General features: G+C 38.3%; 1 long non-coding RNA gene across 1 annotated transcript; it reads left to right on the top strand.

The window, feature by feature from the left end:
• Positions 36075–63022, top strand: LOC102190228. Its single transcript, XR_001296062.1, has 3 exons — positions 36075–36215; positions 60816–60901; positions 62984–63022. It is a non-coding gene; the product is annotated as an uncharacterized LOC102190228 (long non-coding RNA).

The following is a 72089-nucleotide window of genomic DNA, read 5'->3' as shown; positions in this document are numbered from 1 at the left end:
CACTGTATTACCACACTGATATTATAAACAAAGTTCTACAAACTCCATTGACAAAGGTCTAACTCTCCCGATTCCCCAAAGTGACACTGGAAAATATTTTCGTAATGCTGGAAATGCATTATGAAATACATTTTCATAATGCAATTAAAATATATTATTGACCACTATTAATGCAGAAAGCTCACCCTTCATATTTATTGCAATATGTAATGATATATGTTAAATTGCTAAAAGGTTACAAAAAGACAAACTTCTAATTATGCTCATTATGACTGAGATAAATTATGAGGAGCATGAAGACTCCTGAAAGATAGAACAATTCCAAAAAGCTAAAGTACGATTAGCATCGTAGAAATTCTCTAGTTCTAGGAAACATAAAAGTTCCTTTAATTTATTTTAGAGGCAAGATTAGCGTCTGAGTGATGTCAAGAGGCCTCCTCCCCAGCAGTCTTTGTGTGCCTTCAATATGTCAAAAGAGATAAGTTGCTCTTGTGTCACGGACAATTATACAGGAAACAATAACTATGCCCTCTGTGGTATTTCAGGCAGTTTCCCTCCCTAGTCTGCGTCTCCAGGCTTAGCTCCAAGAAGGCAAGGATTTTCCTTCTGACTGAAGGGTCTCTCTCACATCCAGAGTTCAAATCTCTACCTATCATGATTTTTCTCTGGTTACAGGGCTTCTTTAATCCCACATTATGGATCTTACCTACAGTATTGGTATCTGAAAGTAAGTTCCATACAATGTTAAGTTATCAACTCCTCCATCAGCCTCGCCAAAATTCCACTAAGGAGTGTTTCCAAACATTCCAGTCAGTCCATGATATTATTAGGTTTTGAAATTGTACCACCCATCTTTTTCATAATGATATTGAATTTAATCAGCTCTTTTCTGTGCACTGTACTTTGTGATGTTTGTTTTAATCTCCCAAGAAGTTTCTTCCAGGTTTTCAATGTGTTTGTCATTTTCCATAATTTAGAAGTCCAACTTTGCTATTTTAGGCAAGAGTACTTCAAGTGTTCCCTCCAGGGAGGTCATGGAGTTATACAGTTTGATTCAGAAAATAATTTCCTGAAACAAGTCTTTCAAGTGGAATCCAGAGTTCTTGACAGTCATTTCCCCTCTAACACGCCTTGTTTAGATGTTGTAGAAAATTAATCATTAAAGCACCTGATGTCAAATGCTAACATGTGCTTCATATGAACCATACACTCTAACTGGGCTTCCATGATTAAATGCTGGATGAAAAGTGGAAAATCTTCTCAATCATTCAGACAAGTATGCACTGTTAGAACCACAGTTTTAAATGTGACTTTAGAAAAATTGTGTTTTGACTTCTCTAACATTATCAAAGGACGGGTTAGAAAATTAGTCTCCCTCATGATAGCAATCTATATGTTGATTTGTGAGAACAGAACACAATAGTAAATGACAATAAATTGGGAGACATGTTTGAGAAATCAATTAACATTCCTTTAAAATAAATATGTATTAAAATTACTTGTGTATATATGATTTGACTTGTTTTGTTCAGCATTAATGATAGTTACATAAAATGAAATTCATCATATGCAATTATGCAACCAGCACCACAATTACAACAAAGAATATTTTCATTATCCTAAAATATTTTTCTCATTCCACTTTGCAGTTACTCCTCTCCCTCCATACCCTGGCCTCCCAAAACCACTGATTTGCTTTCCATCACTATTGTCTTTTCTATAATTTTATATAAAAGGAATCACTCAGTATACATATTCTTTATGTCTAGCATCTCTCACTTAGCATAATGCATTTGAAATCCATTTCCCATTGCTGCTTAGTGTTCCATTAGTTTTCTTTTCCAGTTCCTCACTGCCTAAATCAGAATTAATGTAATTCCAGAAAAGCTGATAGTGGCAATAGCAGTAGATCCATGGGACACCCCACACCTACTCCTACCCACAATGATGAGGCCTTATGTCCTGTGATCTCCTAAAGATGAAAACACTGTTGGCTTCAGATTTTTCCTGTGCTCTGAGCTGGCCTCTGCAGGTGGTGTTTCCCTGGCTCAATGTCAACTGACTTCTGGTCATTGAGAGGCAAGATACTGGAGGGTAGGGAAAACAGAGCAACTCTAGTAATTCTCTCTTCATCTCTCCATCCTTTGCTTTTGTCAGCTCTTTTGAGAAAGGCTGAATTTCCTCTTTGGCTCAGCTCCCACCATTCAAGCCCACTGTGGTTCCAGTTTCCATCAACTCAACCTAACCTCCGAGTTCTGACAACACCAGTCTATCTCATTCCTTTGTCTTTCAAGCCTAGTGGGGGATGAACACTTCTGCTGCTGTCAGTTTCTGGGTCCTCAGCATTCCTTGTTTGGTTCTCATCTCCAGCATCACCCATGGAAATGTCCTCTTTGTTGCTACTTAAGGCAGATTCCATTTTCCTCATGAGATCCTGCAATTAACTAACTGTGTTCCCCCAAAATTTATGTGTTGAAACCCTAAAGCCCATGTGATAGTATCTGGAGGTAAGTTTTGGGGAGATTATTAGATCATGAAAGTAGAGCCCTCATAAATGGGATTGGTCCCATTATAAGTAGAGTCTAGAGAGCCAGTTTGCTCTTCTTTCCCATCATGTGAGAATGAGCATGAGGTCAGGAGTTTACAACCCAGAAGTGGGCTCTCATCAGAAACCAGCCATGCCAACTCTCTGGTCGTGGACTTTTAGCCTCCAGAGTTCTGAGAAATGAAATTTGTGTTGTTGACAAGTTTGTGGCATTTCGTTACAGCAGCCCAGGTTAAGACAGACCCTGATTACATTATCACAAAGTCTGAGCCACCAGGTCTTATCCATGTTCACCTAACTTTTCAACACAAAACTGATCTCATTTATGAGGCATAATTATTATTCCCATTTATTAAGGTAGAAATGAAGCCTGAAGAAATTATCTATCATACAGAGGGTCACAGTGTTAAAAAGGAACAGAAGTTAAGGTGCTATAAGGTTGAGACTAGATTAAAGAGACTGAAATGGATGGGCAGAAGCACTGAGTGGGCTGAGTATAGTTAGCAGAGAGCAGCAGAGCTTACATTTTGTCAGAGGGGAGGAGAGTTTATATCCTAGGGGAAAGGTAAAAGTATTCTGTAATCTGTTTTATGTAGCTGTAAACTTTCTGATCCTCTTTTCTGTTAAGACTGGAAGGAATGCATTCTCCAGATTAATTACCACAAGCAATGTGCCCAACTTTGTATAAATGTACTCTGGCAATAATATCACGCCTGGCACAGCAGCTAAAACTGGAGCTACTAGTTGGTTGAGGTTGTGGCAATCTGATAACATCCTCAAGGATCCACCAGGTTTTAGCAGGTCCAACGCTGGAAAAGTAAGATAAATGGAAATACAATGGGAACCACCATCCTGGGTTTTTATGTCTCTAAGGGTGGCGCAAAGAGCCAGACACGACTGAGCGACTTCACTTTCACTTTTCACTTTCATGCATTGGAGAAGGAAATGGCAACCCGCTCCAGTGTTCTTGCCTGGAGAATCCCAGGGACGGGGGAGCCTGGTGGGCTGCCGTCTATGGGGTCGCAGAGTCGGACACGACTGAAGTGACTTAGCAGCAGCAGCAGCAGCAAGGGTGGTGCTAATCTCCGCGATTCCACCTCAGATGAAATATCATGAACAATTTGCCATTTGTTCAGGGGGTGGTAGGCAGAGCTAAACAATTCTATTTGACCCTGTATCTAGTTCCCAAAATGTTTGGGCATTCCCTTTTCCACATTTTATAGTTACCTGATTAAATGTCCATAGGTCCCTTTGGAGAAAGAACTGGGCACACATCGCCATATTATAATTCCATGGTATAGCCAGGTTTTCCTTCAGAGACTCTGACCTTTCATATCTAGCTTTGAATTGCCTAATACTTGCTCCCCACTCTTCACTTTATCCTTGTTGAGAGCATCATCCAACTCTGTCATTACAGTTACTATTCCTCTCATATTTTAAATCCTAGAAACAATGAGCCAGTTAATGACTCCCTCTCACCGGTGCACATTCCAGTCTATCCCAGCTCAGACTGTGACTGTTTTACCAAATGCACTGCCACTGCACCAAGGGCTATTTATCTTTCATCTGTCACTAGAAACAAGATCCTCTAGGCAGTAACATATATTTCTACTCCCAAGAAAATGGTAAAATAGAGCCTGGAATGTGGAAGACATAACTAACATCCTGGATTCATTTGTGTGTTGCATGCTAAGCCACTTCAGTCATGTCCAACTCTCTGCAACCTTATGGACTGTGGCCCGCCAGCCTCCTCTGTCCATGGGATTCTCCAGGGAAGAATGCTGGAGTGGGTTGCCATTTCCTCCTCCAGGGAATCTGCCCAACCCAGGGATCAAACCAGCGCCTATTACATCTCCTGCATTGGCAAGTGGGTTCCTTACCATTCATTACACCACCTCGGAAGCCCATTTATTCAAGTTTAATTGTAATAATAGCCAGTCTCATTTAGAGTTTCACAAGAAGATTAATTACTTCTTTCCCATTATATCTCTTCTCCCGATGAGTGACCAATTTTCTTTAATTTGACATAAAAGATATTAAATTATGTGACAATTCTTATTACCTACATGCCAATATCTATGAAATATGAAAGTCAAATATAAGTAATAACTTGCAGGTATAATCCAGATTATAACATTGTCATAGTATCCATCCTGTATTAGGAAGAATTTCCCATAAATTTATAAAGAAAAGAACTGACTTTGTTTACATTTGGATATTTAAAATTGTGCTAACACCCATGCTTACTTTAAAAATAGGAATAGAAGTTAATATAAACACTGCTTAAATTCTTTCATGATTTTTTTCTTTCACATAATAACTGCTTCTGTTTTCTTTCCTGTCTTGTTACACAAGAGTACTCAAAAACATAAAGATTAGAGAGAACACTCAGGGAATGACTTCACTGTTTAAATATCATTACTAGGTAGTGAAAGGATTAAAAAAAATAAATGGTGGTTTCACTGGAAGGTTTCTAACTATAAATATCTAGGCATGTCCTATCCAGACCTAACAGAGCTGAAAAAAGAAATATTTTTATTTTCTCAACCTTTCAAAGATATCATAAAAGAAAATAAAAAGTCAATAATTATATAGACTATGCACCATCATATAGAATGTATGTTAACTAGGTAAATACGGACGTTCAACAATTTTAAACCTGAACTTGAAAGAATTCAACTGCTCTGCAAAAATACTGATGATGGGGGGAAAATCATCAGTAATTGGTTTAAAAGAGGAAATTGGTTCTTAAACATAATGCAAGCAAATACAAGGGTTATTTAGAAATGTGGGCACAGAGTATAGTAATTGCTAGCTGCAAACAGAAAGATGAAAGAAACCCCTGTGAGAGACAAGTGACACAAGAACAGAGGGGAGAGATGGTAATGGCTCATGCTGCTGCTGCTGCTGCGTCGCTTCAGTCGTGTCCGACTCTGTGCGACCCCAGAGATGGCAGCCCACTGGAGTGGGTTGCCACTGCCTTCTCCGAATGGCGAATGAGAGTGTGCCATATGGGAGGTGGAACTGGGGAGGAATGTAGTTGTCCATCTTGTCAGGCTCCTTCCACACAGGTTCTACGGTAGCAGAAGGAAAAAGGAGGGCTGTGTACCCTTTATGCAGCATGTAAATCTTCAAAATAAAAGCACAGTGCATAATGCATGCTTTTTGTCTCCTCAAATCTAGAATACACATAAAGGGAGAAATTACACACACACACACTCCTCCCCAATAGTGTAGAAGGACTTTATGATCGCACGTCATAAATTTCATATTCTCTACAATATAATCAATTGAACCCAAACCTGCAGCTGCCTTTGAAATGTATCAGTGTGGGGGTATCTCTAAACTCTGGAAATTCTCAGTATTTCAGGTAAACAAACAAAAATACAACACATATTTGAGTTATAATTGTTTTCCTCTACAACCTGAATATGTGACAGATCCTCATAAGTGAAAGCATAGATTCAGCCCAAACCAGAACTCACCAATTAAACAATAACTGTGGAACACTCCTACTCTTAAACAGGGTAGAATTTGTTTTAATCTAAAAAGTCTCTCCCAAGATTGCTAGATAAGAGGAACCAAATATCAGCTAAGAAAAGAATATTTTGTCATTGTCTTAAACTGATACTTTGAAAGTTAAAACCAAAGACAATATCCTTATTCTGAAATGTCAAAATAGATAGTAACAGCAGAAATAAGATAATAATCTAAAAATGGCAAATCATATGTCAGTTTTAATTCTGAACTCAATAAAGTGGCTTATATAGTGACCATAGAAAAGACTTTCTTGTACAACAAGCACATAAATATTTAAGAATGGCCCAATAAAATCCTAGATTATTAATGCTGTTTAAAATATTAACCAAATTAATCAAGTAGATGTTCATAGAAAGCCAAAGTGCATACTATATGTGATGTAATTATATCCAGAAGAGAAAAATAGTCTTTAAAACCAAAAATAAAGAAGCGACAGACCCCAGAAAATGAAAGCTGTAATAAGGCAGGTAAGTGGGGTGGGGATAGCCAGTTCTTTGGATGTTTGTAGTCAGCTTTCTTTAAAGGTCTGCTGTCAGCTTTTACATCTAGAAATAGGCAAAAACGGTATTATTTTCATTAGAGTATTCAGAAATCTAACTGATTATTGAAGTGTAAAAGACAGAGATTCTGAAGTATGAGGGAAAATGAAATCAGACACTGCAGACCAATCATCTGCCAAAAACTGATGAAATAAACATGAAGAGCTGACTCATTGGAAAAGACTGATGCTGGAAAAGACTGAGGGCAGGAGGAGAAAGGAGTGACAGAGAATGAGATGGTTGGATGGCATCACTGACTCAATGGACATGAGTTCCAACAAACTCCAGGAGATAGTGAAGGACAGGAGAGCCTGGTGTGCTGCAGTCCGTGGGAGTTCCAAAGAGTTGGACATGACTTAGAGACTGAACAACAACAATGGGGCTGGGGGAAGCACTGAAATTCAATAGTAGTATTACTGTCTCCTGAGAAACCTGTATGCTGGTCAAAATGCAACAGTTAGCATGCTTATCTAACTTTTATGAGCAGGACATCATGTGAAATACCAGGCTGGATATTGAAAAGCTGGAATCAAGATTGCCAGGAGAAATATCAACAACCTCAGATAAGCAGATGATACCACTGGCAGAAAGTGAAGAGGAACTAAAGAGCCTCTTGATGAGGGTGAAAGAGGAGTGTGAGAAAGGTAGCTTGAAATTCAACATTCAAAAAGCTAAGATCATGGCATCTGGTCCCATCACTTCATGGCAAAAAAGTGGAAACAGTGACAGATTTTCTTTTCTTGGGCTTCAAAATCACTGTGGATGGTAACTGCAGCCATGAAATTAAAAGATGCTTACTCCTTGGAAGGAAAGCTATGACAAACTTAGAAAGCGTATTAGAGAGCAGAGACATCACTTTGCTAACAAAGGTCCATATAGCCAAAGCTATGTTTTTTTCCAGCAGTCATGTACAGATGTGAGAGTTGGACCATAAAGAAGGCTGAGCACCGAAGAACTGATGCTTTTGAACTGCGGAGCTGGAGAAGACTCTTGAGAATTGCTTGGACAGCAAAGAGATCAAACCAGTCAATCCTAAAGGAAATCAACCCTGAATATTTATTGGAAGGACTGATGCTAAAGCTGAAGCTCCAATACTTTGGCCACCTGATGTGAAGAACTAGCTCATTGGAAAATACTCTGTTGCTGAGAAAGACTGAAGGCAAAAGGAGAAGCGGGTGACAGAGGATAAGATGGTTAGATGATATCACCAACTTAATGGACATGAGTTTGAGCAAACTCTGGGAGATAGTGAAGGAGAGGGAAGCTTGGCATGCTGTAGTCCATGGGGTTGCAAAGGGTCAGATGTAACTTAGTGACAGAACAACAGCCATAGAATGAAAGAAACCCTTTATTACATGAACATTAAAAAATGATGGCCAAGCAGAAAAATGGGATTCTAGCTAAAAGAGCAAAGCTCCTAACCAGGGCTCAGAAGCTGTATTGGTAGAAAAAGAAAAGTCAACTTCTGACAAATCTCACCAATACCACATAATCAGAGACAAAGGAAACTAGGAAGAAGTGGTGGTAAAACCCTCAAGAATAGGTGCCCAAATTATTAGAGTCCAGGTCTCAGGCTCAGAGCAAATGCAGAAGAAACTTCAGGGCTCACTAGTTTATAGGGCTTCACTCCAAACTGGGAAGATGATCTGAAACCCCAGATCATTAAGAGTACAACTCTACCTAGAGAACAATCAAAGACAAAATCTAAGGACAGAAAACAGAAGTCAGGTCATCTGACACAGACTGGATTCAGGCTTTAATAAGACCTCTTTTCTGGCCCATCCCTACTAGCAGGTGCTGAAAAAGTGGCTAGAACTCCCATGACATGGCTCTAAAACTCAGTTCACTGGGAGTTCAGTTCAATTCAGTTCAGTCACTCAGTCATGTCTGACTGTTTGCGACCCCATGAACCGCAGCACGCCAGGCCTCCCTGTCCATCACCAACTCCCAGAGTCCACCCAAACCCATGTCCATTGAGCCGGTGATGCCATCCAACCATCTCATCCTCTGTCGTCCCCTTCTCCTCCTGCCCTCAATCTTTCCCAGCACTGGGAGTAATAGTTCTCAAATACAGTATAAACAAATTGCAACCACCCTCCCTCTGAATCAGTTCCAACAGGAGGTCTGTTCAGAGATGCTGCTATTTAGCATAAGCTAGATAAAATGTACCACACACACACACACACACACACACACACACACACAATACAAAAAGCGAAAACAAAAGTCAGGGGAGATCATGGCATGCAAAACCAGATGTAGAATTTATTTTGAGAAAAACAAATAATCAAACAAATCCAATAAAAAGAAGATCATTCTTTACAAGTATTAACACATCATGCTATAAAAGAACTTAATAAGAATAAAAATTCAATAAATGAGAGTTCAAAGCTAAGATAAACAACCAAATGAAATAAAAGAGATCCAGAGCCAGAGAAACAGAGGCCAAACACCATTTGCAAAGCAATAGATAAATTATAAGCATCAAGCCACAAACATACACATAGTCATGAGATTATCAAGTGCATGAAAAGGAACTAGATTAAGAATTAAATTAAGTAGAGAGAATATGATATACGTGGAAGGAAAAGATGACCCAGGCCATGGCAATCAGTATACATGGCATGGCATTCAACTAATGGCACAGAAAATATGTTCAAAGACAAAATATAAAAATTTCCTAAAGTAATGAAAGAACTAAAATAGCCAACTGAAACATTTCAGAAGCCCTGGAATATAACACCTGTGAGCCTTTCCAGGTAAGTGAAAAACTCAGGGGACAAAAAGATAAATCAAAAGAAAGATCTCAGTGGAAACAATGTTTAAAAGGATCACGGTATTTGGTCAGTACTGAATCCCTCCAAATGCAGGAAACATAAAACTCAACATGAGTGATACTTCTGTTATATAAAAAGAATGATTTAGACGATTTGATAAAGTAAAAGGGAAAATATAAATAATAAAAACCCTGAAGATCAAATAAGGAGGCTGGATGCAATTTAAGAACTCTCTTATCTTCACATAAGTGGTCACATAATGCTATATAAAAATTAAACAGAGGTTTTGACATCACTGATGTTTTTATAATCTCTTGATCTTAGTATTAACAGGATCTTCATGAACTCTTGTGGTAAACAATATTTATTCAAACTAATCCATTCATTTAATCTTTCTTTGTGTTAAAATCTTTTAATTTTGTTACTTCTAAACTACAATTATTATATAATACTAATTTATAAAAAATTATTCCTACCTATATGTATGTGTATTTGTGAGTGTATATCTCTCTATGGTACAGAGAATTGTCTGAAATAAGAACTAAGGTCATGGCATCTGGTCCCATCACTTCATGGGAAATAGATGGGGAAACAGACTTTATTTTGGGGGGCTCCAAAATCGCTGCAGATGGTGACTGCAGCCATGAAATTAAAAGACGCTTACTCCTTGGAAGGAAAATTATGACCAACCTAGATAGCATTTTAAAACTCAGAGATATTACTTTGCCAACAAAGGTCCATCTAGTCAAGGCTATGGTTTTTCCATTAGTCATGTATGGATGTGAGAGTTGGACTGTGAAGAAAGCTGAGCACCAAAGAATTGATGCTTTTGAACTGTGGTGTTGGAGAAGACTCTTGAGAGTCCCTTGGACTGCAAGGAGATCCAACCAGTCCATCCTAAAGGAGACCAGTCCTGGGGGTTCATTGGAAGGACTGATTCTGAGGCCGAAACTTCAATATTTTGGCCACCACATGCAAAGAGCTGACTCGCTGGAAAAGAGCCTGATGCTGGGAGGAATTGGGGGCAGGAGAAGGGGACAACAGAGGATGAGATGGCTGGATGGCATCACCGACTCAATGCACATGAGTTTGGGTAAACTCCAGGAGTTGGTGATGGACAGGGATGCCTGGCGTGCTGCGATTCATGGCGTCACAAAGAGTCGGACACGACTGAGCGACTGAACTGAACTGAAAGCTAGTGGTGGCTATTGTGAGATTATAAACACTTGGGGTGATAATTTGCTTTTTTCTTGGTTTTTATTTTTGCTTAATTTTTTCATGTAGTATTATTATATTAACAGTGAAATATGTCTACCCAAAAATTTGGAAGAATTAATGACCAAGATAGGGTCAAATCCCCCACTTGGAAATAGTCGGCTGTTTCACGGTTTTCCTAGCTGAGGCATTACTGAGCTAAACAATTTTATCCTAAACAATCGAAAGCTAACAGCTAGTTAAAAATAATGATTTTTCAGAGAGGGAACTGGATGACAGAAGTGCAATAAATACGTTTTGACTTGGGAAGAGCATTGTTGACAGCTAAAGAGCAATAATAAAATTCTGCATTTACATCGTGCTTTTCACCTTCAAAACTCTTCACAGAACACTGGATTCTCTCTGAAGATACTGAAAATAATCTTTCTTTTAAATTTTGAAATGAGGAAACAGTTATAAAAATCACGTCTGCCTCCCTCTAAGTATACGTTATTGTTTTCTAATGTTGAAGACACTGAACACAAAGCAAGAGAATCAATGACTTAAAAAGCTCACAGTTTAAAACTTAAAGAACTCTTCTATACATTTACATTTTAGACCAACACATATGTATTTTAGGCTAAATCTATGTTATCCTCACAGAGTTTATCATCCATCATTTGCAATGTATTTGAAGTGTATTATAAGTTTAAACAACTACTTTTAAAAAAATTTTTTTTAATTAAACTAAAAGGGTCTTTAGATCAATCCTTTTCATTTTACAGGTGAGAAAACCGAAATTCTAGAGCTGAAGGGACATAAGATTTGCCAAAATTCATGTAACTCAAGTTCAAACTCACATCTGCCCTTGGGTATTTGCTCTTTCTGTCTATACTACACAGAAACACTTATCATATGCTCTGCTTGTGAAAGAAATAGAGAGAAAGGGGGAGGGAGGGAGAGAAGGAGTGGAGGAGGAAGGAAGGAAAGAGAGAAAAAAAGAAAGGAAAAGAGAAAGAGAAAGATCAAATGGGCTTTGTATCACATAAAAAAATAGCTAAACAAAATTTCTTTTTAAATTTTTATAAATCTAATGTCTGTGTTAAAAAACATGGGAGGGGAAAAAGTATCTGAATTATTACACATAAAAATACTAAATGCTTGCTTCTCCTGTTTTACAAGGCTTCAAACTCTAGGACACAAATACAAGGCCACATGATAAAAGTCCATGTGGGAAAGTTACTATAGTTACACGTTTCCTGGATTAGGAGATAGACATTTTTATCAAAAATACTAGTCAACTAATTGTCTATGTAGCTCCAATTTCTAGAACATGACTTATTTTAGAAATTAAGGAATTTTCATTCACAAGTTCAATGTATACCATACAATGTGGTAATACCATAAACAACTTTAGCTGAAAGAATATTCTCACCTAGAAAAGTGTCATCCTTTTAAAGCTATCCTCATTCTTAAAACAGATTTTAAGGCACTGTTTATTCGTTCATTTGTTTGAATATACCACATTTTGGTATATTCTGGACTTCCCTGGTGGCTCAGACAGTAAAGCATCTGCCTACAATGCAGGAGACCTGGGTTCGATCCCTGGGTTGGGAAGATCCCCTGGAGAAGGAAATGGCAACCCACTCCAGTACTCTTGCCTGGAGAACCCCATGGATGGAGGAGCCTGGGGGGCTACAGTCCATGGGGTCGCAAAGAGTCGGACACGACTGAGCGATTTCACTACTACTACTACCAGCACATTTTGAGTTGCTCTACAATGCTTGGCAATTCTGCTGTGCCATTTATTTATGGTTTCCTGCTTATATCTTTCTGAAATGTGTCATTCAAGCTTGTGATCTCTTGTTCATTTCAATCCAATTTAATAGGAATGTACTAAGTACTTGTTACGTGCAAAGCATGGTTCTTGACACTGTGAGAGACAAAAGGTGAATATAATGCAGCCCTTACCCTTAAAGGTAATACTGAAAACACTACACATAAGAAAAACTAAAATATGAGTTTCAAAGTGAAAAGTGCTGATACAGAAGTATAAACCACATGTGTTGAGGGAGATCAGCAAAGAGACCAGGTTAAAGAACCACTTAGGGGGTCCTGACTCATATTAAGGGCTCAACAGACACTAGTGTTTATTTTCTTTCTAATCTTACTGTAAGAGTACTCTATGACCTCCTTCACCAACCCACTTCCTAGCCAACATCAGCAATAAAAAACATTTTGGTGCCATAAATCTCCTCTACTGTCAAGAGAAAGTCATTCTTCAACAAATTAAATCTATCTTCTCTTATTTCCATGGTGCAATTTAAAAATTTTTAAATGTTCAAAATCTCTATACCCTGATTTCTCTCTCTCCCTGCTTAGTAACAGCAAAGTGGCCTCAAAGTTGAAGCCAGGATTATGGTCTAGGTTGTTCTTCATTGAGACAAGAGTAGTATCTTCAACACCTCCAAAAGTGTGTTACAGATCTCAAACACGCAGAGGCTTTTATTTACCATTAAAATATTATAGCACCATTCTCAAATCTGCTTCTGCTAAAGAAATCAAGAAAATTGAAAAGAATAAATGTAACCACACTCCTTTTAATACACATCCATTATTCTTCTATATGATATGATTTCACTAGCAAAAGCAGGGACTTCAGTATTAATCATAACACTATCCCACATGGCTGTATATATAACCTTGTGCTCTTTAGATGTGGGGGCAGCAGGACAAAATGGAAATGAAAAGTGGCTTCTCAGGACAGCCTCTCCAAAATGTCAGTTCATTCAATCCAATTGTTTGGAATGAGAAAAATTTCTTGTCAAGTAGTTAATCATCCTTTCCAAAGTTCTGTAGAAACTTTGCACTATTCTACTCTTGGCACTTAGGAACATTCTAGTCTGTTAGCTCTGATGGAAAAACAGTATAAAGGATAAAAATTGACTTGGGAGTATCAAAAACCTTGCCACACAAAAACATTTGACCCAATCAATCCAAACCCTATACACAAAAGCACACCTCCAAATGTCTTTAGCCTTGCCCTCAAAATAAAACCCAATATCAAACCCCACTCATTAGATGATAATCAAAATTCAATGAAAATAAAACAAAAATTTATGGAATTCAGCTAAAACAGTGCTTAGAGTATTAGTGCTCTTATCAAATAAGAAAAAAGATTTCACATCAATAATAAAATTTTCACCAAAAAATACCAGATAAAATAAACTAAAGAAATAATAACAATTGTGGGGGAAAAAATCACTGGAACACAAAACTGAAAAATGGAAAAAATACAATGAAACAAAAAGTTGGTTCTTTGAAAAGACTGGGATGCCCTGGTGGCTCAAGCATAAAGAATCTGCCTGCAATGGAGGAGACCCAGGTTCAATCCTTGGGTCAGGAAGATCCCTTGGAGAAGAAAATGGCAACCCACTCCAGTATTCTTGGCTGGAGAACTCCATGAACAGAGGAGCCCAGTGTGCTACAGTCCACAGGGTCACAAAGAGTTAGACATGACTGAGCAACTAACTTTTGATATTAACTAACTAACATATGGTAATGTATATGTTACCATACACAACTGAGCAACTAACTTTAAATTAACAAAATTGACAAAACATGTTGCTACAGAGAACTGGGGGTGGTGGGGGAGGGGAGATACTAATTACCAGTATCAGGAATGAAAGAGGGGCATCACTACCAATCTTACAGAAGTAAACAAGATTATAAACTAATACTACACCAAAACTAGATACCTTAGATAAAAAGAACAAATTCTTAGAAAGACATAAACTACTGAAACTAACTGAATATTTATTTTATAACTGAGGAGGATATAGAAAATATGAATAGGCCTAAAATAAAGAAAGAAATTGAATTAGGAATTAAAAATATTCCCACAAAGAAAAGCCCAGTACTAAGATTTTGTACAAGAAAGGCTCTTCCTGGTCACCCTAGTGACTTTACTCTTTTACCTGTAGACATGTAAGAGGTGTCATAGGCAAGGCTTGACTGCAATCTAACCCAAGTCTTGGTGGAATGTCCTATGGTTTCTTCTGGAGCAAGAGGAGATATATCCATTGAGGAGTTGCCACAAAGTAATTTCTCATTCTTATCTTGTGGAAGACTGCCATCATCATTTTCATCCATCTCCCTGGTTTCAGCTGAGTACAGAACTCTCCAGCTTGTCCTCCCAGCCCTTCTACAGAAGTTTATCAAGTTGCTTGCTCACATTTTAGAGACCACTTCTTCATGACAGACTGACCCACTGCATATGTTGTCTGCCATCTGGACTATGGTTCTGTGCCAGCCTGTGGCATGAGGGCTGTGGGAAGTTGAGACTAGACTCTGCTGATCCTACTTTTGTTGTCTGTGTAAGTAACAAACTGTCTGAATTCATTTAGGCTTGTTGTCTTCTTATATGACTAATTTATGAAAATGTGTGTGAAAAGTCAACTTAGTAACTGTGGTAGTAATACCTGTGGCCTGATTAACCACTGCACTGTTACTTGACTGCTTGACCACTTCACAGTCAAAATTTATCAACTATTTGAAAAATAAATAATATAAACACCTCCTCAGAAAATACGAGCCAAGGGAAGACCTGCCAAAGGTGATTGGTGGTACTCTTGACAATTACTCTGAAACCTAAGCATGAAAAAAAACATATCATAAAGAAAGAAAATTACAAATCGATATGATTCATAAAAAAGATCCAAACTCCTTAATAAAATAATGGCAAACAGGAACTGATGAACCAATTTGCAGGGCAACAATGGAGATGCAGATATAGAGAACAGATTTGTGAATACAGTACAGGAAGGAAAGGGTGGGACGAACCGAGAATAGCATGGAAACATATACATTACGGTATGTAAAACACATGTTGCTGTTGTTCAGTCACTAAGTCACGTCTGACTCTTTGCGACCCCATGGACTGCAGCATGCCAGGCTTCCACGTCCTTTACTGTCTCCAGAAGTTTGCTCAAATTCATGTCCATTAAGGTGGTGATGGTATTCAACCCTCTCATCCTCTGTTGCCCCCTTCTCCTTCCTTCAATCTTTCCCAGAATCAGGATCTTTTCCAATGAGTCTGCTCTTTGCATCAAGTGGCCAAAGTATTGGAGCTTCAGCTTAATCATCAGTCCTTCCAAATGAATATTCAGGCTTGATTTCCTTTAGGATTGACTAGTTGGATCTCCTTGCAGTCCAAGGGATCTCAAGAGTCTTCTCCAGCACCACAATTCAAAAGCATCACTTTTTCAGTGCTCAGCTTTCTTTATGGTCCAACTCTCACATCCATAACTGATTACTTGAAAAAACACAGCTTTGACTATATGGACCTTTTCTGGCAAAGTGACGTCTCTGTGTTTTAACATGTCCAGTTTGTCATAGCTTTCCATCCAAGAAGCAAGCGTCTTAATTTCATGGTTGCAGTCACCATCTCCATAAATTTTGGAGCCAAAGAAAACAAAGTCAGTCCCTGTTTCCATTTTCTCCCCATCTATCTGCCATGAAGTAATGGAACCAGCTGCCATAATCTTAGTTTTTTTTAATGCTGAGTGATAAACCAGCTTTTTCACTGTCTTCTTTCACATTCATCAGGAGGTTCTTTAGTTCCTCTTCACTTTCTGCCATTCAAGTTGTATCATCTGCATTATCTAAAGTTGTTTATATTTCTCCCAGCAATCTTGATTCCAGCTTGTGATTCTTCTAGCCTACCATTTCATATGATGTACTCTGCATATAAGTTAAATAAGAAGGGTTACAACCTTGATGTAATCCTTTTCCAATTTTGAATCAGTATGTTTTTCCATGTCTGGTTCTAACTGCTGTTTCCTGACCTGCATACAAGTTTCTTAGGAAGCAGGTAAGGTGGTCTGGAATTCCCATCTCTTTAAGAGTTTTTCACAGTTTGTTGTGATCCACACAGTCAAAGGCTTTCACATAGTCAATGAAGAAGAGATAGATGTTTTTCTGCAATTCTCTTGCTTTTTCTATGATACAAAGATGTTGGCAATTTGATCTCTTGTTCCTCTAACTTTTTTAAATACAGCTTGTGCACCTGGAATTTCTCAGTTCATGTACTGTTGAAGCCTAGCTTTAAGGATTTTGAGCATTACCTTGCTGGTACGTGAAGTGAGTGCAATTGTGTGGTAGTTCAAACATCTTTTGGCATTGTGCTTCTTTATGAATGGAATGAAAACTGACATTTTGCAGTCCTGTGGCCACTGCTGAGTTTTCCAAATCTGCTGACACATTGAGTGCAGAACTTTAACAGCATCATCTTTTAGGATTTTAAATAGCTCAGGTGGAATTCCATCACCTCCACTAGTTTTGTTCATAGTAATGTCTCCTAAGGCCCACTTGACATCACACTACAGGATGTCTGTCTCTAGGTGAGTGATCACACCATCATGGTTATCCAGATCATTAAGACCTTTTTTGTATAGTTCTTCTGTATATTATTGTCACCTCTTCTTTATGTCCTCTGCTTCTGTTAGATCCTTGCCATTTCTGTCCTTTATTGTGCCTTGCACACAATATTCCCTTGATCCCTCCAATTTTCTTGAAAAGATCTCTAGTCTTTCCCATTCTATTGTTTTCCTCTATTTATTTGCACTGTTCATCTAAGAAGGCTTTCTTATCTCTCCTTGCTATTCTTTGGAACTCTGCATTCAAATGGGTATATCTTTCCTTTTCCCTTTTGCCTCTAGCTTCTCTTCCTTTCTCAGCTATTTGTAAGGCCTCGTCAACCATTTTGCATTTTGGCATTTCCTTTTCTTGGGGATAGTTTTGATCACCATCTCCTATCAGTTCAGTTCAGTTCAGTCACTCAGTCGTGTCCGACTCTTTGCGACCCCATGAATCGCACCATCTCCTATACAATGTCGCAAACTTCCATCCATAGTTCTTCAGACACTCTATCAGATGTAATCCCTTAAATCTATTTGTCACTTCCACTGTATAATCAAAAGGGGTTTGATTTAGGTCATACCTCCACCGTCTAGTGGTTTTCCCTACTTTCTTCAATTTAAGTCTGAATTTTGCAATAAGGAGTTCATGATCTGAGCCACAGTTTGCTCCTGTCATGTTTTTGCTGATTATATAGAGCTTCCCCACCTTTGGCTGCAAAGAATATAATCAATCTGATTTCAACGTTGCCATCTGGTGATGTCCATGTGTAGCCTCATCTCTTGTGTTGTTGGAAGACTGTGTTTGCTATTACCAGTGTATTCTCTTGACAAAATCCTTTTAGCCCTTACCCTGCTTCATTTTGTACTTCAAGGCCAAACTAGATAGATAACCAGTAGGAATATTCCATGTGACACAGAAGGCTCAAACCACTAGGGCTGTGACAATCTAGGAGGGTGAGATGGGGTGGGATGTCGACAGAGGTTCTAGAGAGAGGGGACATATGTATACCTATGACTGGTTTTTGCTGATATATGGAAAAATTCAAGTCCCATCAGTTCAGTTCAGTTCAGTCACCTCCAACTCTTTGCGACACCATGAACCGCAGCACTCCAGGCCTCCCTGTCCATTACCAACTCCCAGAGCTACTCAAACCCTAGTCCATCGAGTCGGTGATGCCATCCAACCATCTCATCCTCTGTCGTCCCCTTCTCCTCCTGCCCTCAATCTTTCCCAGCATCAGGGTCTTTTCAAATGAGTCAGCTCTTCGCATCAGGTGGCCAAAGTACTGAACTTTCAGCTTCAACATCAGTCCTTCCAATGAACACCCAGAACTGATCTCCTTTAGGATGGATTGGTTGGGTGGTGTCATCTGCATACTGAAGTTATTGATATTTCTCCCGGCAATCTTGATTCTGTCTTGTGCATCCTCCAGCCCAGCATTTCTCATGATATCCTCTGCACAGAAGTTAAATAAGCAGGGTGACAATATACAGCCTTGACGCACCCTTTTCCTATTTGGAACCAGTCTGTTGTTCCATGTCCAGTTCTAACTGTTGCTTCCTGACCTGCATGTAGGTTTCTCAAGAGGCAGGTCAGGTGGTCTGCTATTTCAAACTCTTTCAGAATTTTCCACAGTTTATTGTGATCCACACAGTCAAAGGCTTTGGCATAGTCAACAAAGCAGAAATAGATGTTTTTCTGGAACTCTCTTGCTTTATCCATGATCCAGTGGATGTTGGCAATTTGATCTCTGGTTCCTCTGCCTTTTCTAAAACCAACTTGAATATATGGAAGTTCATGGTTCGTGTATTGCTAAAGCCTGGCTTGGAGAATTTTGAGCATTACTTTACTAGCGTGTGAGATGAGTGCAATTGTGTTGTAGTTTGAGCATTCTTTAGCATTGCCTTTCTTTGGGATTGGAATGAAAACTGACCTCTTTCAGTCCTGTGGCAGCAAAAACAAGACCAGGAGCTGACTGTGGCTTGGATCATAAACTCCTTATTGCCAAATTCAGACTGAAATTGAAGAAAGTGGAGAAAACCACTAGACCATTCAGGTATGACCTAAATCAAATTCCTTATGACTATACAGTGGAAGTGAGAAATATATTTAAGGGACTAGATCTGATAGACAGAGTGCCTGATGAACTATGGATGGAGGTACGTGACATTGTACAGGAGACAGGAATCAAGACCATCCCCAAGAAAAAGAAATGCAAAAAAGCAAAATGGCTGTCTGAGGAGGCCTTACAAATAGCTGTGAAAAGAAGAGAAGCAAAAAGCAAAGGGGGAAAGGAAAGATATACCCATTTGAATGCAGAGTTCCAATGAATAGCAAGGAGAGATAAGAAAGCCTTCCTCAGTGATCAATGCAAAGAAATAGAGGAACACAATAGAATGGGAAAGACTACAGATCTCTTCAAGAAAATCAGAGATACCAAGGGAACATTTCATGTAAAGATGGGCTCAATAAAGGACAGAAATGGTATGGACCTAACAGAAGCAGAAGAACACACAGAAGAACTACACAAAAAAGATCTTCACAACCCAGATAATCATGATGGTGTGATCACTCACGTAGAGCCAGACATTGTGGAATGCAAAGACAAGTGGGCCTTAAGGAAGCATCACTACAAACAAAGCTGGTGGAGGTGATGGAATTCCAGTTGAGCTATTTCAAATCCTGAAAGATGATGCTGTCAAAGTGCTACACTCAATATGCCAGCACATTTGGAAAATGCAGCAGTGGCCACAGGACTGGGAAAGGTCACATCACTTCATGGCAAATAGATGGGGAAACAGTGGAAACGGTGAGATACTTTATTTTCTTGGGCTCCAAAATCTCTGCAGATGGTGATTGCAGCCATGAAATTAAAAGACGCTTGCTCCTTGGAAGAAAAGCTATGACCAACCTAGACAGCATATTAAAAAGCAAAGACATTACTTTGCCAACAAAGGTCCATCTAGTCAAGGCTATGATTTTACCAGTAATCATGTATGGATGTGAGAGTTGGACTATAAAGAAAGCTGAGTGCTGAAGAATTGATGCTTTTTAACTGTGGTATTGGAGAAGATTCTTGAGAGTCCCTTGGACTGCGAGGAGATCCAACCAGTCCATCCTAAACGAAATCAGTTCTGAATATTAATTGGAAGGACTCATATTAAAGCTGAAACTCCAATACCCTGGGCTACCTGATGCAAAGAACTGACTCATTGGAAAAGATCCTGATGCTGGGAAAGATTGAAGGTGGGAGGAGAAGGTGACGACAGAGGATGAGATGGTTGAACGGCATCACCAACTCGTTGGACATGAGTTTGAGCATGCTCTGGAATTTGGTGATTGGCGTGCTGCAGTCCATGGGTTGCAAAGAGTCAGACATGACTGAGCAACTGAACTGAACTGATGACAAAAATCAATACAATATTGTAAAGCAATTACCCTCCAATTAAAAATAAATAATTTTATTTAAAAAAAGCTGAATACGGCAGAAAAACTACAACCTTGGTGAAAAAGCAAGATGGAGACATATGAGAAAGTAAGTAACGCAGAAAATTAGTTAATAAAATCACTATCATTTCTGGGAAAGAATAAAATATTGGCAAAACAAATGCAACAATACAGAAAAAGAAACACCATAATAAAAAAGGATTTATCCTAGTGGTGCAAGGATGTCTTAACCTCCAAAATCAATTAATGTAATAAACTTTATTAATAAACTAAAAGATTAAAAACATGATCACATTAGATACAGAAACATTATTTGGTAACTAACATCTACTATAATAAAAACTTTAAACAAATTACATATGCAAGAAAAATTTCTCAAATTCTTAATGGGGAAATACACACAAAATTTTTCACCTAACATCATTTTTAGTGAAAGCCTGAATGCTTTCCTCTTACAGTTGGGGCAAAGCAATAATGTCTGATCTTGATGTGTGATGATGATGGTGGTGGTGGTGGTGGTAATTAAAATACTGAATTATCATTTATAATAAGTACAACCAGATTGGAAAAATATTTTATTCATATTCATTTTATTCACTTTTATTCATAGATGACATACTCTTATTTGTAGAAAATCTTCTAATATCCACACACACAAAAAATCTACTAGAACCAATAAATAAGTTAAGGAAGGTCATATTGTATTGCTACAAGATCAATAAAATAAAAGTCAACTGTGTTTCAGTATGCTAGCAATGAAAATACTAAAAATAAATTATGAAAACATTATTATTAACAGTAGCCTCTAATTTAATTAAATTCTTAGGACTAAATTTAACAAAAGTATGTAAGATGTGCATACTGAAAATCATAATATTACTGAGATTATTAGATATCTAAATAAATGAAGGTACTTTCCATGACCATGAATTGGATGACTTCATATTGTCAACACAGTAACTGCCAATTGATCTATAAACTCAATGCACCTCTTATCAACTGTAGTAGTTGTTTTTGTGGAAATGACAATCTATCCTAAAATTTGTATGGGAGTATAAATACAAAATATTCAAAAATAGTCGTGAAAGAAAACAACAAAGTTGGAAGACTATTTGATTTCAAATTTTATTATAAAAGCAAGAGTAATCATATAAATACAGAATTAGCTCAAGGCATTAGCTCATCAGAATTGACAGTCCAGAAATAAACTCTTATATTTATAATCCATTGATTCGTATAATACTTTTATTGAGCCATAATTCACATTCCATTAAATTTATCCTTTTAAAGTGTGCAATCCTATGATTTTCAGTATAATCACAGAGTTAAGTGACCACTAGCATTATCTAATTTTAAAATATGTTTGTTAGGCCAAAAAGAAACACTCATGTACTAAAAATCCCTAACTACATAGTCTCTAACTCTCTCCAGCCCTAGGCAACCACTAATCTATTTTTGGTCTCTACAGACTTGCCTCTTCTGGACATTTTTTATAAATAGAATCATACAACATTTAGTCTTTTGTGACTGGTTGCTTCCACTTTGGTTTATTATCAATAACTTCTATCAATATTTGTGTACAAGCTTTTGTGTGAAAAAAACAAAAAAATTTTTCCAAATACTTACCAATACTTGTTACATGTCCTTATTATATTTATCCTAGTGAATCTGAAGGAGTATTACATTGTGATCCTGATTTGCATTTCCCTAATTTACTCAAGGCTATGGCTTTTCCAGTGGTCATGTATGGATATGAGAGTTGGACTATGAAGAAGGCTGAGCGCCAAAGAATTGATGCTTTTGAACTGTGGTGTTGGAGAAGACTCTTGAGAGTCCCTTGGACTGCAAGGAGGTCCAACCAGTCCATTCTGAAGGGGATCAGTCCTGGGTGTTCATTGGAAAGACTGATGCTGAAGCTGAAACTCTAATATTTTGACCACCTCATGCAAAGAGCTGACTCATTGGAAAAGACCCTGATCCTGGGAGGGACTCGGGGCAGGAGGAGAAGGGGACGACAGAGGATGAGATGGCTGGATGGCATCACTGACTCGATGGAGGTGAGTTTGAGTGAACTCTGGGAGTTGGTGATGGACAGGGAGGTCTGGCGTGCTGTGAATCAAGGGGTCGCAAAGAGTCGGACACGACTGAGCGACTGAACTGAACTGAATGATTAATAATATGAGCATCTTTTCATGTTCCTATAGGCCTTTGTATTTTTCCTTTAGAGAAATGTTTATTCAAAACGTTTCCCATTTTCAACTGGGTTTTTTTTTTTCTTTTCACTGTTGAGCTGTGAGAGTCAGTATCCTTTGAAGCTCGAAAGTTTTTAATTTTGGTGAGGTCCAATTTACCTAAGTATTGGCAAGCATGTGGAGAAACTGGAAACCTCATATATTGCCTGTGAATATAAAATAGTACAACCATTTTGGAAATTAGTTTGGGCAGTTTCTTAAAACACTAAACATAAACTTATGCAACACAACCATTTCATTCCTAGGAATCTACCCAAGAGAAATGAAAAATTATGTGCACAAAAATGCATATACAGAAAAGTCCACAGCAATGTTACTTAAATAGTGAGAACTGGAAATAATCCAATTGTCCATCAAAAAAGAATGGATAAATTAAGTGTGCTATTCTCATACAATAAAATGTTATTTTAATTTCAAAAAAAAAGATACAAATGAAATACATATTAAATAATTCCATTTATGTGAAACAGTATGAAAAAACAAATTTATAACAACAAAAAGCAGATCACTGTGTTGTCTGTTGCTAAGGTGGGAGTGGGGACTGACTGAAAATGTGAGCAAGGGAAGTGTTCTAAAATGAGATTGTGGAGACATATGCACAACTCTAAAACCTAAAAATCATACTTATTAAAATGTGACTATTATCAGCTAAAAGTTATACCTCCAGTCCATTCTGAAGGAGATCAACCCTGGGATTTCTTTGGAAGGAATGATGCTAAAGCTGAAGCTCCAGTACTTTGGCCACCTCATGCGAAGAGTTGACTCATTGGAAAAGACTCTGATGCTGAGAGAGATTGGGGGCAGGAGAAGGGGACGACAGAGGATGAGATGGCTGGATGGCATCACGGACTCAATGGATGTGAGTCTGAGTGAACTCTGGGAGATGGTGATGGACAGGGAGGCCTGGCGTGCTGTGATACATGGGGTCGCAAAGAGTCGGACACGACTGAGCGACTGAACTGAGCTCAACTGAACTGAAAGTGTTTTTTTAAAAGAACAAACATAGGTATTTTAATGGCAATCAGTAGCATAACTTTGAATCAAGGACAAAGTATTAAACATTAGAGTTGAGATATTAGCAAAGTTATTAAGAAAAGATGGAAGAATAAAATAAGATTTAAGAGTAAGAAATGTATTTTTACTATTCAAACATTATTTGATTCTTTTATTTCCAAAGTACGTGTGTTACTCGCTCAGTCATGTCCAACTCTTTGCAACCCCATGGACTGTAGTCCTCCAGGCTCCTCTGCTCATGGGATTTTCCAGGCAAGGAAACTGGAGTGGGTTGCCATTTTCTTCTCCAGGGGATCTTCCCAACCCAGGGATTGATCCTGGGTCTCCTGCATTGTAGTAGGATGCTTTACCATCTGAGTTACTAGGGAAGCCCCCCTTATCTCCAAAGAAAACCCCCACAAAATATACCAGAAAATTGTTTTAAATTATATAAGTGAAAGCGAAAGTGAAGTCGCTCAGTCGTGTCCGACTCTTTGTAACCCCATGGACTGTAGCCCACCAGGCTCCTCCATCCATGGGATTCTCCAGGCAAGAATACTGGAGTAGGGTGCCATTTCCTTCTCCAGGAGATCTTCCTGACCCTGGGTTCGAACCCAGGTCCCCCGCATTGCGGGGAAGATGCTTTAACCTCTGAGCCACCAGGGAAGCCCATATTATATAACCACTTAGCAAACAGGCCAGATTTAAAATCAATATATAGTATTAATTAAATTACTAATATGGGGATATAATTTAAATAATTTATATGTAACACAAAGGTGTATTTACATCTTCAGCTCAGTCCCTCAGTCTATCCGACACTTTATGACCCCCTGGACTGCAGCACATCAGGCTTCAGGCTTCTTACACGGACTTAAATCTATATATATATATATATATATATATATGATTATACTACACACTTTTATATCTAACATACATACACAAATATCTGCACATAAAATACCTCAGAATATATCTAAGAAAGTGTACAGTAACTATATAGAGCACTATAAAGCACTAAAGAAAAAATAACCAAAAGGTGCCCCATTTATTGTATTAATCACTTGCTAGAGGAAAGGAAATTTTAATATTCAAAAAAAGGTCAAATTTCCAAAAAGACACCTGCAAAATTAATATAATTCCCATCAAAACCCAAACATAGTTTTTCAAAGAATTTTTAAGCTGATTGTAAAATTTATATAACAAGCAAATTCCAATATTAAACAAGACATTTCTGATGCATAAAGTGGGGGGACTTGTCCTTGAAAGCACTGAGTTATTATCATTTATTAGCAGTTAAAACAGGATTGTATTGCAGAAGAAATAGATATATCTAGTCACATAAACATTATCAGTTCAGTTCAGTTGCTCAGTCGTGTCCGACTCTTTGTACCCCATGGACTGCAGTATGCCAGGCCTCCCTGTCAATCACCAACTCCCGGAGTTTACTCAGACTCGTGTCCATTGAGTTGATGATGCTCTCCAACCATCTCATCTTCTGTTGTCCCCTTCTCCTCCCGCCTTCAATTTTTCCCAGCATCAGGATCTTTTCCAATGAGTCAGTTCTTCGCAGCAGGTGGCCAAAGCACTGGAGTTTCAGCTTCAGCATCAGTCCTTCCAATGAACCCCCAGGACTGGTCTCCTTTAGGATGGACTGGTTGGATCTCCTTGCAGGCCAAGGGACTCTCAAGAGTCTTCTCCAACACCACAGTTCAAAACCATCAATCTTTGGTGTTCAGCTTTCTTTATAGTCCAACAATCACATCCACACATGACTATGGGAAAAACCATAGCCTTGAAGAGATGGACCTTTGTTGACAAAGTAATATCTCTGCTTTTTAATATGCTGTCTAGGTTCATCATAACTTTTCTTCCAAGGAGTAAGCATCTTTTAATTTCATGGCTGCTCTCACCATCTACAGTGATTTTGGAGCCCCCCCAAAATAAAGTCTCTCATTGTTTCCAATCTATTTGCCATGAAGTGATGGGACCAGATACCATGATCTTACTTTTCTGAATGTTGAGCTTTAAGCCAACTTTTTCACTCTCCTCTTTCACTTCCATCAAGAGGCTCTCTAGTTCTTCACTTTCTGCCATAAGGGTGTTGTCATCTGAGTGTCTGAGGTTATCAATATTTCCCCCGGCAATCCTGATTCCAGCTTGTGCTTCATCCAACCCAGCGTTTCTCATGACGTCCTCTGCACAGAAGTTAAATAAGCAGGGTGACAATATACAGCCTTGACGTACTCCTTTCCCTATTTGGAACCAGTCTGTTGTTCCATGTCCAGTTCTAACAGTTGCTTCCTGACCTGCATGTAGGTTTCTCAAGAGGCAGATCAGGTGGCCTAGTATTCCCATCTCTTTCAGAATTTTCCACAGTTTATTGTGATCCACACAGTCAAAGGCTTTGGCATTGTCAATAAAGCAGAAATAGATGTTTTTCTGGAACTCTCTTGCTTTTTCAACAATCCAACAGATGTTGGCAATTTGATCTCTAGTTCCTCTGCCTTTTCTAAAACCAGCTCAAACATCTGGAAGTTCATGGTTCGTGTATTGCTGAAGCCTGGCTTGGAGAAATTTGAGCATTACTTTACTAGCATGTGAGATGAGTGCAACTGTGCTGTAGTTTGAACATACTTTGGCTTTGCCTTTCTTTGGGATTGGAATGAAAACTGACCTTTTCCAGTCCTGTGGTCACTGCTGAGTATTCCAAACTTGCTGGCATATTGAGTCCAGTACTTTCATTGCATCACCTTTTAGGATTTGAAATAGCTCAACTGGAATTCCATCACCTCCTCTAGGTTTGTTCATAGTGATGCTTCCTTAAGGCCCACTTGTCTTCGCATTCCCCAATGTCTGGCTCTACATGAGTGATCACACCATCACGATTATCTAGGTTGTGAAGATCTTTTTTGTATAGTTCTTCTGTGTATTCTTCTGCTTCTGTTAGGTCCATACCATTTCTGTCCTTTATTGAGCCCATCTTTGCATGAAATGTTCCGTTGGTATCTCTAATTTTCATGAAGAGATATCTAGTCTTGCCTATTCTACTCTCTTTCTGTATTTCTTTGCACTGATCACTGAGGAAGGCTTTTTTATCTCTCCTTGCTATTCTTCAGAACTCTGCATTCAAATGGGTATATCTTTCCTTTTCCCCTTTGCTTTTTCTTTCTCTTCTTTTCACAGCTATTTGTAAGGCCTCCTCAGACAGCTATTTTGCTTTTTTGCATTTCTTTTTCTTGGGGATGATCTTGATCCCTGTCTCCTGTACAGTGTCAAGGACCTCCATCCATAATTCATCAGGCACTCTATCAGATCTAATCCCTTGAATCTATTTCTCACTTCCACTGTATAATTATAAAGGATTTGATTTAGGTCATACCTGAACGGTCTAGTTGTTTTCCATACTTTCTTCAATTTAAGTCTGAATTTGGTAATAAGGATTTCATGATCTGAGCCACAGTCTGCTCACAGTCTTGTTTTTGCTGACTGCATAGAGCTTCTCCATCTTCGGCTGCAAAGAATATAATCAACCTGATTTCAGTAGTGACCATCTTGTGATGTCCACGTGTAGAATCTTCTCTCGTATCGTTGGAACAGAGTGTTTGCTATGACCAGTGTATTCCCTTGGCAAAACTCTATTAGCCTTTGCCCTGCTTCATTCTGTACTCCAAGGTCAAATTTGCCTGTTACTCCAGGTGGCTCAGACGGTAAAGCGTCTGCCTACAATGCAGGAGAGCTGGGTTCAATCCCTGGTTGGGAAGATCTCCTGGAGAAGGAAATGGTAACCCACTCCAGTATTCTTGCCTAGAAAATCCCATGGATGGAGAAGCCTGGTAGGCTACAGTCCATGGGGTCACAGAGTCGGACACGACTGAGTGACTTCACTTTCTTTCACTTTCCAGGTGTTTCTTGACTGCCTACTTTTGCATTCCTGTCCCCTATATAGAAAAGAACATCCTTTTTGGGTGTTAGTTCTAGAAGGTCTTGTAGGACTTCATAGAACCGTTGAACTTCAGCTTCTTCAGCATTACTGGTTGAGGCATAGACTTGGATTACCATGATATTGAGTGGTTTGCCTTGGAAATGACAGAGATCATTCTACCGTTTTTGAGACTGTATCCAAGTACTGCATTTCTGAATCTTTTGTTGACTATGATGGCTACTCCATTTCTTCTAAGGGGTTCTTATCCACAGTAGTAGATATAATGGTCATCTGAGTTAAATTCCCCCTTTCCAGTCCATTTTAGTTCACTGATTCCTAGAATAGTCTATGTTCACTCTTGCCATCTCCTGTTTGACCACTTCCAATTTGCCTTGATTCATGGACCTAACATTCCAGGTTCCTATGCAATAACCTCTTTACAGCATCGGTTTGCTTCTATCAGAGAGCCCCATATAAACCAAAACTGCACAACTTATAATATTGAGCCAAATATGACAATGCAAGAAGGTCATTCTGACCCTCCTTTGTACTCCTGAAAGCAGGAGCTAAATCTTCTATAAGAAAGGCACCTTCCACGTGACAGAGAATTAAGACAACCTTATCACCAGAGACAGTAAATTTAGGGCTGTACAGTTTGTTAAACTAACCTTTATTTTCCTAGTTACTTCTTCAAATTCCTTTGTCTTGTCAGTTCTTCACAAATGAATCTTCTTTGTCCAAAAAGTATAAAAACTTCCCACTCTGGTCACTTCTTCAAGCTTTGATTCTCTTGTGAACGCTCCCATATACAAGTAAAAATTCAATAAAACTTGTACACTTTTCCCCTGTTAATTTGTCTTATGTTAGTTCAATTCTTTGGCCTAGCCAGAGGCCCAAAGAGAGTAGAGGGGAATTTTTCCTCCTCTACATATGCAATATGTTATTTTAAAACTTTTCACTAATTTTTAGATCTCAGTCATTTTCAGAAAATCTGTTACTCTTAAGAAGTTGACTTGACACCAAGATCTCTTCTGTATCACTAAGATATAAGCAATCAATGCCATCCCCACTGGTCATTAGATTATCGGAATAAACTCTCCTCCAGACAATTTTCCCTTCACGTAAGTGATTTTTGTTTCTCCAGAAAATTCAAGGCAATAGGAAAATAACACAGAAGAAACAGTATCATTAAGAAAAAGATGATTAGAAAGCAGAAGGCCTAAGATTCAAAATAATTCCTAGGTTCTTGCACAAACTTTTCCTAAGGTCCTAATTAGGCATAGAGTCCTCATTTGACTTCATGCTGAAGAAGAGTGCTGCAAAATAATTATATCCAAAACCTAAGGATTATATCATGATTACACATGAACATATAACTTAGAGGCAGTGTTCCATTTAACTTTGATCAAAAAATGGCAAAAAATTAACTAAAGGAATGAAACCTACTGAAGAATATTTACAATCTAACTAAAGGACAAATTACATTGTTTTGTTCAAATTTTTTTAAAAAAGTAGAAATCTTTGCAAGTGCATAGTAAAATAACAAAGGCTTAGGAGACCTATAATTTAGATTTTGGACAACTAAATTTGGGAGTACATGTATTCTGTGCTGCTGCCTAAAAACTTGGTACCAAATATGAATATTTTTACAGAGTGCAAGTCAAAAAAGTACATGCAAAAACCAAGAGGTAAGCCCAGAATAGGAGGAACATGAGACCCTCTCTCCAGAACCCACACAAATTTGGATGATCTGTGCAAGGTGTGAGGCTACTAATGGGTACAGGCTCCAGCAAACGGTACCCATGTAAAATAGGAACTCACAGCAAGAAAGCCCAGCACCTGAAAACAAGAGGGTAAGACAGATACACAGGTACCAAGGTATTAGGCTCAGAGATAACAACGAAAATAAAACTCTTCATTTCTTTCTTTCTCAAAACAGGAATTTGAGGTGAGACTGAAGCTATGGAGAAGGATTATTAATCCCAGTGACAGAGGAGACAGGAGCCAATGAGGACGTTGTGCCTCATTCAATGTCTGGCACAAAGTCAATGCCCTAGATGAATTTGTTGACTTTAATTGATATAAGGATAACATTTGGCATGGCCATTTCTTGTAAAATTATATATATATATATTTAACCTTTAAATAAAGCAAAAATCTAGATGGAAAAAGAAGAGGGTAAAGTAATAAAGAGTTCCCTTTTTCATATCCTATGAGCTGACTCTTAAGTTTACATATCTAGTAGCTTGTTAGCTAACCTTAGTAAACCAAGCAATGGAAGGATCTTAAACTTTAAAATGGCACTGAGAGCAAAAGATAAGTAATGCCATAATGCAATCTAACAAGAATCAATCATTTCTTTTAGGTGATCTTTTCCCTCTATTTTTGCTAAATGCATCAGAGTGAAATTCAATGACACCCTCAGAAGACTCCTAGGAATAAGGCTCCCTTACTTTGTTAATTAGGTACATCAAAGACAAGTCTAAAAAAGCTAGATATACCTTTCACACTACATTTTCACATTGCACTTATATTTTCAAATTCGTGGGTTGGATATTCAAACTGGTTAAACTGGCATCACTGACAAAACCTAACACTTCTTATCCCATCTGTCCTAAAAAGACACTGTGGTAATGCACCGTCTGAGACCATAAAAGCACTAAAGATAAAAAGGAAAAAAGATATCATATGAAAGCATTATTTTACAAATAAAAGACTATTTTTAAACGACGCTATGATATCTAGGAAAGATATTTGAGTCACTTGAAGGTTATTAATAATTATACTCATCATAAAACAAAAATCGTCAGTGCTATTATTCTCTCAAGCCTTCAGCCAGAGGCCAACATAGCAGGTTTATCTAGTTTGAGCATCACACCGACCTTCAGCTATTTCCCTCTGCTCATATTTGGAACACTGCAACATGTGGAAACAAGACAGGCTGGCACATTCAGGTAAATGCTCTGGAGGTTTTGAAAATTCACATGGAGGCAAACACTGAAATCAATAACTAATAAAAAGTATTAGGCACTTCAGTCTTTCAATTACTATAGTTGATCATACAACCTATTTAAGTAAACTTAATATAACACAGGAGCTAAAAGCACAAGCTTTGGATCAAAAACTTAAATGGAATCCTCACTTTGTCTCTTATTAAGTAACAGGATATATTTTTAAACTTCTCTAAATCTCTGTTTCTCCAGTAAAAAAAAGAAAGAAAGAAATACTATTAGTTACCTTATGGCATGTTTAAAGTAAGATTATATTTTTACAGAACTGAGCTTTTCCTGGTACAGAATAGGTGTTCATTGTTCCAGAGTCTTCATTACTCTTATTCTCAAAATGGGATAGTCCTTAGGAAGCCTTCAGACAAGTAAATTATATTGGAGACATAATTCTGGTTTAGCAGACAGCAATACCAGACACTGCTAGGGGTACAAGCAACCACTGATCTTCACCAGAAAGTCCCTGTGGTTGCTAAATCTTGGCTTCCAACACTAGCCCAAACTTCTGCTGGTGGTAAAGTCTCCCCCTGACAAATGTTACTAATGTTTCTAACGTGCCCACTAAATATTGGAAGAGAAATTCCAAGAGCTCTTCCAAATCTAAATAAAATTATTGGATTCAATTCAAGCAAAAAGTCTGTTTATTCGCAAACTGTTTGAACCAATCCCCAGAACGCAGAGCAAAATGGTTTTGGTTCATTTTAATTAGGAGTCTCTTTTTGATGCCTGTGTCATCTAACAGCAGGAGCCTAAGGAATACTTCCCTAGTTAGTCATTAAAGCTGAAAGCTACAAAGCATTCATAAAACTCAGACTCCAGCCCTCAATCATCAATCTCTAAATCTAATAAACTTTCTAACCAGAGTCTTCATGCCAGTATAACAAGTGACCCGCATACCCTAAATGAACCAGGGTTCTTTGTCTGGCAACACATTAATTCTGATAGATGAGAAAGGCCAACACAGAAGAGATTCTTGGGGGAGTTGTTGAGAAGTTAACAGTATTGCCTATTAAATTAAACACCATTCATCTACACATACACTGTGAAAGGTCTGACAATTCATGCTATTTTTCCCACTTGCCTATTTCAGTGTACACATTTAATGTAGAAGTCTTCAGGGATCTGAATCCCTGGCTTTTTAAACATTCTATGTACCATCTAGACAAAATGGTGTATGAGGAAGAATGACTCGTATGCGTATAAGGATAATGCACAAAACATGTATTCAAAGCAACCTTTACATTGTACTACATTTGTTCTTTTAAAATTTTTAAATGAAAAAAAGATGAATATTTTTAATGAAAAAAGGTTCAATTTCACAAAGAAGACAGACATCTTAAACCATTAGATAATAACAAAGAAACAAAGATACATAAAGCAAAAATCAGAAGAAATGTAAGGAAAAAGAAAAAATATATAGTCATAGACATATTAACATTTTTCTGAGAATATTTTATCAAGGGCAAAAAAAAATAAGGATAGCAGCATCTTGAATGATATCATTAACAATTTAAATATAATAGATTTATATTTAATTACTTTATATTAATCATTTCCTACACAAATAGATTTACAATTTTGTGTCTCATACAACTTTGTGTCTCATAGATGTTCATAGGACATTTAGAAAAAACTGGCAAAAAGATAAACATTAGTAAATTTCAAAAACAGAATTCTGTTTTGTATGTGGGATTCAGTTATACATACACACATATGTTATTTCTGAAATTATTTTCCATTATAGGTTATTACAAGAAATTGGCTATAGCTCCCTGTGCTACATAGCAAACTTTGATCCCAGTTGCATATCTATTTTTTAAAATTAGAAATCTAGCATTCTATTCATACTAAGTCAAGTGGAATCAAAATGTCATAAATTTTTTAATTAGGCAGAAATTTATGTCTTCTAAAATACATATTATATATATATATGTATACAAAAATTTTTCTACTATGCTTGATAAAGGCTTGAGAAAGAACATTTTAAAAAAAGGAGATGGAAAGACTGGAAAACATTAACTAAATGAAATGGGAGCACTGAATATGAAATAGAAAAAGTGAAACAAACTAGATAAAAGTAAAAGATGCTCATACAGTACAGTTGTTTCTAAACATGGAGGCTCATTAGAAACGTGGAGCTCCGGGGATAAAAAGCAATACCTGGGCATTTGTATTTTTCAAAAAATTTCAAGATAATTCTGATATGCATATGGATTTTAAAAAGTGATTATAGGATTTTCTATTAAATGGTAGTTTTGATAAAATAGAATTCTACAATTTTTCTGTTGACCAATCATGATACAATGGTATTAAGTGAGTAACCATTACATAATCACAATAGTAAAAGATGTTTATCAGTTTTCACAATCAATAGTCAGACAAAAAATAAAAGATAATTACAATTCACAACCATAATGGGAATATGATTAACCCAACAATATAAAATAATTACAAGCAATTTGGGGGACCAAGCAGATGTTGTAAGTGGAAGTGCATACATGCACATGTTTTCATCTGCTCAGCCAGTCTATGTCTCTGGTGGTGCATTTAACTCATTTACATTTAAGGTAATTATCAATATGTATGATCCAATTACCTATTACCATTTTCTTAATTGTTTGGGATTTATTTTCTTTAGGTAGGGCTTTTCCTTATTTTGTTTTCTTCCTTGAAAAGTTCCTCTAGCATTTGTTGTAAAGCTGGTTTGGTGGTGGTGAATTCTCTTAACTTTTACTTATCTGGAAAGCTTTTGATTTCTCTATCAAATCTGAAGGAGAGTCTTGCTGGGTAGAGAGATCTTGGTTGTAGTTTCTTCCCTTTCATCCCTTTAAATATGTCATGCCATTCCCTTCTGGTTTGTGGGTTTCTGTTGAGAAATCAGCTGATAGCCTGAAGGGAATTCCCTTGTATTTTATTTTCATTTTTCCTTCTTGCTTTTAATATTTTACCTTTGTCTCTAATTTTTGTCACTTTGATTACTATATGTCTCAGTGTGTTCCTCCTTGGGTTTATCCATCCCAGGACTCTCCGTGCTTCCTGGACTTGGTTGATTATTTCCTTTCCCATGTTAGGGAAGTTTTCAGCTATTATCTCTTCAAATATTTTATCAGGTCTTTTCTCTCTCTCTTCTCCTTCTGGGACCTCTATAATGTGAATGTTGGTGCATTTGATGTTGTCCCAGAGGGTTTCTTCAGAGAAGGCAATGGCACCCCACTCCAGTACCCTTGCCTGGAAAATCCCATGGATGGAGGAGCCTGGTAGGCTGCAGTCCATGGGGTCGCTGAGGGTCGGACACGACTGAGTGACTTCACTTTCCCTTTTCACTTTCATGCATTGGAGAAGGAAATGGCAACCCACTCCAGTGTTCTTGCCTGGAGAATCCCAGGAATGGTGGAGCCTTATGGGCTGCCATCTCTGGGGTCGCACAGAGTCAGACACAACTGAAGTGACTTAGCAGCAGCAGCAGAAGAGGGTTTCTTAGGATGTCTTCATTTCTTTTCATTCTTCTTTCTATATTCTGCTTTGTGGCAGTAATTTCCACCACTCTGTCCTCCAGGTCATTTATCCATGCTTCTGCCTCAGTTATTTTGCTATGGATTCCTTCTAGTGTATCGTTCATCTCTGTATATTTGCTCTTTAGTTCCTGTAGGTCTTTGGTAAACATTTCTTGCATCTTCTCAATCTTTGCCTCCATTCTTTTTCCAGATCCTGAATCTTGTTCACTATCATTATTCCAAATTATTTTTTTGGAAGGTTGCCTATTTCCACTTCATTTAGTTGCTTTTCTGGGCCTTTATCTTGTTCTTTCATCTGCGATGTAACTTTTTGCTTAATGTTGTAAGTGGAAGTGCATATATACACATGTATTCATCTGCTCAGCTCATCTGATTAACTTTCTGTAACCAGTCCATTCTGAAGGAGATCAGCCCTGGGATTTCTTTGGAAGGAATGATGCTAAAGCTGAAACTCCAGTACTTCAGCCACCTCATGCGAAGAGTTGACTCATTGGAAAAGACTCTGATGCTGGGAAGGATTGGGGGCAGGAGGAGAAGGGGACGACAGAGGATGAGATGGCTGGATGGCATCACGGACTCAATGGATGTGAGTCTGAGTGAACTCCGGGAGTTGGTGATGGACAGGGAGGTCTGGTGTGCTGTGATTCATGGGATCACAAAGAGTCGGACACGACTGAGTGACTGAACTGAACTGAACTGAACATGGTTTTGTTTTACTTGCTGTGGGATTGTGGTTCTTCTCGCTTCTGCTGTCTGCCCTCTGATGGAAGAAGCTAAGAGGTTTGTGTAAGCTGCCTGATGGGAAGGACTGGTGGTGGGAAAAACTAGATCTTTCTCTGATGGGCAGGGCCTTGCTCAGTAAAGCTTTAATCCGATTATCTGCTGATCCTGAGGTGACCCAGCCTTGGGGTCTATATTCTGGTTAAGGGCAACTTCCAAGAGAGCTTACTCCAAAGGGGACCTTCCCAGACAGATGCTTCCAGTCCCCTCATCCCTGTGGTGAGCCCCTGCTGACCCACACCTCCACAGGAGACCCTCCAATACCAGCAGGTGGTTTTGGTTCAGTTTCCTATAGAGTCACTGCTCCTTTCCTCTGAGTCTTGGGGCATGCAAGGTTTTATTTGTGTCCTCCAAGACTGGAGTCTCTGTTTCCCCTAGTCCTGTGGAAATCAAGGTCAGATTCCCTGAGGATCCCCAGTACCTTTGTTGTATCCCCAGGCTGGGTAGCCTGACGTGGGGTTCAGAACCTTCACAATAATGAGAGAACTTCTTTGGTATTATTGTTCTCCAGTCTGTGGGTCACCCACCTGGTGGGTATGGGATTTGATTTTATCATTATAGTGCCCTTCCTACCATCTCGCTGTGGCTTCTTCTTTGTCTTTGGACATGGGGTATCTTTTTTTGGTGTGTTCCAGCATCCTCCTGTCAATGGTTGTTCAACAACTAGTTGTGATTTTGGTGTTCTCACAGGAGAAGAGTGAGTGCACCTCCTTCTACCCTGCCATCTTGAACCAGAAGCAAGCTGGTATTACATTTGGATTGGAAATTAGAATTCTTTTCTATTGTCTTCTTATTTCTTTGAATATAGTACATAGAATGGAAATAAACAGCAATAGAAGTGAAGCAAGTGATTTGCCAACAAAAATAACTTCACTTGTGTCACACCTTAACTATTAGTATATATATATATATATAATTTACCTTTTGCCATTTCACTGCCATTTTTACCCTACTCTGTAACAGTGGGAAAGAATCATCTTCTAGACATCAGCTGTAGTCAATCAGAGGAAATTATTCCCCCAAAACAATGCAAGATTGCTCAACTCTACTCTTTCAAACCAGCACACGTAATTTTCCAGTCGCAGTCACTTAAGTAGAATTCTGCCACTGTCCGCAGTCCTTTTGAACACTAACAAGAATGCAGTGTTGCCAGTAAGAAGTCCTCCACGTCCTCCACTCACAGCCTGCTCCAGCCACGCAATGATGCACCAATACTACTACTGACTGTAGACACCCTTCCTTACGCTGCTGTGGAAGAGGAAAGGGAGGCATCCTGTTCAGTAAGTCCGCTGCTGTTGCAACCCTTGGTGAGGACACTGAGAAAGGCTTTTTTGTGCCCAGAGACAGAGCACAAGTTCGCTTGAACCATAACTACTGATAACAATCATGAGTCATAAACACACAGATAATTCTGTGGGGGACGGGGAATGCTCAAGTGGGGTACTCAATGAGTTGTGGATTGAAACATGTTTTATTCCAAAAGCGGTAGGATAATCATATGTAGAAGACAGGAGGATAAGAAAATAATACAAATACAGTGTTCTGTATATGCTAATAGTACCTGCTATTCTATGACCACCACAGGTAGTATAAACTTCCACAGGTAAGATATAAAATGAACCAATTTTTTCAGGAAATATCAACACAGGTGGGTAGGAACTGCTTTTGAAATGAAAGGGAAGGAAAAGCAATAAAATGCTCTGATATTTTCCAAGTTTTCAATAATTGCATTTTATATGACTAAAGACTATTTCTTCAGGAAAGAGTTTATTTTTATCAAGCTTTTATCGAGTAAGCACTAAACTAAGTATTCTTGAAACAATATGAGATGTGAGCAAAAACAAACTCACAAAGAAGTGTTAACTTCAGGTTAATTTATAACAGTAAAAAAATCAAAGTTTTAATGTCCAAACCATTGCTGATTAAGAAAATGATGTATTCTAATATGTAGCCATTAACATATTATCCACAAAGTTTCTATTTACATGGCAAAATATTCATGAGATAAACAGGAAAAGTAATGTGAAACAGAAAAATCAAGGTATTTGTTGAAATCCAAGTTATTCTGCCAAATAAAGTGGGTACACTTGTTTGCTTTCTCTGCTGAGAGAAATAAGATTGAAAAGAGAAGAAATGTAGTAGGAAAAAGAGCCAAATTATATGAGAAAATCACCCAGGAATTCTAAAGAATAAGAATTTCTAATATTCAATTTTAGAATTGCTTTGTCAAAGTAACCTCTGTTTGGTCCTCTAAGACCTTCACTTAGAGTCTCACACAAGCAGAGCTCTTGTAAGAGAGGGATATTTGGGAGAAACTCAAAAGACAGACACTGATTTCCCCTATGGGTCAATGCTTGGATAGTAACATGTAACTATATAACTCTAGCTGCTGCTGCTGCTAAGTTGCTTCAGTCGTGTCCAACTCTGTGTGACCCCAGAGACGGCAGCCCACCAGGCTCCCCCGTCCCTGAGATTCTCCAGGCAAGAACACTGGAGTGGGTTGCCATTTCCTTCTCCAATGCACAAAAGGGAAAAGTGAAAGTGAAGTCACTCAGTCGTGTCCGACTCTTAGTGACCCCATGGACTGCAGCCTACCAGGCTCCTCCGTCCACGGGATTTCCCAGGCAAGAGCACTGGAGTGGGGCACCATAGCAGGTAAAAATATATCTACATTTATAAATATAGATAGAAAGAAGAAATTCAAATGAGAATTTGCTAAAGGTGGTAAACTAGAGCCTGAAGTGACCTTGACACTTGGGAAGGGTCCTGATCTTTCAAACGAGCATGTGGCCCAAAACCCTATAGTGATCAAGTGACAGAGCCAAATTCACACAAGCTCTTAATATAATGGTTGCCTTTTTTTTCTCCTCAACTGCGCATCTGAGAGCTTTCCAAATCATATTTTAATGGAAATGATTATTTTGATTACTAGGAAAAATAACAGTAAAGAATTGAAATACATTTCGATACCTCCATGAAAAGACCATTGAAGCTGTCCAAGGACGCTTGGGCAACATTTCTGTCAGCAGATCGAGTGGCAGATAGTGTACCTGGTTGGAAAGGAAATTCAAAATGAGTAAGCAAAGAAAGACAGTTTAGACTCAGGAAAGAAAAGTCAGCATTAGAGAATTCAAACAGAACAATAGAACATGGATGGGTATTTTAAAGGAACAGAAAAATCTGGGAAATATAGATATTATAGTTGATCAAATGGTCTAGTCACTTGGTAATAATAATCATGGATTGTTTATTGAGAAAGTCCCTGTAATAAATGCTTTATATGTACTGTTTAATTTAAATATTTTAATGAATCTGAGATAAATGCTACAATTATCACCATTTTATTTTTTTAAAAAAAAGAGGCACAGAAGGATTAAATAACCTAGCCAATGTTACTCAGATACTAAGTTGTACAGCAGGATCTGAACCCAGACAGTTCAACTCTATATCTACAAAAAACAACAGTAATAGGATTTACTATGTGCTGGGCACCTTGTTAGAGGTCTCATGTGGATTATCTCTATAATTCACAATACAGCCTCTTGAGATAGGTGCTATTATTATTTACATTTATGGGCAGTAAAACCAGCTCATCCTGGCTTATGGGAAAAAGCAACATATTGGTTCATAACTTACCATAAGTTATGGTACAAAGATATCCTTATTCTCCCTTTTGAATATAAACTTTGAGCCCCATAGAAAGAGGCTCACTATCATCATCAAAAATCTGTTAATTATTTATATAATTATGTATTGATTCATTGAGAAGAAATTATGTGATAACCACATGTTAGTGGTTTCCATGGTAAAAATGTAATGTAAGTTTTAGGCAGGAAATATATTTCAGCATATCAAACTTGTTTAGCTACACCTGCATCATTTTGTGAATTATCTGTGTGTTTATGATTCATGATTGTTATCAGTAGTTATGGTTCAAGCGAACTCAACTGATTTTAATACTAGCTGACATAAAGCATCATTAAGGTGATACATTTTGTGGATGTGTTGGAGGTAACATAAGGATAATGGAAAAGAAGAAAAGAAAAATGAAGATAGGAGAACATTTTAAAAAGTATGTTTCCCAAAGCTAAATCTAAACTCTTGGGCATACCTGAGATTGGTCTGTGCTGCTGTACTTCATTTCAGATAACTATAGCACCCCCTGGTGAATAACTTTCATATTTCATAATTTTCTCTAAATAGCGTACGCTGCAAAATCTGCAAGTAGCTCTTAGAAATAGCTGCTTTGGTCCTGCTTTTTTTCCTTTTTGGTAAGTAAGCATGTGCCCAAACTAAATTTACCTCAGAAGCTATTTCAATACCAACATAAGTTTTATGTAACATGCAAATTCTACTTCCAGAAACAAATAAGAATAAGGGTCCTTGAGTATCTTGGATTAATCAAATTAGCTGCACAGTATGCTAACGTAGGGGCTTCCCAGGTGGCACAGTGGTAAACCATGTGCCTGCAATGTAGCAGACACAAGAGATGTAGGTTTGACCCCTGGGTTGGGAAGAGCCCCTGGAGAAGGAAATGGTAACCTGGTCCAGTATTTTTGCCTGGAAAATCCCATGGACAGAGGAGCCTGACAGCCCACAACCCATGGGTTTACAAAGAGTTGGGCATGACTAAGTAAACACACACACACTAACTTAGAAGAAGCAAAAGCCTGTAAATCTAGAAAGTACAACAAAATTTTTTCTTCATTTTTATATGCAAATTTCAAATTTTCACTGGGCTGAAGCATATAAATACATTTACACTTCCCTACCTCTTAGATCTTTACTCAGCTGTCACTTTCTCATGACATTTTTATCGATCATCTCATTTATAAATAAAGACCACAACACTTACATTCCCTATGCCTTTCTCAGTTTCTTTTATTTTCCCCATAGTTAGAATGTTCAAATAAATTTTTATCCAAATCAAAACACTTTGAGATGGGCAAGGATGCTATTATTATTTACGTGGGGTCAAATAGGCAATGGGAACATTATGATGTATTCACCTTACTCATAGTACTGATCATCTTCTAATATATTTACTTTTTATTTTCTTTCATTTCTGCTAAAAATTCACAGTGAGCAGGGAGTTTTGTCTGTTTGGTTTTCCCCCTTTTTTTTCTTATTGCTATAATCCCAGTAACTAAAATAATGTTCATATTATAATATATGCTCCATAATATTGATTGAGTAAATGAACATGTTTACCTGTGGTTATACAATATGGCTGCAAAGTCTTGGTCACTTATTTCATTGAAGGGCTTCCCTGGTGGCTCAGATGGTAAAAAAAAAAAAGTCTGCCTGCAAAGCAGGAGGCCTGGGTTCAATCCCTGGGTTGGGAAGATCCCGTGGAGGAGGGCATAGCACCAGGAAGGACACAAAATGAGTTGAAAATGACTGGTCTTATGCGAAGAGTTGACTCACTGGAAAAGACTCTGATGCTGGGTGGGATTGGGGGCAGGAGGAGAAGGGGACGACAGGATGAGACGGCTGGATGGCATCACTGACTCGATGGACATGAGTCTGAGTGAACTCCAGGAGTTGGTGATGGACAGGGAGGCCTGGTGTGCTGCGATTCATGGGGTCGCAAAGAGTTGGACACGACTGAGCGACTGAACTGAACTAAAGGAACTTTGGGGCTTCCCTGGTGGCTCAGTGATAAAGAATCTGCCTGCCAACAGAGGAGACATGAGTTCGATCCTTGGGTCAGGAAGATTCCCTGGAGAAGGAAATGGCAACCCACTCCAGTATTCTTGCCTGGGAAATCCCATGGATAGCGAAGCCTGGATGGCTACGGTCCATGGGGTCACAAAAGAATCAGGACTTAGCAACTAAACAATAGTAACAACAACAAGGAACATTGAGTTTAAAGGGTCTTAAAAAAATCATTTAAATGAATAATTATTACTTGTAAGTTGATTACGGCCGTAAGAAGTCAAAAGTAACTTGGAAGTTTGTTCAAGGAGCATTTAGGGATGTAAAGACAGTTTCATTAAGTGGGTAAAGGGTGAAGACTTATCACTGGGTAGAATTTAACAGAGGTGAGGGGAAGTGTTATGGTGGAAGCAGAGCTAACCATATGAGCACAGAGGTTAAAAAAAAAAAAACAAACATGAATACTTATTGATCTAACAGCAAGAAGTTCAGTTTGGCCAGGGAATGGGATCTATGAAGAGAAAGGAAAGCCAGAGAGAAGGACTAGAAATCGGTCTTGGAGCCTTAAATGTTGTTTTTGTACCAGTAGTTGGATTTCTTTTATGGTCACAAGTCAGATGATTTTTTTCTAAACATCTATTGTTTTCTACCACTGATAACATAAACATTCTGTGTAATCAGTGTAAGTGGGAACTTTTTTAAAATATAGAGAAGAAAATAAAATCACTTCAAATTTCTCTGCTCAGAGTTAATCATTGCTAATCTTTTGTTCTTGCGTTTCCTCTACAGACACATTACTACAATTGGGATACAGAAGACAGAAATAGATTGAACCCTCATTCTTTCACTAACATTCATTTTATGATTATCTGACTAATTAAGGACTCTCTGCAAACAGATGCAAACAGAGTTTTAATACCTACATACATTTACTATATGAAAATATCAAAATTTATTTACTTAATATCCTGCTAGTACATATTTACATTGTTTTCAAATACAGATATAGCTATTTTTGAAATGGACATCAATAGTGCGTTTACCCTAATGTACTTGGGATACTGCCATTGGCCTGTACTTAAGGATTTTGTAAGAAATTATCCTATGAAATATTGCCATAGTTGTTAGGTACTGAAAGTTTGTGTCCCTCCAAAATTCACATTGAAGCCCTAGCCTTACCCCATGACTATATCTATAGATAAAGCCTGTTGTTGTTGTTGTGTTGTGTTAGTTGCTTTGAAATTTGAGACTTTTAACCAGTAAAAGTTAAATGCAAAATCTGTTTGGATATCATCTGTAATAAAACAGAAGAGGCAAAGTTTTTAAAGGAGTATAGTTCTTTAAATTTTAAGTAGAAAATTATGATTATACAAGTGTATAATGTATGCAAAATGTCATTTTCCAGGAAGCATAATTCTCAATTCAACCAATACTTCCAAATTAATATAAATACCTCCTGTTCTCTGAAAATATATGGTGAAAAATTAACTATATACATTGAAGTTTTTTTAATAATTATGTCTGAAATTAGCAAAACAAGAGAAAGAAGAGAGTCAATATATTAAATGGTATTTTCTATCAGATCCATGTGGTACAGTGGAAAGAACATGGTTGTAGGAACCAGATGCCCTGGCTTCAATCCTTATCTCTATGATCCGTGAAATATACAAAGCTGTATACACATATACATTCCTATATGCATGCATTTTCTAATCCTCAACAATGTTATGAATGAGGAAACTGAAACAGGGCCTAATGAATTGCATGAAATCACAAAGCAGAGAAGTGACTGAATTTGAATTCTGTTACAATTTAAAGCCTGTATTTTTTCCCACTCCACAGAAAAAGAGGGGAGTCATTGCAAAACCTGTGAAGGGTCTGAAATTTTACCCTTTCTCAGTTTCACACATGCTAGCAGAAGACATAAGACTCCTAGGTCAGAGGCAAAAGGGCTTCATAGCACAACAAGCAGCATGAGCTTCAGGTTTCAGTTCTCCTCCAACCCCCAAACACCATAGGTCAATGCAGAGAGGCCTAGGCGAATCTGGGCACACAGTTGGGTTTGGTCACAGCTTATGAACCTTGATTCAGGAGAATCCTCAGTCTTTGTCCAAGAAAGAAAAGCAAGTATTAGTCACTCAGTCGTGCCCAACTCTGTGTAGACCTGTGAACTGTAGCCTGCCAGGCTCCTCTATCCATGGGATCCTCCAGGCAAGAGTACTGGAGTGGATTGCCATTTCCTTCTGCAGAGGATCTTCCTGACCCAGGGATCAAACCTGGGTCTCCTGCATTGCATGCAGATTCTTTACCATCTCAGCCACCAGGAGGAAGATAATATTTTTACTATCCTGTTCGGGAAACAAATTTGCCCTCTACCTTTACAGAATATATAAAGACTCTATCTCTATCTTCTAAGACTGTTTGCTGTATAAACATCTTTTAAATGCCATGCAGAATTACCACCACCAGCCCCCAATTGAGGGAAAAATTGAAATTAAATAGACCCTGAGGTTTGCGGGATAGTCTGACAAAAGCCCAAAGAGGTGTAATGAATCTGTGTTTGGTGCATGTTTGCATATATTCATATCTAAATCAGATTCAAATGTAGGTCTTCAGCCTCTAGGGTCCATGTCATCAGCCCACTCGCAAAAGGACAAGACATAAGGCAGAGATGATACGGGGTGAAGAAAAGAATAGCATCTTTGTGAAAGAGATTAGAAAAATTAGGTAAGATGTAAGGGTTCCAGTGAAGGAGACTATGCTTGGGGCAGAAATCCATCCTAGACAGGAAAATCTAAGCAGAAAATCAGTTGTATGAATTAAGTCCATCTGCAAGGACAAGCTCCATTCAATTTACTGAGCACTGAGGAAGTTAGTGTCTCCAGGGCAGGGGCAGATTTGTTTCCTGACCAGAATAATAAAGATAATGTCTCCCTCTGGGGCAAAGATTGTGCTGTTTAGTTTGCAGCCCCAGATAATAGCAGGAATAATTCCAGGTTTGGTGGATTTATAAGCTTTAATGCACTTCTTGCTCAGATTAAAATTATCTCGCTAGTTGGCAGGGCTATGCTTGTTGATGAAAGCATTTCCAGGGAATAGAGACTGAGGCAGGAAGAAATTGACAGAGAAAAGAGAAAGAGCAAAGTTGGGAGGTCACTCTTTCAAAGACAAAGAAAATGACCAAGTGAAATGTCAACAGTGAAAAAACATGTGCCTTTCCACACAAGCTAAACTGCTGCAATCTTTGCCCAGGAATTAGAAGTGAAATGTCAAGCCAGTTTAATATCAGATCCTAAATGATAACAGAGCCAAAGAATTAGAATTTGCAAAGAACGTGTCCCCTCCCAGTTATTTAAAAGAATATGTTATTAAACAACTCAGTTTAATTAGATCCAAACCAGTTTGAAATCCAAGATAGTACCCTTTTCTTATTAAATACATAGTCACAAAATAGCTACATACTTGCAGAGTCTCAGGAATGCTGCTTTAAGGAACTGTTTTATTTGGGAGAATATCATTTTTATGCATTTTCACTCTGGCAAGTCATCTTAGAGTCTGTTATATTCAAATCCTGCAATCATTTCTTATAAAAGATAATATCATCTGCCATATTATATCAGCCATTTCCATAATAAAAGTTATAGCTAATGATGATAACATCACTAATTAAAATAAATGTGTGTAGAATTATACATATATGTGTATATATGTTATTATACACATTATGTATATATTTATATGATATATATGTATATATATATATAAAATTCCTATAAATTTCTAAGAATAACTAAGAATAAGCAAAGGAACATCATTTTTATCTACTTATGAGTCATTGTATTATCTCACTTTAATTTAAAGTTTTGATCATAATAAACTTTTCCAAGTCGGACGAAGCAAAAGCAATAATGGCTTATCTTCAAACATTGTATGGAATAAAGAATAATTCTCATGTTAACGTCATAAAATTGACATAACAAGTGAGAAAAGATTTTTCATTCAAGTAACTAACCTTTTTATCTTTAATAATCATGTTTGCATAGAAAAAACATTTATAAGAGTATAAAAATGAAGAGAAATGCAGTCCATTTCCACAACTATGATTTGTTGCCTAACATAAATTGAAATTGTTTTCATTAAATACACTAATATGGCTTGGAAAAGGATTTAAAAATTAAATTTATTTCGTTTCTAGACTTTTTTTTTTTTTTAATTTTAAAATCTTTAATTCTTACATGCGTTCCCAAACATGAACCCCCCTCCCACCTCCCTCCCCACAACATCTCTCTGGGTCATCCCCATGCACCAGCCCCAAGCAAGCTGCACCCTACGTCAGACATGGACTGGCGATTCAATTCTTACATGACAGTATACATGTTAGAATTCCCATTCTCCCAAATCATCCCACCCTCTCCCTCTCCCTCTGAGTCCAAAAGTCTGGTATACACATCTGTGTCTTTTTTCCTGTCTTGCATACGGGGTCGTCATTGCCATCTTCCTAAATTCCATATATATGTGTTAGTATACTGTATTGGTGTTTTTCTTTCTGGCTTACTTCACTGTATAATTGGCTCCAGTTTCACCCATCTCATCAGAACTGATTCAAATGAATTCTTTTTAACGGCTGAGTAATACTCCATTGTGTATATGTACCACAGCTTTCTTATCCATTCATCTGCTGATGGACACGTTTCTAGACTTTTAGTAGAATTAAAGCGATTTCATATACTAGCCTGTGTAAAAAATCACAAATTAAACATTTTATTTTAAAACATCATATATAGAAAATTATTTCTGTAAGATATTCAGACTGTTGTCAAACTTTCCTGCTTTTTTTCCACTACGTCTATAAGTACAAAGAAATGACAAGCTTTAATTACTTCTTTAGGATTGTTTCAATGTGTATATATGTATGTGTGTGTGTGTTTAGTTGCTCAGTTGCGTCTGACTCTTTGTGACCATATGGATTGTAGCCTACCAAGCTCCTCTGTCCACGGAAATTCTCCAGGCAAGAATACTGCAGTGGTTACCATGCCCTCCTCCAGGGGATCTTTCCAACCCAGGGATCAAACCTGAGTTTCTCATATCCCCCACCTTACAGGCAGATTCTTTACCGTCTGAGCCACCAGGGAAGCCTCTATATAGAGAGAGAGAGTCTCTCAGTACAGTCACTCAGTAGTTTCCGACTCTTTGTGACCAAATAAATTGCAGCTCACCAAGCTTCCCTGTCCATCACCAACTCCTGGAGCTTACTCAAACTCATGTCCATCGAGTCAGTGATGCCATGCAACCATCTCATCCCCTGTCATTCCCTTCCCTCCCTCCTGCAATCTTTCACAGCATCATGTCTTTTCCAGTGAGTAAGTTCTTCACATCAGGTGGCCGAGGTACTGGAGTTTCAGCTTCAGCGTCAGTCCTTCCAATGAATATTCAGGACTGATTTCCTTTAGGATTGACTGGTTTGATCTCCTTGCAGTCCAAGGGACTCTCAACAGTCTTCTCCAACATCACAGTTCAAAAGCATCAATTCTTTGGCACTCAGCTTTCTTTATAGTTTGACTCACATCCATACATGACTACTGGACAAACCATAGCTTTGACTAGATGGACCTTTGTTGGCAAAGTATTGTCTCTGTTTTTTAACGTGCTGTCTAGGTTGGTCATAGCTTATCTACCAAGGAGCAAGAGTCTTCTAATTTCATGACTGCAGTCACCATCTGCAGTGATTTTGGAGCCCCAAAAAAAGAGATTATCTCACTGTTTCCATGGTTTCCCCATCTATTTGCCATGAAGTGATGGGACCAGATGCCATGATCTTAGCTTTTTTAATGTTGAGTTTTAAGCCAACTTCTTTACTCTCCTCTTTCACGTTCCTCAAGAGGCTCTTTAGTTCCTCTGTGCTTTTTGCCATAAGGGTAGTGTCATCTGCATATCTGAGGTTATTGATATTTCTCCCAGAAATCTTAATTCCACCTTGTGCTTCATCCAGCCTGACATTTCACATGATGTACTCTGCATATAAGTTTAATAAGCAGAGTAACAATATACAGCCTTGATTTACTCCTTTCCTTATTTGGAATGAGTCTGTTGTTCCATGTCCAATTCTAACAGTTGCTTCTTGACTTGCATACAGATTTCTCAGGAGGCAAGTAAAGTGATCTGGTATTCCCATCATTTTAAGAATTTTCCATAGTTTGAGGTGATCCACCCTGTCAAAGACTTTGGTGTAGTCAATAAAGCAGAAGTAGATGTTTTCCAGAACTCTCTTGCTTTTTCAGTGATTCAACGGATGTTGGCAATTTAATCTCTGGTTCCTCTGCATTTTTGAAATCCAGCTTGAACATTTGGAATTTCATGGTTCACGAACTGTTGATGTGTGGCTTGGAGGATTTTGAGCATTACTTCCCTAGCGTGTGAGATTAGTGCAATTGTGAAGTAGTTTGAACATTCTCTGGCATTGCCTTTCTTTGGGATTGTAATGAAAACTGACCTTTTCCAGTCCTGTGGCCACTGCTGAGTTTTCCAGATTTGCTGGCATATTGAATATAGCACTTTCATAACATCATCTTTTAGGATTTGAAATAGCTCAGCTGGAATTCCATCACCTCCACCAGCTTTGTTCGTAGTGATGCTTCCTAAGGCCCACTTGACTTCGCATTCCAGGATGTCTGGCTCTAGGTGAGTGATCACACCATCATGGTTATCTGGGTCATGAAGATCCTTTTTGTATACTTCTTCTGAGTATCCCTGCCACTTCTTCTTAACACTGTCTGCTTCTGTTAGGTTCATGCCATATCTGTGCTTTATTCTGCCCATCTTTGCATGAAAAGTTCCCTTGGTATCTCTAATTTTTTTTGAAGAGATCTCTAGTCTTTCCCATTCTATTGTTTTTTCTATTTCTTTGCATTGATCACTGAGGAAGGCTTTCTTATCTCTTCTTGCTATTCTTTGGAACTTTGCATTCCAAATGGGTATAGCTTTCTTTTTCTCCTTTACCTTTCACTTCTCTACTTTCATAGCTATTTGTTAGGCCTCCTCAGACAACTATTTTGCCTTTTTGCATTTCTTTTTCTTGGGGATGGTCTTGATCACTGCCTCCTAAACAATGTGATGAACCTCCATCCATAGTTCTTCAGGCACTCTGTCTATCAAATCTAATCCCTTGAATCTATTTCTCACTTTCACTGTATAATCGTAAGGGGTTTGATTTAGGTCATACATGAATGGTCTACTTGTTTTCCCTACTTTTTTCAATTTAAGTCTGATTTTGGCAATAAGGAGCTCATGATCTGAGCCACAGTCAGTTCACGGTTTTGCTTTTGCTGACTGTATAGAGCTTCTCCATCTTTAGCTGCAAATATAATCAATCTGATTTCAATATTGACCATCTGGTGATGTCCATGTCTAGACTCTTCTCTTGTATTGCTGGAAGAGAATGTTTGCTATGACCAGTGCATTCTCTAGGCAAAACTCTGTTAGCCTTTGCCATCTCATTCTGTACTCCAGGCCAAATTTGCCTGTTACTCCAGGTGTTTCTTGACTTCCTACTTTTGCATTCCAGTTCCCTATATTGAAAAGGACATCTTTTTGGGTGTTAGCTCTAGAAGGTCTTGTAGGTCTTCATAGAACCATTCAACTTCAGCTCTGTCAGCATTACTGGTCGGGCCATAGACTTGGATTACCATGATATTGAATGGTTTGCCCTGGAAACGAACAGAATTCATTCTGTCGTTATGGAGATCGCATCCAAAGTTCTGTATTTCGGACCCTTTTGTTGACTATGATGGCAACTCCATTTCTTCTAAGGGATTCTTGCCCACAATAGTAGAAATAATGGTCACCTGAATTAAATTCACCCATTCCAGTCCATTTTAGTTCGCTGATTTCTAAAATGTCTATGTTCACTCTTGCCATCTCCTGTTTGACGACTTCCAATTTGCCTTGATTCATGGACCTAACATTCCAGGTTCATATGCAATATCACTCTTTACAGCATTGGATTTTACTTGCATCAGCAGTCACATCCACAGCTGGGTGTTGTTTTTACTTTGGCTCAGCATCTTCATTCTTTCTGGAGTTATTTCTCCACCGTTGTCCAGTAGCATATTGGGCACCTACCAACCTGGGGAGTTCATCTTTCCATGTCCTATCTTTTTGCCTTTTCATACTGTTCATGAGGTTCGCAAGGCAAAAATATGGAAGTGGTTTGCCATTCCCTTCTCCAGAGGACCACATTTTGTCAGAACTCTATACCATGACCCGTCCATCTTGGGTGGCCCTACACAGCATGGCTCATGGTTTCATTGCTTGAGACAAGGCTGTGGTCCTTATGATCAGTTCCATTAGTTTTCCTGTTTGTGGTTTTCATTCTGTCTTCCCTCTGATGGATAAGGATAAAAGGCTTATGGAAGCTTCCTCATGGGAGAGACTGCCTGAGGGGGAATCTAGGTCTTGTTCTGATTTGCAGGGCCATGCTCAGCAAATCTTTAATCCAACTTTCTGTAGATGGGCAGGTCTGTGTTCCCTCCCTGTTGTTTGACCTGAGATCTTTGGTGGAGTTAATGAAGATAATAAAGACCTCCTTCAAAAGGTCCCATGCATGCATTGCCACATTCAGTGCCCCCAAGCCTACACCACTGCTGACCCAGGCCTCTGCTGGAGACTCCTGGACACTCACGGCAAGTCTAGGTCAGTCTCTTGTGGGTTCACTGCTCCTTTCTCCTGGGTCCAGGTGTGCACAAGGTTTTGTTTGTGCCCTCCAAGAGTCTGCTTCCCCCGTCCCGTGTAATTTCTGGTGGCTCTATGGTAGAGTTAATGGCAACCTCCTTCAACAGGGCTTATGCCATACCCAGGTCTGCTGCACCCAGAGCCCCTGCCCCTGCAGCAGACCACTGCTGGCCTGTACCTCCACAGGAGACTCTCAAACACTCAAGCGCAGGTCTGGCTCAGTCTCTATGGAGTCTCCTGGTGCACACAAGGTTTTGTTAGAGCCCTCCAAGCGTCTCTGGTGGGTATGGGTTTTGATTCTAAATGTGACTTCACCCCTCCTACCATCTTGCTGAGGCTTCTCCTTTGCCCTTGGTCATGAGGTATATTCTTTTGGTGGGACCCAACATTCTCCTGTCACTGGTTCTTCAGCAGCAAGTTGTAATTTTGGAGTTCTTGCAGTAGAAGATGAATGCACGTCCTTCTACTCCACCATCTTAAATGTTGAGAGAGCCTCTATTCATATATAGATACATGAATAAATGTTGGCAAGAATGTGGAAAAAAAGGAACCCATACATTTTTGTGGGAATGTAAATTGGCACGAGATAGCAAATTGCCAACATCCGTTGGATCACCAAAAAAGCAAGAGAGTTCCAAAAAACATCTACGTCTGCTTTGAAGACTATGCCAAAGCCTTCATGTGGATCACAACCACCTCTGGAAAATTCTTAAAGAGATGGGAATACCAGACCACCTTACCTGCCTCCTGAGAAATCCGCATGCAAGTCAAGAAGCAACAGTTAGAATTGGACATGGAACAACAGACTGGGTTCAAATCGGGAAAGGAGTGCATCAAGGCTGCATGTTGTCAGTCTGCTTATTAAACTTATATGAAGAGTACATCATGTGAAATGCTGGACTAGATGAAGCACAAGCTGGAATCAAGATTTCTGGGAGAAATATCAATAACCTCAGATATGCAGATGACACCACGCTTATGGCAGAAAGCGAAGAAGATCTAAAGAGCCTCTTGATGAACATGAAAGAGGAGACTGAAAAAGTTGGCTTAAAACTCAACATTCAGAAAACTAAGATCATGGCATCTGGTCCATCACTTCACATCAAATAGATGGGGAAGCAATGGAAACAGTGAGAGACTTTATTTTGGTGGTGGGGGGGGCGAGGGGGTGGCACTCCAAAATCACTGCAGATGGCAACTGCAGCCATGAAATTAAAAGATGCTTGCTCCTTGGAAGAAAAGCTATGACCAACCTAGACAGCATATTAAAAAGCAGAGACATACACTGCTGACAAACGTCCATCTAAGCAAAGCTATGGTTTTTCCAGTGGTCATGTATGGATGTGAGAGTTGGACCATAAGGAAAGCTGAGCACCAAAGTATTGATGCCTCTGTACTGGGTGTTGGAGAAGACTGTTGAGAGTCTTTTGGACTGCAAAGAGATCCAACCAGTCCATCCTAAAGAAAATAAGTCCTGAATATTCATTAGAAGAACTGATGCTGAAGCTGAAACTTCAGTACTTTTGGCCACCTGATGAGAAGAACTGACTCATTTGAAAAGACCCTGATGCTGGGAAAGATTGAAGGTGGGAGGAGAAGGGGATGAAAGAGGATGAGATGGCTGGATGGAATCACTGACTCAATGAACATGAGTTTGAGTAAGCTCTGGGAGTTGGTGATGGACAGGGAAGCCTGGCAAGCTGCAGTCCATTAGGTCACAAGGAGTCAGACCCGTGTGAGCAACTCACCTGACCTGATTATGTAAAACAGTAGTATGGCAGCTTCTCAAAAAATTAAAAATAGAATGACCATATATTCCAGCAATCCCACTGCTGAATAGATATCCAAAGGAAATGAAATCAGTACTTCAAAGAGATGTCTGCCTTCCATGTTCACTGCATTATTACTCACAATAGCCAATACATGGAAACAACCTCAATGTCCTCTGACAGATGAATGGATAAAGAAAATGTGGTGTACATATATATATACACACACACACATTTATGAAAGTGAAAGTGGTATCATTCAGTGGTGTCTCTTTGAGATCCCATAGACTATAGCCCACCTGATTCCTCTGTCCATGGAGCTCTCCAGGCAAAGTTACTGGAATGGGTTGCCATTTCCTTCTCCAGGGGATCTGCCTGACCCAGGGATCGAACCTGGGTCTCCTGCTTTGCAGGCAGATTCTTACCATCTGAGCCACCTGGGAAGTTTTTATATACATACACACACACACACACACATACAAATACAATGGAGTATTACTCAGCCATAAAAACGAATGAAATCCTGCCATTTATGACAACATGGATGAAACTGGACTGCTTTATGCTAAATAAATAAGTCACGAAAAAGATAAATACCATATGGTATTACTTGAATGTAGAATCTTAAAAACAAAGAAAATTTCATAGAAACATGATGATGATTGCCAGCAACTGGAAGCAAGGGGAAATAGGGAAATGTAAGTCAAGGATATAAACTTTCAATTACAAGACTAAGTTCTGAGAATCTAATATACAATCTGCTGGTGAGTACAGTTAATAATATCAAAGTTACTAGATAATATATTACCTATAAGAATATAGATAATAATATTGCATTCTTGAAAGTTGCTGATGATAGATCTTAAGCATTCTCATCACAAAAATTAGTTAACTACATGAAGTAAAGGATATGTTAATTATATTGACTTTAGAATCATCCCATAATGTATGGGCTTTGCTTGTGACTCAAAAGGTAAAGACTCTGCCTGCAAACAAGGGAAGAAACAAAAAGAATCCAGATTGGAAAAGGAGAAGTAAACTCTCACTGTTTTCAAATGACATGATCCTTTACATAGAAAACTCTAAAGACACCACCAGAAAATTACTAGAGCTAACCAATGAATATAGTAAAGTTGCAAGATATAAAATTAATACACAGAAATCCCCTGCATTCCTACACACTAACAATGAGAAAACAGAAAGAGAAATTAAGGAAACAATCCCATTCACCACTGCAATAAAAAATAACATACTTGGGAATAAATTTACCTAAAGAAACAAAAGACCTATATACAGAAAACTGTAAAAGACTGATGACAGAAGTCAAAGATGACACAAATAGATGGAGAAATATACCATGTTCGTGGATTGGAAGAATCAATATAGTGCAAATGAATATACTACCCAAAGCTATCTATAGATTCAATGTAATCCCCATCAAGCTACCAACAGTATTTTTCACAGAACTAGACCAAATAATTCCACAACCTGTATGGAAACACACACAAAAAAAAACTCAAATAGCCAAAGCAATCTTAAGAAAGAAGAATGGAACTGGAGGAATCAACCTGCCTGACTTCAGACTATACTACAAAGATACAATCATCAAGACAGTATGGTACTGGCACAAAGACAGAACTATAGATCACTGGAACAAAATAGAAAGCCGAGAGACAGATCCATGCACCTATGGACACTGTATCTTTGACAAAGAAGGCAAGAATATATAATGGAGAAAAGACAATCTCTTTAACAAGTGGTGCTGGGAAAACTGGTTAACCACCTGTTAAAGAACGAAACTAGAACACTTTCTAATACTATACACAAAAATAAACTCAAAATGGATTAAAGATCTAAATGTAAGACCAGAAACTATAAAACTCATAGAGGAAAATATAGGCAGAACACCCTCTGACATAAATCACAGCAAGATCCTCTATGACCCACCATCCAAAGTAATGGAAATAAAAACAAATATAAACAAATGGGACCTAATTAAACTTAAAAGCTTTTGCACAATGAAGGAAACTACAAGCAAGGTAAAAAGGCAGCCTTCAAAATGTGAGAATAAAAAAGCAAATGAAGCAACTGACAAAGAATTAATCTCCAAATACACAAGCAGCTCAATATTAGAAAAATAAAGAACCCAATCAAAAAATGGGCCAAAGAACTAAACAGACATTTCTCCAAAGAAGACATACAGATGGCTAACAAACACATAAAAAGATGCTCAACATCACACATTATTAGAGAAATGAAAATCAAAACCACAAGGAGGTACCATCTCATGGCGGTCAGAATGGCTGCCATCAAAAAGTCTACAAACAATAAAACCTGGAGAGGGTGTGCAGAGAAGGAAAACCTGTTACACTGTTGGTTGGAATGCAAACTAGTACAGCCACTATGGATAACAGTGTGGAGATTCATTAAAAAAAAAAAAAAAACTGGAACTAGAACTGCCATCAGTTCAGTTCAGTCTCTCAGTCGTGTCCGACTCTTTGCGACACCATGGACTGCAGTGTGCCAGGCTTCCCTGTCCATCACCAACTTCTGGAGCTTACACAAATTCATGTCCATCAAGTCGGTGATGCCATCCAACCATCTCATCCCCTGTCATACCCTTTTCCTTCTGCCTTCGATCCTTCCCAGCATCAGAGTCATTTCCAACGAGTCAGTTCTTTCCATCAGGTGGCCAAAGCACTGGAGTTTCAGCTTCAGCAACAGTCCTTCTAATGAACATTCAAGGCTGATTTCCTTTAGGATCGACTGGTTTGATCTCCTTGCAGTCCAAGGGACTCTCAAGAGTCTTCTCCAACACCACATTTCAAAAGCATCAATCTTCAGCACTCAGGTTTCTTTACAGTCCAGCTCTCATATTCATACAAGACTACTGGAAAAACCATAACTTTGACTAGAAAGACTTTTGCTGGCAAAGTAATGTCTCTGCTTTTTAATATGTTGTCTAGGTCGGTCATAGTTTTTCTTCTGAGGAGCAAGCATCTTTTAATTTCATGGCTGCAGTCACCATCTGCAGTGATTTTGGAGCCCAGAAAAATAAAGTCAGCCACTGTTTCCATTGTTTCCCCATCTATTTGCCATGAAGTGATGGCACCAGATGCCATGATTCAGTTTTTCTCATGTTGAGTTTTAAGCCAACTTTTTCACTCTCCTCTTTCATCAAGAGGCTCTTTAGTTCCTCTTTGCTTTTTGCCATAAGGGTGGTGTCATCTGCATATCTGAGGTTATCGTTACTTCTCCTGGAAATCTTGATTCCAGCTTGTGCTTCATCCATCCTTGAATTTCTCATGGTGTACTCTGCATATAATAAATAAGCAGGGTGACAATATACAGCCTTGACATACTCCTTTTCTAATTTTGAACCAGTCCATTGTTCCACGTCTGATTCTTTCTGCGATTGTAGTTTCCATTCAGCTAGAATGGATCACACTATTCATTCAGATAGACATGGATCACAACCTCATCTAACTCGATGAACCTATGAGCCATGCTGTGCAGGGCCACTCAAGATGGACAGGTAATGGTGGACAGTTCTGACAAAATGTGGTCCACTGGAGAAGGGAATGGCAAACCACTTTAGTATTCTTGCCTTGAGAATCCCAGGAACAGTATGAAAAGGCAAAAACATATGACACTGAAAGATGAATTCCCCAGCTCAGTAGGTACCCAATATGCTATTGGAGAAGAGTATAGAAATAGCTCCAGTAAGAAGGAAAATTCTTGAGAATCCCTTGGACTGCAAGGAGATCCAACCAGTCCATTCTAAAGGAGGTCAGTCCTGGGTGTTCTTTGGAAGGACTGATGCTAAAGCTGAAACTCCAATGCTTTGGCCACCTCATGCAAAGAGTTGACTCATTGGAAAAGACTGATGCTGGGAGGGATTGGAGGCAGAAGAAGGGAAAAACAGAGGATGAGATGGCTGGATGGCATCACTGACTCAATGGACATGAGTTTGGGTGAACTCCAGGAGTTGGTGACGGACAGGTGCCGGAAGCCAGCACGGGAGATCCCACCTATGACAAGGTCATGTGGAGAGGCCTGATGGGCAAGGCGAGTCAGGTCTCGAGGGGTCCTCTGTCTGAGCATCTACCCTGAAACCAAAATCTGTTTACTCTCTGCTATACTATACTCTTCTGACATTACCACCTTTTCTCTGGAAAGAGTTAATTCAGAGCTCCAGTTAATAGTCTCCTGCATATTAAAAAAAATGTCTCGGCTTAAAACCCCTTTGATAGCTTTCTAACTTATCTGACTGGTCTGCTTTACAACTTGTGGATTGTTTACAGCCCCCAACTGTGAGAGGCATGAAGCTCAAAACACCTTAAAGGTATAGAGCCTTTTAGAGTTAAGAATTAGTTTGGTGAAGAGTTTGTTGAGTTAATGTTTGCTGCCAGGCCTCCATATTCTTTGTCTTTTAGGCACCTGGGAGGATATTAATCAATGTAATCGGGATGCAGAAATAGGAACATAGTAGTTTTGATGTTAGCAATACTAGACTTTTGAGTTAATTACTTTTCTCTTTGTTATAAATCACTGTACTCCTTTTTCCTTGTTATAAATTGTTGTATCCTTGCTATGTAAGAATGTAACTTTATTTAGTGCTTTCTGAGAGTGGCACCAGACTTTGGGAAGAACAACACAAATAAGTCTTCTGGTTGACAAACTCTTATCAGAAAAGGGCCGTAAAATGTTAATTGGCCTTCTGGCCAGAAGATGATGTAAATCACCTAAGACTTATGTATACAACTAGGTATACAGAGAGAAAGCCTGGTCTCAATAAGAGTCAGGGCTGCTGACGCTGCATAATTTTATATTATCCATTGATCTCTATGTACAAAAAAAGGTATAAAAAGCCTTTACTACAATAGAGGACAGGCCAGTCACTGAACTGATTTTCCTCGTGTCTTCCTTTCTTACTCTATTTTCTGGCTGAATTCCCATCTGGGGCATGGAAGCTCGCCATGTCTACTTACTTGCCCCAGCTTCTAAGATCCACGCGAGAGGGAGCCCAAGGTGGGGCTATTCAAGAGGACGCCGGTGGCCTAACGTAGATGGTGCAAGTTCCTTGTCTGGAACTTTATTGGCTTTCCACATAAACCAAGTTATTCAGCATCTTTTCTCCACTAAATTTTCCTACTATACTATCTCTTCTTAATTTCTTTTATATGTCTAAATAAATAAGTTTTTCCTCATCTATGCCATCTCCCCTTTGAATTCTCTGGATCCACTGGGGCAGGACCCTGGCAGACAGGGAGGCCTGGCATGCTGCAATGCATGGGGTTGCAAGGAGTCGGACATGACTGAGCAACTGAACTGAACTGAACTGAAGAAGGAAGAGGCTGAACCAAAGCAAAAACAACACCCAGTTGTGGATGTGACTGGTGATGGAAGAAAAGCCCAATGCTGTAAAGAACAATATTGCATAGGAACCTGGAATGTTAGGTCCATGAATCAAGGTAAATTGGAAGTGGTCCAACAGGAGATGCCAAGAGTGAACATCGATATTTTAGGAATTAGTGGACTAAAATGGACCGAAATGGGCAAATTTAATTCAGATGACCAATACATCTATGACTGTGGGCAAGAATCCCTTAGAAGAAATGGAGTAGCCATCAAAGTCAACCTATAGGTGAAATCTCAAAAATAACAGAATCATCTCTGTTTGTTCCCAAGACAAACCATTCAATATCATGGTAATACAAGTCTATGCCCCAACCACTAATACTGAAGAAGTTGAAGTTGAATGGTTCTATGAAGACCTACAAGACCTTCTAGAACTAACACCAAAAACAGATGTCCTTTTCATCATAGGGAACTAGAATGCAAAAGTAAGAAGTCGAGATACTTGGAGTAACAGGCAAATTTGGCCCTAGAGTGAAAAATGAACCAGGTCAAAGGCTAACAGAGTTTTGCCAAGAGAACACACTGGTCATAGAAAACACCCTCTTCCAACATACATGGACATCACCAGATGGTCAATACCGAAATCAGATTGATTATATTCTTTGCAGCTGAAGATGGAGAAGCTCTATACAGTCAGCAAAAACAAGACCAGGTGCTGACTGAGGCTCAGGTCATGAATTTCTTATTGCAAAATTCAGACTTCAATTGAAGAAAGTAGGGAAAACCACTAGATCATTCAGGTGTGACCTAAGTCAAATCCCTATGATTATACAGTGGAAGTGAGAAATAGATTCAAGGATCAGCTCTGATAGAGTGCCTGAAGAACCATGGACAGTGGTGGTTCCTAACACTGTACAGAAGTCAAAGGAGACTAAATAATAACGATATAGTCATTAAGCATATTCAAGGTGTTTTACTCTTTCTCAAGGTCTACAGATAATATTCTGAGAAATATCCTGTGAGTTGTCTTGTAGATACCAAAAATCTAGGTGGAGAAGTAACTACATGATGACCAGACTGTACCCAGCACATAAACTGCCACAATTCCAAGAAGTGATTTCAGAGAAATGGGGACAAATGGACCCTGTAACTGAAGATTAACTATACCTAAAACAATCAATATGACGCTGGTCAGACCACCAACGACCAATCTAAAGATGACTGGCAGAGATGAGTGAACCGTTACTGCATGTAGCTGCCACACCCGGCCCCCGGCTTCTCTCTATAAAAGCTCTTGCCCAACTGGTGCCCTGAGGGGGAGTCAGCCTTTGGACAGACGTGTGTCACCCCTCCCCTTCCGGTTGCTGCCATCTGAAATAAAGCAAATTTTCCTTTCCACCAACCTGACCTGTTTATTGGCTTTTGAGCAGTGAGCAGCTAGACCCACTCATGACTTTCAATAACAATTCCAGTTTCAAAATAAACTAAAAAGCAGTAGATTTTTAAGAAAATGTTTATTCCTGTATCAGATCTTCAACACCCACCTGGAGCTGAGGCTGGTCCTTCACCACCTTGTGATATTTCTCATCTGCTCTGCTGTTACCTCTGAGGACCCTACACCCAAAGAGGTGACTTCAAAGTTGGGATATTTCAGGCCATCAACTCCAACCATGCATCTTTCCTTTTTTAATTTTGGTCACTGACTTTTCCTGAACATAGCCTTTTGAAAAAATGGCTCATCACCTAACTACCTCATACTTTCTTTACAACTTCTGCACAATTAATTGCCTCTCTTCCTACTGTTTTCTTGAAACTCAAATTCATGTCACAGGGTTTTCTGGAAACTTGGTCCATTGTAAACACTCACCACTCCCTCCTGAAAGTGCTTTTTCTACTTCCTTATTATGAACAAATCCTCCTCTCCCACATCACTGTCTCTAGTGCAAGGTGTCTCTTCTATCTATCAGCCACCTCAGATCCTGGAAAGAGCATTGCTTCTCTCACAGTCTTTCGATTTTCTTCTGACTCTATGTACTAGCTTCTTGTTTTTTGAGTCTCTTTCTTCCTCTTGGCTGCTGTCATCTGCTGACCTCTGAGTAATTCCTCCAATTCTTTGGAAATTTTCTATTTGACCTATGGTGCTGCTGCTGCTGCTAAGTCGCTTCAGTCATGTCCGACTCTGTGCGACCCCATGAACTGCAGCCTACCAGGCTTCTCCATCCATGGGATTTTCCAGGCAAGCGTACTGGAGTGGGGTGCCATTGCCTTCTCTGTATAGCTTGTCTCTACTCCAGGTGCTTGTGTTATCTTGAATCATCTTAACATCTAGTCATATTATCCAGTTACACAATAGCATTATAATTTTTGAACATCTGAGCTTCAGCTACCTTCAACTCTCTGCTTCAGTCACTCCCTCTCAATGCACATCCTTGTCACCACAGGGTTCCCTGTTTGGTCTCTTTCAAAGGACTCTTCCTCCATCATTCTTTCTCTTCCTTTCAGTTTCTCACGCCCTTGCTGACAACATCTCTTCTACTACTAAGAAGGGCAAAGACCCCTGAGGCCTCCGTTTCCTTCCAATTTATCAATTCTTTTCTGATTTTCATTCCCTGAAGCCCATGGTTCATCACCAGAACTTCCCTAGCTAGTATCTCTAAGTCTCTAGTTCCCAAATCATTTTGCTGAAACTAACCAGGCCAAACTCTAACCCTGAAGAATACTACAATCTCACCTTGCTTGTTTACATACTTGGATGACCATGCTTTGCTGGAGAAAATTCACATAACACTATGGCTTGGATTAATCATGAACTCTCATCTCTAACCCCAACTAGGCCCTTATCACTTCCTGGCAATCCTTTTACAATGTCCTCTTCAGTTATTTATAGTTCATGTATTCTTTTTTTTAATTAATTTTTTTATTGAAGGATAATTGCTTTACAGATTTTTGTTGTTTTCTGTCAAACCTCAACATGAATCAGCCATAGGTACACATATATCCCCTCCCTTTTAAGCCTCCCTCCCATCTCCCACCCCATCCCATCCCTCTAGATTGATACAGAGCCCCTGTTTGAGTTTCCTGAGCCACACAGGAAATTCCCATTGGCTATCTATTTTACATATGGTAATGAAAGTTTCCATGTTACTCGTTCCATACATCTCACCCTCTCCTCCCCTCTCCTCATGTCCATAGGTCTATTCTCTATGTCTGTTTCTCCACTGCTGCCCTGAAAATAAATTCTTCAGTACCATTTTTCTAGATTCTGTATATATGTGCTGCTGCTGCTACTGTTGCTGCTAACTCACTTCAGTCGTGTCCGACTGACTCTGTGGGACCCCACAGATGGCAGCCCACCAGGCTTCCCGGTCCCTGGGATTCTCCAGGCCAGAACACCAGAGTGGTTGCCATTTCCTTCTCCAATGCATGAAAGTGAAAAGTGAAAGTGAAGTTGCTCAGCTGTGTCCGACTCTAGCGACCCCATGGATTGCAGCCTACCAGGCTCCTCCGTCCATAGGACCTTCATATGTGCTAGAATATGAATTTATCTTTCTATTTCTAACTCACCTCACTCTGTACAATAGGTTCTAGGTTCATCCACCTCATCAGAACTGACTCAAATGTGTTCCTTTTTATGGCTGAGTAATATTCCGTTGTGTATATGTACCACAACTTCTTTATTCATTCATCTGTCAATGGACATATAGTTCATGCATTCTTAATATGGCTAATTCATACTTGTTCCAAGTTTAAGTGAAATACGCTAATCAATCAATTTTACCATACCAATGTTATCAAAAAGTAATGTTACAGTAAATACATTACTTTTATCAGGCTTCCAGGGTAATAGAGAAAAACAGCTAACCAAATATCAACTGCTCATACATAAAGCTAAAAGGTTCTGTTAACCCTTTAGTCACAAAACAGGTGCATATTTTATTGATATAGCTCTGCTTCTATGTCTATTTTCCACATTAATCAGTAACTTCTTTGAAGAAGGAACTGAATCTTATTTCAATGTACAGCTTCACATTAGATAGACACTCAATAACTACTGCAGTCTGAATATATCTGGAAAGCCATGAAAGTGCTTTCCTAAATACTCTAGAAGCATAACTGAAAATGACTGAAAATACAGTTTATTTTAAAAATCTGAGAACACCCATATCAAAAAATATGAAAATATAATCTGAATACCATGTTCTAATTTAGGAAGCATTAAGCATGAGATATGCTTTAGTAATACTTTTTCAAATATGCTTTTATATTTTGAAAGTTACAGCATTTGAATGAGTATTTCAGTTTAAAATACATTAAGTATCTGTGATAGACTGATAATGGCTCACAAAGATTTTTCCATGTTCTAAGGCATAAAACATCTGGACATTACCTTATATGGCAAAAGATGTGATTCAGTTAAGGATCTTGAGAGGAGGAACTTCCGTATTACCGAGGTAAGCCCTAACTGCAAACACATATATTTCCTTATAAGAGAAAGGTAAAAAAAAAAAGTAAAATAAATAAATCAAAAGAGAGAGGTAGATGGAGTTTTGAAACTTCTGTGAGATGCACACAGGAGAAGATGATGTAAAGATGGTGGCAAAGATTAAGTGATGTGATTACAAACTAAGGAATGCCATGGATTATGGAGAGGCACCAGAAGCTAGAAGAGGCATGGAACAGATTCTCCCTGGAGTCTCTGGAGGAGGGAGCATGGCCCTGCTGACACCTGAATTCCCCATTTCTGGAAACTAAAACTGTGAGAGAATAAATTTCATTTCAAGTCCCTCAGGTTTTGGCAATTTGTTACAGCTCCCACAGGAAATGAATATAGTATCACTGGCTTTCAGGCACTAAATGAGTCTCTAAAGACATGAAAATTGGAAAGAAAAAAAAAAAAGTGAAGAGGGGCATGTTCCCTGACCACTATTAGCTCCCTATTTAGTGAGGAAAGCTAACATAGAAATTAAAGAGTCATCATACAGATGGCTTCCATATTGGAAACATGTATTGTGGTTCTGGAAATAGAAGAGATACAATAAACTGATGAGGTCATGACCACATGGAGCAGCATCTGGAAATCAAAGAAATAAGAGTATAAGAGGTCTAAAGAATGGTGAGGAAATTAAAGTGGTAGATGGATTATCAATGATGAAGGACAGGCAAGCCTGGCATGCTGCAGTCCATGGAGTCGCAAAGAGTCAGACATGACTGAGTGACTGTACAACAACAAATAGGTGGGAGGGAAATTGAAGGGAGATGAAATTGGAATGGTAAATTATAAAGCAATGCATTATTCTTTAGACAACAGGAAGTCACTGAAAGACTTCAATGGGAAATCAATATGCCTTGATTTCTGTTTTAAAAAGATAACTGAAGCATTTATGTGGAAAACTCAGTTAAGTGGAATAACTCACTCCCCTGATGATACCCCAAAAAACAAAGTGTTACCTAACTAAATTGGTTCCAATAGCAGGCAGTGAATTTTCATTTGTTTTGGCAATATAGTAACAAGCTAGCATGTTTAAATAAATACAACTGCCAGACAGGTCATTAACATTTCTTTACTCAGCCAAAATAGAATTTTTAATACCTCTCATTCCTAAAAGAGTAGGTAGATTTAAGTAGAGAGCCTCAATTTATCACATAAAGTATAATTTTAAAGTATCCAAATGGATATTTTAAGGCAAAAAACTGAGAAAGGTAGCCGCCTAGAAAAGATTTCTTATAGCCTGATTTCCCCCCTTTCTAAATACTGAGTAATTCCCTTCAAAGGCTATTAAATAGAGAATAAATTCATTATGTCCTCATGGGTAAGAAATTATTAGCCTAATTAAGTCCCTTGTTCCTTCAGGGGGAAAAAAATCCCTAAGAAAGAAAGCTGTTAAGGAATTCTTAAGGGATAATAAATGTTGGTCTAAAAAAAATACAGGAAGTAATATAAGCAAGCTGCTTCTGTTAAGCAGTGGCCAAACTGTACCAACAAAAATCTTACAGTTCTCACTGAGGAAGTAAAGAAAAACTATTTCCTAAAGTAGCCACAAGTGAGTGAACAGAAGTTAGAGATAAAAATCTACATTTTGTGGGCTTAACAAATAATGTAGAAATGCCAGACCAAAGACCCATTTTGAAATTCTTCTGCTCATCCAGCTTGGAGATATTCATTACATAATGAGCCCATTTTTTAGGATTTTAGAGCCCAAGCCACACACTGACTGTTGCCCAAGAATCACAAAAGCAATAGTCTTGAATTTTTAGTGTTAGCACCTGTCCACAAAACAATGAGACCATGACCCAAGTTATATTTCAAACACAAACATTTTTATTTTCCATGATTAAATCAAGTCATAGATCTTTGCTTCACTTTTTTCTTTGATCACTATAGCCCAAAGTAAAGTAAGGGGCCATGAACAAAGTCAAATAAACTATTTATTGTTGCCTGAATATTCCAGATTTACCAGTTGGTTGCTAGCTCTGCATTTCCCCACTGTCCCTAATAAGTCTTTCTTCTTTTTTTTTTCCCCTTTATTTAATAGACCCTGATTGTACATATGGGACATTCAGTGAATGGAGCAGATAAAGTAAGTGTTAATGAATTTATCACTATATTTGTAGTAGTCATAAATTCACTTGTAAAGCTCATGACTCTCAATGAATGTTTGACTGGAAAAAATAATGGTACTTGAAAAACAATTAATATCTATTGTCCTACTCAACCACACACTATAGACTTGGCATGAAGCAGGGAAAAAGTGAACAGTCCTTGCTCTTCCAGTCAGTAAACCTAACTTTACTGCTGAATCAAAATTTTATAACCAAAAAAAACATTTGTAATACAATAGTAATTCCTTTTAAAAAGATAATGGTGAAGGTGTTGATAGATATGCATTGGAAACAGGATGTTGGACTCGGAAATCAAAGTGACAGAATCACCATTTCCCAGCAAAGGCTCACATACCACAAGGGTCTAGTTCATTCTAATCTTGATTATACTTCTCTTAATTTACATAATTGTGCTAATTCCTCTGAACTTCAATTGTTCCATATTGCTTATCATGTACAAAGCATGGTGAGAAATATCAAGTAGGTATGTTGAGGGTAGAAATGGTATGGTATCAGTAATATCTGGAATACTATGCAAGGTTTCAGATCTTACCTGTGTGTGTGTGTGTCTGTAAAGTTTTCTCTCTTATCCTAAAATCTAAGGAATTTATACACTTTGAATTATCTGAAAGGATTATCAATCCACACTTAGATATGGGTTTGGAAAATCTTCAGGACAATCAGTTAACAACTCTATTTCATGCTTCCAGAGTCACAAAAATGATGCTTCTGAGGTAAGTATCTGAGACAATGCTGAATTAAAAAGAAAAGTATCCAAGTGAACATTGATTGGATCAGCAAAAGATTTGCAAAATAAATTCTGAACTGTATTTTTGAAGTTAAAGAGATATTTTCCAGAAAAAGAAGAGTAAATGGCATTCTACTGAGAGAAGAAAAAAACAAAATTCTGTAAAGCAATTATCCTTCAATTAAAAAATAAATTTAAAAATACATGCTCAAAGTTACAGAAGCATGGAATAGCATGGAAAGTACAGGGAACAGAAAGTTATGCACTGTAGTAGAAGTCTGGAGGTATGGAAGAAGAGGGAAGATAAACTGAGGTCCCCGCCCCCCTCAATAGCAAAAGCTCAATCTTGGATTCTCATCTCTGCTTCCATCCTCTTCCTCAACATGGAGTCCAATCACATTTCCCAAATATTTATCCCAACTGTTGACTTCTCACTCTTGCTTATCCTACACCTCCAGGCAGCATGTTGTTTTAGGAAAAATATAAGTTTGGAACTGGACTTTTGGTTTTGGACTTTTTTTGGATCTGAACTGATTTTTTCTGGATTTGAATCACTGCTTTATAAATTAATATTTGTATGGCCTTAAGAAAGTTACTTAATCTCTGGGTATGAGTTTCTTCTCATGAAAAATGGGAAAGATAATGCTTTTCTTATAGAGTTATTCTGAAAATTAAATGAGATCATGCCTCTGGAAAACATATGGCACATATTTATGACTTTGAAAAAAATCCTCCCTTTCCACTTCTCTGAGAAATCTCTGAGAAGGTATGCCTTTCAAAGGCAGATGATTCTGTTGTGAATTCCAGCTTCTGATACTACTAGCTATATGGCTTTGGGTTTAACTCTCTAATCCTCGGTTTTCTTATTAATAAAATAGAGATAATAATCCAATCTCAGAAAGCTGTATGGATTGGATAAAAGGCACCTCTTTCATTGTCTTGAGGATAGCTCCCCTGAATGTTCTCTGAGCACCTATGAGAATGTGTTGATGATGACTACATCAAGCTCCTCACAGTCCTACTGTTAAGGTTATAGACTAGTGGGAGGAAAAGAAGGATTCCATGTACCAAGTGCAATACATAGTACAGAGTTTCTTTTATCTTTACAGCAACCTTGGAAATTAAGTAGCTGTCAGTATCTCTATTTTTTATACAAGTCTACCTGAGTTTCACAGTGGTTAACAACTTGTTCAAGGACATCAAAACACAGAGATGAAATAATCTTCAATGTTTGTATTTACTTCAGAATATCAGCTGCCTGTTTTATCCGTCTGCAGCTCTTTCCCATGTAATACACTGCACATTAACATATGCTATACTGAGCTGCCTCTAGCTTTAGGAATTCATATATCCTTGAGGAAAATATCCCAGTATCTCCTGAATTTCATGGTTTATCAACATGGCAAGGAAAGTCCGGGTAATCTATAGTGGAAAATAGTATGTCTAGCTCCTGAAGCAAATTTAGGAGTGTAATCAACATACCTGTCTTATAATAGAAGAGGCTATGAAGTGACTTTTAACCCCATAAAATAGAATCAGAGCTCTTTCCAGACTTGGGTTCATCACATCATTAATATTTCTGGATTTTACTGAACACCGAGAATTCCAATATTCTAACAAACTAAAAAACTATTTTGAAAACTTGTAGCAATATTTAAATAGCCTACTTTACACAAGAAACAAGCTTTAACCTTACCTGAAGAACAACAACAACAAAATTCTATAATTAAAAACAAAGCCTTAGAATAGCGCATTTAATCATCACTGCAAAACACAGTGCTATTCTTGGCCATCAAAGTTTAAATAGATTTTATATGCCATAGTTATATCAGAAAGCTTGATAAGGGGAATTTTATAGCACTGTTTTTAGAATAAATTCATAAACATGGTATCAATTGAGAAATGAATAGTCATAAATCTATTTCTGAGCAGTGGGTGATTAAAAGAAACATATGAAATGAGTAGAATTATCCTCGTACATCTTTTTTGTTTGTTTTATGAAAGATCCAAATCCGGTTCCAATCAATGGGAAGATCTTTGAAAAACCTACCTTTGCAAGACTGATTAGACATTTTTTAAGAATCCCACAAAACAACAACAAAAATGAAATCTGTTGAATAATATAATTTTTTCTCCAAATTATTTTTCCAAATTCTCTGCCAAAGCAAACACATGGTATGTGTTAGTCAGCTGGGTCTGCATCAATTCATCAGTTGTATGAACTGCACTGATTTTGTTGCCAAACCTATTACACTAAATCCCACTGTTTTTAAAACCTGACTCTAAACATCCTTTTAAGCTTGCAGAACATTCTAAGTGTAGTTTAAATGTAGACTATTTTTAAATTACTTTTTCTTTTTTTTAGCAAACTTTGGGAATATTCCTCTTGGATAGATCCCACATTATAAATTCTTTTGGTACCTGCTAACAGAAAGGTACGATATAAACCTTTGTCCTTTTAGCACCAAGTATAGAGAAAAGGAAAAGCTTATTTTCTCTATTTTTGTTAAAGGCTTTATTTAAACATTCCCCAAAGTAATAGGAGCTGTTAAAACAGTTTGACAAGAAACGATATCAGATAGTTGGAATCTAGAATTTTAATATATAAATGTGAATTTTATTCATTCTCCCACAGATTCATGTCACTGAAAAGGTCACTTATTCTATCATAAAATAGAAATTATTAATCACCCTTTGATGATTTTTAGAACCTTCACATAAAGAACATTATATTTACTGCTGCCCATGATCTTCAAAAATAAGGCTGATAATGATGATTACCATCTCCCTGTTTCAGAAGAAAACAGACCTAGAAGAGAATAATTCTTTCCATGATTAAGTATAAATTTTTATTATAGCTATAAAAAAGTAACTAATGGATACAACGTGAATCTGCTACAATTTTCAAAAAGTTTCATTCTCAGTTTATGCCACATTCTAGTCTTTAATTGTAAATTTTAAGTTGAGCGAGTCTCCAGTTCAAGATACCTGAGGTTTATCTGCCTAATCTGAATATTATATGTTAATGTAATATTATATGCCAACATCTCAGTAATTGAAAACTTCAGCAGAAAATATCCATAAAGCATCACCACCTCATCTCTCAGATACCTGAATCTGCTCCTATCTACTCTTTCTTCCCTCCCTCTGGTTAAAATGGATGAACTCTTTGTTCATTCTTTGCTCTCAGCAAATGCCAGCCTCTTCACTTGCTTTCTAATCTCATTTATTCTCTTCAACCCAAGAACACTGATTTAGCAATTCTCACTTCTCTGTCCTACATCATCAGCTTTTTACCCTCTTCTGAATTGTTCCATCAGTGTATGAAAGTTGAAAAAAAAAGATCTCTCACCATCATTACTTATTTCCCTCCTCCCATAAACACTCTTTACACTTCCTTCTCTGTAAAGTAAAACTTCTCAAAATATTCAAGATTTTCTCCCACCACATTACTTAAACTGTTGTTCTTGAGGTCACCAAGGGCCACTTTTCAGTTCTTTTATTACTTTATCCCTCAGCGGCTGTCCATCCAACTAGTCACTCCTCTGCCTGTAAACATATCTTTGCTCCCAGGTCACCACAATCCCTGTTATCCTCTTTTTGGCCACACTTTTTATTCTCCTTTGAAGTTTCCTCTTCAGCTCTCCAACCACCTCTGAATGTTGAAACACCCAAAAGCTCAATTCTTGCATATCTTTTGTGTCCTCACTAATTCCCTTTCGTCCAGTCTCTGCTATAACTCATATTTCCCAATATAGCCTGAACGTCTCCCTAGACCCCACGCCCAACTACACATCCTATTTCCACATGGATGTCTAAGGAATATTTCAGCTTTCCACATCCAAAACTGAACTTTTCACCTCTAACCTCTATCCACATGTGCTCTTCCCATGCTGATTAAGGGCATCTCCACACTTGTATTAACAGCTATTTAGAGAAAACATTTTACAGAGTTTCATCTCAAAACTCACGTCACATCCACAGCAAATATCATTAGCTCTACCTTCCAGATATACCTGGAATCGACTGCCTCCCACTATTTCCCTCATTGGTCACTATTATAAGTCCACTGAATTACTGCCAATAGCCTCTTCAGGGATTTCTCTGCTTCTACCCTTTCTCCCCTTTACACTTTTCTCAACACTGATAAAATAGACGTCAGACTATGCAAAATTCTCAAAATTCCCCAGAAGCCCTTTATCTCACTTAGAGAAAATCAGAGCAATTCCAATAGCTACAAGGTTCTGTGTAGCTTCGCTCCCTGTGTCTTTGTGATCTTATCTTTTACAATCTCATGCATTTACGGTGTTCTAGTCACACTGGCCTCCTTTATGTGCCTTGAGTTTGTTAGGCATTCCCCCCACTTCAGGGCCTTCACAGCTGCTATTTGCTTTCCTGGAATTCTCATTTGTTATGTAACCCCATGACAAGTTTCCTCTAGCTCCTCCCAGTTTTGACTCATATATTATCTTCTCATGGTGTCCTTCTCTGAACATCTTACTTAAAATTGCAATTGTCCCCCTGAACACCCTCTCTTCCCTTCCCCTTGGTTTATTGCTCTTTGGCATCATTATAATTTAACATACTGCATAACTGATTTATTTAGCTAGCTTATTTCTGTTTCCCACTCTTCACTTGCAAGTTCCAAGAAGGCAAGGTTTTTTGTGTGTCTTTTATTCATTCTCAGATAAAAAAGAAAGAAAAGTGTTAGTTGCTCAGTTGTGTCCAACTTTTTGCGACCCCATGGACTGTAGCCCACCAGGCTCCTCTGTCCATGGTATTCTCTAGGCGAGAATACTGGAGGGGGTTGCCATTTCCTCCTCCAGGGGACCTTCCTGACTATACATAAAGAAAACTTCATTAATGTGATTAAAGGATAACCCAGGTAAACCTGACATAGAAAATTGTCTCTTGAGCCTCTAAACTCTATACCAATTCTATACCTCTGGTTGGCCAGTTGTTTATTTATTTAGGTTTTAAGGTGAATGACCTGGGGCTATTTGTTTCCATCAACCTGACTGTGAATCTAAAGGCAAAGTTGAAATGTCTGTTTTTCTTGCTATCCTCAGAAGAGATTGCTGTAAATCTACTCTATGATTCTCAATCTGTTCAGCTTACAAATAGCTTATTATTTTCTGTAATCTATGTCATATAATAAAGCACTGCTGAAAAACTAAACAGAAGAAAGTTCATTTGCCATATAAGCTATGAAAATGATTTGCTGGTGGTGATTTTACCCTTCACTTGCAAGTCCTAAGAAGGCAAGGTTTTTTCATGCTTTTATTTATTCCCACAGAGCTGGTGCCCAGACAGTTGTTTCAAATATTACTGGGGCTCAATAAATATTTGTGAAATAAATACATAAGTAAGGAGTAGAGTCCATGCTGATTAAAAGCACAGATTTCAGTGTCAAGGAGACCTGGATATGAATTCTTGTGCTGCCTCTTACTTAAGTAATTTATCTTGGACAAATAATTTTTCTTAGCCAGATTATTCATTATAAAATAGATATAATGGTACTTAGCACTAAACATTTTTCCTATAAACTTGAATGGAAATAACAAAATTTAAGCAAAATAAAACAAAAAAAATGTCATTTAAGAGATGGGAATACCATCTTACCTGAGACAGGCAGTACCATCTCTTACCTGTATGCAGGTGAAGAACCAACAGTTAGAACCAGACATGGAAAAACAGACTGGTTCAAAATTGGGAAAAGGGTACGTCAAGGTTGTGTATTGTTACCCTGTTTATTTAATTTGTATGCAGAGTACATCATGCAAAATGCCAGCCTGGATGAATCCCAACCTGGAATCAAGATTGCCAGGAAAAATATCAACAACCTCAGATATGCAGATAATACCACTCTAATGGCAGAAAGCGAAGAGGAACTAAAGAGCCTCTTGATGAGGTGAAAGAGGAGAGTGAAAAAGCTAAATTAAGACTCAATATTCGGAAAACTAAGGGTACATCAAGGTTGTGTATTGTTATCCTGTTTATTTAATTTGTATGCAGAGTACATCATGCAAAATGCCAGCCTGGATGAATGTCATTTAAAAGATGTCATGGTATCTGGTCCCATCACTTTATGGCAAATAGATGGGAAAAAAGTGGAAACAGTAGTGACAGATTTTATTTTCCTGGGCTCCAAAATCACTACAGATAGTGACTGCAGCCATGAAATTAAAAGATGCTTGCTCCTTGGAAGAAAAGCTATGACAAAGTTAGCATATTAAAAACAGAGACATTACTTTCCCGACTAAGGTCTGTCTAGCTAAAGCTATGGTTTTTCCGGTAGTGAAAAAAAACAGTTTTTCCGGTCACTTACAGATGCAAGAGTTGGACCATAAAGAAGGTTGTGATAGTGAAAGTGTTAATCACTCAGTCATTTCTGACTCTTTGTGACCCCACAGACCATATCCCACAAGGATCCTCTGTCTGAGTATCCTCTGTCCCACAAGTATTCAGGCAAGAATACTACAGTGGGTAACCATTCCCTTCTCCAGGGGATCTTCCAAACCCAGGGCTCCAACCTGGGTCTCCTGTATTGTAGGCAGATTCTTTACTGTTTGAGCCACCAGGGAAGCACCCTGGTAGCTCAGACGGTACCAAATTGAACAACAAAGAATTGATACTTTCGAATTGTGGAGAAGATTCTTGAGAGTCCCTTTGACAGCAAGGAAATCAAACCAGTCAATCCTAAAGGAAATCAACCCTGAATATTCATTGGAAGGACTGATGCTGAAGCTAAAGCTCCAATACTTTGGCCACCAGATGCAAAGAAGTGACTCACTGGAAAAGACCTTGATGCTGGGAAAGATTGAGAGCAAGAGGAGAAGGGGATGACAGAGGATGAGATGGTTGGATGGCATCACTGACTCACTGGACACAAATCTGAGCAAATTTCAGGAGACAGTGAAGAACAGGGAAGCCTGGCATGCTGCAGTTCATGATGTCACAGTCAGACATGGCTTAGTGACTGAACAAACAATGGTAACCATCAAAAAAGTAATAAAATAAGACTGTCCAAATATATCTGACAAATTGCAATTACTTTATTTGACCATCAAGTTAAATATTTTCATTATTTCAAATTTACTCAAAACTTATTTTTCATTTTATAGTGCTATTTGATACTCATTAAAAGATGGTTAAGAAAATTACAGTAGATTTCTTACTAGTTTTCAGTTATAAAATGTAATTTTATAAATAAAATTTTTTTAGATATACTTTCCATAAATAGTTCCATGTTCAATTTCAAAATGTAATTGCTCAATAAATGCATTTTAAAATAATAAAATAAATTTAGATGTTAATTATTTTGGTTAGCTCCAAGCTGACAATGAGTTTTATTTTAAAGTTGTCTGATAGCCCTAGGCTGTACATCTTATGAAATTTCTCTTGCCATTCTATTTATCCACAAGATTTCCCCAACTACCTACCTTCATGTCCAATATAAAAAGACTGCATTTCACAAAACCCAGTATTGGCTATGTTCCCAGATACATAGATTTCTACCAGTCATAAATTTTTCTTGCCTTCTAGTGTGACTATCACCATCTCAAGTTCAGTTCAGTTCAGTTCAGTCACTCAGGCGTGTTCGACTCTTTGCGACCCCATGAATCGCAGCACACCAGGCTTCCCTGTCCATCACCAACTCCCGGAGTTCACTCACACTCACGTCCATTGAGTCAGTGATGCCATCCAGCCATCTCATCTTCTGTCGTCCCCTTCTCCTCCTGCCCCCAATTCCTCCCAGCATCAGAGTCTTTTCCAATGAGTCAACTCTTCACATGAGGTGGCAAAAGTACTGGAGTTTCAGCTTTAGCATCATTCCTTCCAAAGAAATCCCAGGGTTGATCTTCAGAATGGACTGGTTGGATCTCCTTGCAGTCCAAGGGACTCTCAAGAGTCTTCTCCAACACCACAGTTCAAAAGCATCAATTCTTCGGTGCTCAGCCTTCTTCACAGTCCAACTCTCACATCCATACATGACCACTGGAAAAACCGTAGCCTTGACTAGACGGACCTTAGTCAGCAAAGTAACGTCTCTGCTTTTGAATATGCTATCTAGGTTGGCCATAACTTTTCTTCCAAGGAGTAAGCGTCTTTTAATTTCATGGCTGCAGTCACCATCTGCAGTGATTCTGGAGCCCCAAAAAAATAAAGTCTGACACTGTTTCTACTGTTTCCCATCTATTTCCCATGAAGTGATGGGACCGGATGCCATGATCTTCGTGTTCTGAATGTTGAGCTTTAAGCCAACTTTTTCACTCTCCTCTTTCACTTTC

Source organism: Capra hircus, chromosome 9, assembly GCF_001704415.2.
Source record: "Capra hircus breed San Clemente chromosome 9, ASM170441v1, whole genome shotgun sequence".
Taxonomy (NCBI): Eukaryota; Metazoa; Chordata; class Mammalia; order Artiodactyla; family Bovidae; genus Capra; species Capra hircus.
The sequence above is the reverse complement of the archived record's forward strand: the minus strand, read 5'-3'. Positions and strand labels throughout refer to the sequence as shown.